Genomic DNA, 72,089 nt, shown 5'->3' on the forward strand with positions numbered 1-72,089 from the left:
AAGATGACCATAGATTGCTTCATACCAACAATCTCCGTAGGATCGACCCTTACTCACGTAAGGTATTACTTGGACGACCCAGTGCACTTGCTGGTTAGTTGTGTGGAGTTGTGACTAAGTGTATTTCACGTGTGAGAGCTACCAAATTATTGGAGCCATTGTTAATGATCACAATTTCATCCACCAAGTTTTTGGCGCCATTGTCGGGGATTGTTCTAATTACAATTATGTGCAACTACAGCGCCAAGATCTCTTTTGATCCGGCAACAACACCAAGTTTTTGACGCCGTTGCCGAGGATTGTTCGAGTATGGACAACTGACGGTTCATCTTGTTGCTCAGATTAGGTAATTTTCTTTTCAAAAACTTTTCAAAAATCTTTCAAAAAAAATTTTTTATTCCTATTTTCGAAATTTTTTTTAAAATAAATCATTCTATGGCTTCAAAACATTTAAGAATGGATTCCAGAGTTTCATGAAGCATGTTGAATCCTGGCTGGCTGCAAAGCCATATTCAAACTCCTTTGGAATTGGTCTTCAACTAATCACCACAATGCATGTAATTCCATCCTAAAGCTGACTGGCTATTAAGCCATGTCCAACCCTTTGCTTGGAGCTTTGGGCTAATATTGAAAGATTCCTGGAATTCTTCTTAAAGATTTTGAATTTCTTATTTTCTTTTTCCTATATGTTTTTCGAAAAAATAAAATAAAATACAAAAAAATTAGAAAAAAAATCAAAAATATTTTGTGTTTCTTGTTTGAGTCTTGAGTGAATTTTTAAGTTTAGTGTCAATTGCATGTTTTTAAAATTATTATGCATTTTTCAAAAATTCATGCATTCATAGTGTTCTTCATGATCTTCAAGTTGTTCTTGGTAAGTCTTCTTATTTGATCTTGATGTTTTCTTGTTTTGTATCTTTTGTTGTTTTTCATATGCATTTTTTGTTTGTTAGAGTCCAAGCATTAAAGAATTCTAAGTTTGGTGTCTTGCATGTTTTCTTTGCATCAAAAATTTTTCAAAAATATGTTCTTGATGTTCATCATGATCGTCAAAGTGTTCTTGGTGTTCATCTTGACATTCATAGTGTTCTTGCATGCATCTTGTGTTTTGATCCAAAATTTTTATGTTTTGGGTCATATTTGTGTTTTTCTCTCTCATAATTAAAAATTCAAAAATAAAAAAAAATCTTTTCCTTAATTTTCTCATAATTTTCGAAAATTTGAGTTGACTTAGTCAAAAATTTTTAACATTAGTTGTTTCTTACAAGTCAAGTCAAATTTTCAATTTTAAAAATCCTATCTTTTCAAAACTTTTTCAAAAATCAAATCTTTTTCATTTTTATCTTATGATTTTCGAAAATTTAAGAATATTTTTCAAAAATCTTTTTTAATTTTATCTTTATTTTCGAAAATTATGCTAACAATTAATGTGATTGATTCAAAAATTTAAAGTTTGTTACTTTCTTGTTAAGAAAGGTTCAATCTTTAAATTCTAGAATCATATCTTTTAGTTTCTTGTTAGTCAAGTAATTAATTTTAATTTTAAAAATTAAATCTATCTTATCTTATCTTTTATATCATATCTTTTTCAAAAATTTTGTCTTATCCAAAAATTTGATTTCAAAATATCTTCTTATCTTCTTATCTTTTCAAAAATGATTTTCAAATCTCTTTCAATCAACTAACTAACTTTTTGTTGGTTTCTTATCTTTTTCAAAACCACCTAACTACTTTTCTATCTCTAATTTTCGAAAATATCTCCTTCTTTTTCAAAAATTCTTTTTAATTAATTAATTGTTTCAAATTTTAATTTTAATTTTAATTTCTTATCTTAATTTTCGAAAATCATTAACTCCTTTTCAAAAATATTTTCGAAAATCTCTCTCTCATCTTCTTCTATTTATTTATTTATTTACTAACACTTCTCTTCACCTCTCTTCATCTCAATTCACTACCCCTATCCTCACCCTTCTGTTTGGAGTCTCCTTTCTTTATCCCTTTTCTTCTTCTACTAATAATAAGGAACCTCTTTACTGTGACATCGAGGATTCCTCTTCTTTTCTCGTTTTCTTCTCTTTCATATGAGCAGGAACAAGGAAAAAGGCATTCTTGTTGAAGATGATCCAGAACCTGAAAGGACTCTGAAGAGGAAACTAAGAGAAGCTAAATTACAACAATCCAGAGACAACCTTACTGAAATTTTCGAACAAGAAAAAGACATGGCAGCCGAACCTAACAACAATAATGCAAGGAGGATGCTTGGTAATTATACAACACCTACTTCCAAGTTTGATGGAAGAAGCATCTCAATTCCCACCATTGGAGCAAATAATTTTGAGCTGAAACCTCAACTAGTTGCTCTAATGCAACAAAACTACAAGTTTCATGGACTTCCATCAGAAGATCCCTATCAGTTTTTAACTGAGTTCTTGCATATCTGTGAGACTGTAAAGACGAATGGAGTAGATCCTGAAGTCTACAGGCTCATGCTTTTCCCTTTTGCTGTAAGAGACAGAGCTAGAACATGGTTGGATTCACAACCTAAAGATAGCCTGGACTCATGGGATAAGCTGGTCACGGCCTTCTTGGCTAAATTCTTTCCTCCTCAAGAGCAAGCTTAGATTGGATGTTCAGACATTCAAACAAAAAGATGGTGAATCCCTCTATGAAGCTTGGGAAAGATACAAGCAGCTGACCAAAAGGTGTCCTTCTGACATGCTTTCAGAATGGACCATTCTGGATATATTCTATTATGGTCTATCTGAATTCTCTAAGATGTCACTGGACCATTCTGCAGGTGGATCCATTCACCTAAAGAAAACGCCTGCAGAAGCTCAAGAACTTATTGACATGGTTGCAAATAACCAGTTCATGTGAACTTTTGAGAGGAATTTCGTGAATAATGGGACGCCTCAGAGGAAGGGAGTTCTTGAGATTGATGCTCTGAATGCCATATTGGCTCAGAACAAAGCATTGACTCAGCAAGTCAACATGATTTCCCAAAGTCTGAATGGATGGCAAGATACATCCAACAGCACTAAAGAGGCATCTTCTGAAGAAGAAGCTTATGATCCTAAAAACCCTGCAATGGCAGAGGTAAATTATATGGGTGAACCTTATGGAAACACCTATAATTCATCATGGAGAAATCATCCAAATTTCTCATGGAAGGATCAACAAAAGCCTCAACAAGACTTTAATAATGGTGGAAGAAACAGGCTAAGCAATAACAAGCCTTTTCCATCATCTTCTCAGCAACAGACAGAGAATTATGAGCAAAGCCCCTCTAATTTAGCAAATTTAGTCTCTGATCTGTCTAAGGCCACTTTAAGTTTCATGAGTGAAACAAGGTCCTCCATCAGAAATTTGGAGGCACAAGTGGGCCAGCTGAGTAAGAAAGTCATTGAAACTCCTCCCAGTATTCTCCCAAGCAATACAGAAGAGAATCCAAAAGGAGAGTGCAAGGCCATTGATGTAATCAATATGGCCGAATGCACAAGGGAGGAGAAGGACGAAAATCCTAGTGAGGAAGACCTCCTGGGACGTCTCTCAAACAAGAAAGAGTTCCCTATTGAGGACCTAAAAGAATCTGAGGCTCATATAGAGATCATAGAGATTCCATTAAATCTCCTTCTGCCATTCATGAGCTCTGAAGATTATTCTTCCTCTAAAGAGGATGAAGATGTAACTAGAGAGCAAGTTGCTCAATATCTAGGAGCCATCATGAAGCTGAATGCCAAGTTATTTGGTAATGAGACTTGGGAAGGTGAACCTCCCTTGCTCATTAGTGAACTTGATACATGGGTTCAACAAACTCTACCTCAAAAGAAACAAGATCCTGGGAAATTCTTAATACCCTGTACCATAGGCACCATGACCTTTAACAAGGCTCTGTGTGATCTAGGGTCAGGCATAAACCTTATGCCACTCTCTGTAATGGAGAAACTGGGGATCATTGAGATACAGCCTGCCTTATTCTCATTACAATTGGCAGACAAGTCAGTAAGACAAGCTTATGGATTAGTAGAGGATGTGTTGGTAAAGGTTAAAGGCCTTTACATTCCTGCTGATTTCATAATCTTAGACACTAGGAAGGAGGAGGATGAATGTATCATCCTTGGAAGACCTTTCCTAGCAACAGCAGAAGATGTGATAGATGTTAACAGAAGAGAATTAGTCCTTCAATTGAATGGGGACTACCTTGTGTTTAAGGGCACACGGCTATCCTTCTGTAACAAGGGAGAGTAAGCATGAAGAGCTTCTCTCAATACAGAGTCAAACAGAGCTGCCACAATCAAACTCTAAGTTTGGTATTGGAAGGCCACAACCAAACTCTAAGTTTGGTGTTGGGACTATACAACATTGACCTGATCACCTGTGAGGCTCCATGAGAGCCCACTGTCAAGCTATTGACATTAAAGAAGTGCTTGTTGGGAGGCAACCCAATTTTTATTTTATTTATTTGTTATTTTGTGTTTTAGTAGGTTCATGATCATGTGGAGTCACGAAAAAAATATTAAAATTAAAAACAGAATCAAAAACAGCAGAAGAAAATCACACCCAGGAGGAAGGACTAAACGCCAGTAAGGAGCATCTGGCTGGCGTTCAACGCCAGAACAGAGCATGGACCTGGCGCTGAATGCCAGAAATAAGCAACATCCTGGCGTTTGAATGCCAGGAATATGCCCTGAGGAAAGCTGGCGCTGAACGCCAGTAACAAGCATGGAACTGGCGTTCAACGCCAGAAACATGCTACACATGGGCGTTGAACGCCCAGAACGTGCACCACTTCGGTGTTTAAACGCCAGAATGGTATGCTAAGGCATTTTACATGCCTAATTGGTGCAGGGATGTAAATCCTTGACACCTCAGGATCTGTGGACCCCACAAGATCATCTCAGGATCTGTGGACCCCACAGGATCCCCACCTAACATATTCCTACCTTACCTCCTAATTAATCCTATAACACACTTTCCCAAAAACCCTTCACCAATCACCTCAATCTCTCTTCCCAATTACCCCCTTCACCACTCACATCCATCCACTCTTCCCCATAAACCCCACCTACCTTCAAAATTAAAAAATCTTTCCCACACAAACCCACCCTAAAATGGCCGAACCTACCCTCTCTCACTTCCCTATATAAACCCCTCCATTCTCCTTAATTTTCACACAACACACACCTCTCTTCTCCTTCTTGGCCGAATACACCTCTCTCACTCTCCTCCATATTTTCTTCTTCTTCTTCTTCTTTTCTTTCTTCTCTTGCTCGAGGACGAGAAATATTTTAAGTTTGGTGTGGTAAAAGCATAAGCTTTTTTGTTTTTCCATTACCATTGATGGCACCTAAGGTCGGAGAATCCTATAGAAAAGGGAAAGGGAAGACAAAAGCTTCCACCTCCGAGTCATGGGAGATGGAAAGATTCATCTCCAAATCCCATCAAGACCACTTCTATGATGTTGTTGCCAAGAAGAAGGTGATCCCTGAGGTCCCTTTCAAGCTCAAAAAAATTGAGTATCCGGAGATCCGACATGAGATCCAAAGAAGAGGTTGGGAAGTTCTAACCAACCCCATTCAACAAGTCAGAATCTTAATGGTTCAAGAGTTCTATGCCAATGCATGGATCACTAGGAACCATGATCAAAGTGTGAACCCGAGTCCAAAGAATTATCTTACAATGGTTCGGAGAAAATACATAGATTTTAGTCCGGAAAATGTGAGGTTGGCGTTCAACTTACCCATGATGCAAGGAGATGCACGCCCCTACACTAGAAGGGTCAACTTTAATCAAAGGTTGGACCAAGTCCTTATGGACATATGTGTGGAAGGAGCTCAATGGAAAAGAGACTCCAAAAGCAAACCGGTTCAACTAAGAAGACTGGACCTCAAGCCTGTGGCTACAGGATGGTTGGAGTTCATTCAACGCTCCATCATCCCCACTAGCAACCGATCTGAAGTTACTATGGATCGGGCCATCATGAATCATAGCATCATGATTGGAGAGAAAGTAGAAGTTCATGAAGTCATCTCCCATGAATTCTACAAAATAGCCGATAAGTCCTCTAATTTGGTAAGGCTAGCTTTTCCTCATCTTATTTTCCATCTATGTTACTCAGCTGGAGTTATCATAGAAGGAGACATCCTTATTGAGGAGGACAAGCCCATCACTAAGAAAAAGATGGAGCAAACAAGAGAGCCCACTCATGGAACCCAAGAGACGCATGAGGAAGCTCATCACCAAGAAATCCCGGAGATGCCTCAAGGGATGCACTTTCCTTCCAACAACTATTGGGAATAACTCAACACTTCCTTAGAAGATTTGAGTTACAATGTGGATCAATTAAGGGTGGAACATCAAGAGCACTCCATCATTCTCCATGAAATTAGAGAAGATCAAAGGGCAATGAGGGAGGAGCAAAAAAGGCAAGGAAGGGACATAGAAGAGCTTAAGGACATCATTGGTCCTTCAAGAAGAAGACGCCACTAAGGTGGATTCATTCCTTGTTCTTATTTTTTTTCTGTTTTTTGGTTTTTATGTTATATGTTTATCTATGTTTTGTGTCTCTACTTCATGATCATTAGTAGTTAGTAACTATGTCTTAAAGTTATAAATAAATTCCATGAATCCTTCATCTCTCTTAAAAGAAAAATGTTTCTAATTCAAAAGAACAAGAAGTACATAATTTTTGAATTTATCCTTGAATTTAGTTTAATTATATTGATGTGGTGACAATACTTTTTGTTTTCTGAATGAATGATTGAACAGTGCATATTTTTTATCTTGTTATTTATGAATGTTAAAATTGTTGGCTCTTGAAAGAATGATGAACAAAGAAAAATGTTATTGACAATCTGAAAAATCATGAAATTGATTCTTGAAGCAAGAAAAAGCAGTGAAAAAGCAAAAGCTTGCGAAAAAAAATTTTTGACAATACCAAGAACACGAATTAAACAAAGAAAAGAAAAATATTTTTGACAAAGGTTTTTAAATTTTCAAAAATTAATGAAGAAGAAAATAAAAATCAAAGACTCAATAAGAACACAAACAAAGAGACTCAAACAAAGATAAAGATCAAATAAAGAAAAGAAGAATATTTTTGAAAAAGTTTTTTTTCCAAAAAAATAAGAAGAACACGAAAAATAAAAGGACTCAAAGAAAAAAAATAAAAATTACCTGATCTAGGGAGTAAGACAATCTGGCAATTTGTCCAAACTCAACAATCCTTGGCAACGGCGCCAAAAACTTGGTGCACGTGTACAGAAAACCCACATTATTTCGTACAACAGCAGTACCAGCAAGTGCATTGGGTCGTCCAAGTAATACTTGAGCGAGTCAGGGTCGATCCCACGAGGATTGTGGCTTGAAGCAAGCTATGGTTGTCTTGTAGGTCTTAGTCAGGCAAAATCAGATGGTTGTTGGATAGAGGAAACTATTCATAATTTGTATTTGTAAAACAAGTGTTTCACTAATAGGAATAGAGTTGAGAGTTGGAGTTGCTTTGTCTTTCTGAACTAACTCTGGTACTACTGTCTTCTTTGCTTATGAATGATCTTCTTCTATGGCAGGCTGTAAGTGATCAAAGCCATTGCCTGTGTTCATTGATCTCCTCTACTACAGAATGAACACGACCGTGGCTAATGGCCGTGGTATTTAATCTGACGAAAGGTGAAGTGCATAGCAGTCCATTCTCTTGGCAATCCTACTCAAAACGCCACAGACAAGGTCGAATCTTCTAGATTAGAGAACGCTGCTTCTTTGGATTCTAACGTATACCACGGAGACCCTAATCTCCCCAGAAATTGGCTGAACTGGTGTCTCAATAAGTCCCCACCGAAATCATGGATTAACCGTTTGAGAGATGTATAAACATAGCTGTTGGCTCATGCTTTTCTTCCAGGTATTCACACAAACCCAAGTAGACGTGAGTGTTTGTCAAGCACGTTCATCTTAATGTGATGAACAGAGCTAATTGATTAGATCATCCGATTCACCACGATGAAGATCGGATATACATCTTAGAGAAAGATCAAACATGGATCGAAGAAGAAACAATAGTACTTTTATTAATCCATAGGACTCAGCAGGGCTCCTCCCCTCAACCTAGGAGGTTTAGAAACTTATACTGAAAGTAAAATACAGAGGAAAAATGAAAATAATGTGTATCCTCCAAAAGAGGTCTCTCATGACATGGTGTAAAATAACTCTTAAATAATTAACAGATAACTAGTAAGAGTAAAACAGTCTATTTAGTGCTAAAATTCACTACTACGGCCTACTTTGTGAGTGTTTGGGTAGAGCTTTGGTGAGATCCACGTGCAATGAGGCTCCTAGGGCGTGAAACACTGGCTAGGGGGTCCTTTCTGGGCCTTTGGACGCTGGGCTCTTGATGAGCGGATAATTTATACACTTTTTGGCAATGTTTTTAGGTAGTTTTTAGCATGATCTAGTTACTTTTAGGGATGTTTTCATTAGTTTTTATGCTAAATTCACATTTCTGGACTTTACTATAAGTTTGTGTGTTTTTCTGTGATTTCAGGTATTTTCTGGCTGACATTGATGGACCTGAGCAAAACTCTGATAGGAGGCTGACAAAGGACTGTTGATGCTGTTGGAATCTGACCTCCCTGCACTCGAAATGGATTTTCTGGAGCTATAGAACTCCAAATGGCGCGCTCTCAATGGTGTTGGAAATTAGACATCCAGAGCTTTCTAGCATTATATAATAGTTCATACTTTATTCGTGATTAGATGATGTAAATTGGCGCTCAACGCCAGTTCCATGCTGCATTCTGGAGTTAAACGCCACAAACACGTCACGAACCAGAGTTGAACGCCCAAAACACGTTACAACTTGGCGTTCAATTCCAAGAGAAGCCTCAGCTCATGGATAGATCAAGCTCAGCCCAAGCACACACCAAGTGGGCCCCAAAAGTGGATTTATGCATCAATTACTTACCTCTGTAAACCCTAGTAGCTAGTTTAATTATAAATAGAACTTTTTACCTTTGTATTATTCATCTTGGATCCTGAATTGAATTTTCTGATCCTGTGATCACGTTTGGGGGCTGGCCATTCGGCCATGCCTGGACCTTCATCACTTATGTATTTTCAATGGTGGAGTTTCTGCACATCATAGATTAAGGGTGTGGAGCTCTGCTGTACCTCAAGTTTCAATGCAATTACTACTATTTTCTATTCAATTCCGCTTGTTCTTATTCTAAGATATTCGTTGCACTTCAACATGATGAATGTGATGATTTGTGACACTCATCATCATTCTCACCTATGAACGCGTGACTGACAACCACTTCCGTTCTACCTTAGACCGGGCACATATCTCTTGGATTCCTTGATCAGAATCTTCGTGGTATAAGCTAGAATTGATGGCGGCATTCATGGGAATCCGGAAAGTCTAACCTTGTCTGTGGTATTCCGAGTAGGATTCCGGGATTGAATGACTATGACGAGCTTCAAACTCCTGAAGGCTGCGCATTAGTGACAGATGCAAAAGAATCACGGGATTCTATTCCAACCTGATTGAGAACCGACAGATGATTATCCGTGCTGTGACAGAGCATTTGGACCATTTTCACTGAGAGGATGGGATGTAGCCATTGACAACGGTGATGCCCTACATACAACTTGCCATGGAAAGGATTAAGAAGGATTGGATGAAAGCAGTAGGAAAACAGAGATTCAACAGGGACAAGCATCTCCATACGCTTATCTGAAATTCCCACCATTAATTTACATAAGTATTTCTATCCTATTTTATTTATCTTTTAATTATCTAATCCAATCACATTTGAATCAGTCTGACTGAGATCTACAAGATGACCATAGATTGCTTCATACCAACAATCTCCGTGGGATCGACCCTTACTCACATAAGGTATTACTTGGACGACCCAGTGCACTTGCTGGTTAGTTGTGCGGAGTTGTGACTAAGTGTAATTCACGTGTGAGAGCTACCAAATTATTGGAGCCATTGTTAATGATCACAATTTTGTCCACAGCTCTGCTTTTTGGGCGCTGGACGCCTAGAAGAGGGCAGAAAGCTAACGTTGGACGCCAGTTTTAGGCCTTCTAATCCAAAGCCAAATATGGACTTATATATTGCTGGAAAGCTCTGGAAGTCAGCTTTCCATAGCCGTTAAGAGCACTCCATTTAGACTTCTGTAGCTCTAGAAAAGCTCTTCCGAATGCAGGTAGGTTAGATTTGGACAACATCTGCAGTGCTTTCTCTGTCTCTGAATTAGACTTCTGCTCCAGCTCCGCAATTTCAGCCAGAAATTACCTGAAATAGCTCAAAAACACAAAAACTTATATTAGAATTCAAAAATGTGAATTTAACACTAAAACCTATAAAAACACAATAAAAACTAAATAAAAACTACTAAAAACTATATGAAAATAATGTCAAAAAGCGTATAAAATATCCGCTCATTAGCCGTCTTCGGTGCATTCAAAGGTGGGCAAAGGGGTACGGCGTCGATACGGATTGCCACCTTCAGCTGGTGGGTCAATTGGAGGCTACGTGTTCTTTCTCCCGTTTTCCTTGTTGCTTATAGTAACTCACTCATGAAAGATAGAAAATAGGAGAGTAAGATGAGTGGATGGAAAAGTAAGGAATCATAGATTATTGGAATGAGGTGATGATCACTAAAATAAAGTGACTGAATAAGTTTGTAACATGAAAGAAACAAGTGTGTGTATTCTAAGTTGTGCAGTTTAAAACACACACTAGCAAAGAAAGCTATGTTACACTTACACAAAAAAAGCATGCACTTCACTCATTCTAGTGTGCTTGAGATGCCCTAAAAGAAACTTGTAGGTTAAGATCAACAAACAAGTACTGAGGGAGCATAAAGAATTCAAGCAATAAACAAGCATTATGAATTGGATAATGGAGGAAAGTTTGTTTGCAACACCTAATTAACATGAAGTGGAAAACATGACAAGCATAGTCCACAAAGGTTAAAAAGCTCAAAAAAATGTTATTAGGTAAGCTCTTGATCCAATTTCACTATTCATTAATTTCAATGCATCAACTAAGTGACTTAAATGAAAATCAATCATAGCAAGCATCACCTAACAAAAAATGCATCAACTACTTACAATTGCCTAATAATAGATAATGAATTCAAATTACATGGTGGCTAGCTACAACATGTAATTTACAAATCTAATAATATTCATGAAGGCAATGTCATAAGTACTTGGTATGTACAAATATTCAATATTCAAAATTCAACACCAATTGACAAAGTATGACCTCAATAAAGATATCCAACAACATTTAGCAACAACAATATCAATAATCTAACACTTATCACAAAAAATCTAACCTATACTAACAACCTAATCTACTAAAAATTAGAAAATTAAACTAACTAACTAAAAAATGGAGTTGGTGGTGGATGGTGGTTGAATAAGGGAAAGAAGAGAGAGAAAGAGAGAAGATGAAAGGAAATAGAGATAAGAAAAGAAAAGAAGTAGGGTGGTGTGAGAAGAGAGTAGTGCGTATGCACACTTGGCCGTGCGTACGCACAAAGGATGTAAAATGGGGATTGTGTGCAAGCACAAGCATGTGCGAGCACTCCGGGTAGAGGGTGAAAATCTGTTTGTGCGTATGCACACTAAGAGTTTTTTTAACATGAAAAAAGATCATGTGAGCGTGCGCACATAGGTGTCCGTACGCACAGAGAGGGTAAAAGGCTGGGGTGCAAACGCACAAGTGTGTGAATGCTCCCGGCAGAGGGTGTACAAACGAGTGTCCGTACGCAAAGCTGGGCGCGTGCGCAAAGGATGGAGATTTTGGGGTAGGCGTGCGTACTGGTGCACGAAATTGTGATCATCAACAATGACGCCAAAGACTTGGAGCTCTCAAATGTGAATCACACTTTGTCACAACTTCGTACAACTAACCAGCAAGTCCACTGGGTCGTCCAAGCAATAAACCTTACGTGAGTAAGGGTCGATCCCACGGAAATTGTTGGTATGAAGCAAGCTATGGTCATCTTGTAAATCCCAGTCAGGCGGATTCAAATGGTTATAATGGTTTTCGAAAATAAAGATAAATAAAACATAAAATAGAGATAGAGATACTTATGTAAATCATTGGTGGGAATTTCAGAAAAGTGTATGGAGATGCTTTGTCCCTTCTGAATCTCTGCTTTCCTATTGCCTTCCTCCAATCATTCTTACTCTTTTCTATGGCAAGCTGTATGTAGGGCATCACCGTTGTCAATGGCTACTTCCTATCCTCTCAGTGAAAATGGTCCAAATACTCTGTCACAGCACGGCTAATCATCTGTCAGTTCTCGATCATGTTGGAATAGAATGCATAGATTCTTTTGCGTCTGTCACTACGCCCAACACTCGCGAGTTTGAAGCTCGTCACAGTCATCCCATCTCAGATCCTACTCGGAATACCACAGACAAGGTTTACACTTTTCGGAACTTAGAAATAGCCGCCAATAATTCTAGCTTATACCACGAAGACTCCGAACTTTCGGAATGGAGGCTTAGAGACATGCGCTCGATCTAAGGTAGAACGAGAGTGGTTGTCAGGCACGCGTTCATAAGTGAGAATGATAATGAGTGTCACGGATCATCACATTCATCATGTTGAAGTGCAGTGAATATCTTAGAATAAGAATAAGCGTGAATTGAATAGAAGAACAATAGTACTTTGCATTAATACTCGAGGTACAGCAGAGCTCCACACCTTAATCTATGGTGTGTAGAAACTCCACCGTTGAAAATAGATAAGTGATAAAGGTCAAGGTATGGCCGTGAGGCCAGCCCTCCAAAATGCGATCAAAGGATCAAAAGGTAATCCAAAGATTAATGGTCTAAGAGACACCTAATACAATAGTAAAAAGTTCTATTTATACTAAACTAGCTATTAGGGTTTACAGAAATAAGTCTAAGTGCAGAAATCCACTTCCAAGGCCCACTTTGGTGTGTGCTTGGGTTGAGCTTGAGCTTTACACGTGCAGAGACTTCTCTTGGGGTTAAACGCCAAGTTATAACGTATTTTTGGCATTTAACTCTGGTTTGTGACGTGTTTCTGGCATTTTACTCTAGAATGCAACAAGGAGCTGGCGTTGAACGCCAGTTTGCATCGTCTAAACTCGAATAAAGTATGAACTATTATATATTGCTGGAAAGCCCTGGATGTATACTTTTCAACACAATTGAGAGCGCGCCATTTGGAGTTCTGTAGCTCCAGAAAATCCATTTCGAGTGTAGGGAGGTCAGAATCCAATAGCATCAGCAGTCCTTTTTCAGCCTGGATCAGATTTTCGCTCAGGTCCCTCAATTTCAGCCAGAAAATATATGAAATCATAGAAAAATACACAAACTCATAGTAAAGTCCAGAAATGTGAACTTTTCATAAAAACTAATAAAAACATCCCTAAAAGTAGCTAGATCCTACAAAAAACTACCTAAAATCAATACCAAAAAGCGTATAAATTATCCGCTCATCACAACACCAAACTTAAATTGTTGCTTGTCCCCAAGCAACTGAAAAATAAAATAGGATAAAAAGAAGAGAATATACTATAAATCCAAAAATATCAATGAATATTAGTTCTAACTAGATGAGCGGGACTTGTAGCTTTTTGCTTCTGAACAGTTTTGGCATCTCACTTTATCCTTTGAAGTTTAGAATGATTGGCATCCATAGAAACTCAGAGTTCAGATAGTGTTATTGATTCTCCTAGTTAAGTATGTTGATTCTTGAACACAGCTACTTTTATGAGTCTTGGCCGTGGCCCTAAGCACTATTTTTCCAGTATTACCATCGGATATATAAATGCCACAGACACATGACTAGGTGAATCTTTTCAGATTGTGACTCAGCTTTGCTAAAGTCCCCAGTTAGAGGTGACCAGAGCTCTTAAGCACACTCTTTTTACTTTGGATCACGACTTTAACCACTCAGTCTCAAGCTTTTCACTTGGACCTGCATGCCACAAGCACATGGTTAGGGACAACTTGATTTAGCCGCTTAGGCCTGCATTTATTTCCTTGGGCCCTCCTATCCATTGATGCTCAAAGCCTTGGATCCTTTTTACCCTTGCCTTTTGGTTTTAAGGGCTATTGGCTTGTTCTGCTTGCTTTTTCTTTTTCTTCTATTTTTTTTTGCCCTTTTTTTCACTGCTTTTTCTTGCTTCAAGAATCAATTTCGTGATTTTTCAGATTATCAATAACATTTCTCTTTGTTCATCATTCTTTCAAGAGCCAACAATTTTATCATTCATAAACAACAAGATCAAAAATATGCACTGTTCAAACATTCATTCAGAAAACAAAAATTATTGTCACCACATCAATATAATTAAACTAATTTCAAGGATGAATTCGAAACTCATGTACTTCTTGTTCTTTTGTATTAGAAACATTTTTCATTTAAGAAAGGTGAAAAATTCATGGAATTATTCATAGCCTTAAGACATAGTTACTAAATACTAATGATCATGTAGTAAAGACACAAACATAGGCAAACATGAAGCTCAAAAATAAAAAAACAGAGAGATAAGAACAAGGGAGTTAAGGAATGAGTCCACCTTAGTGATGGTGGCACTTTCTTCTCGAAGGACCAATGGTGTTCTTGAGCTCCTCTATGTCTCTCCCTTGCCTTTGTTGCTCCTCCCTCATAACTCTTTGATCTTCTCTAATCTCATTGAGAATGATGGAGTGCTCTTGGTGTTCCACCCTTAATTGGTTCATGTCATGACTCAATCCTTCTAGAGAAGTGTTGAGTTGTTCCCAATAGTTGTTTGGAGGAAAATGTATCCCTTGAGGCATCTCAGGGGTTTTTTGATGATGAGCTTCCTCATACGTCTCTTGAGATCCATGAATGGGCTCTCTTGTTTGCTCCATCCTTCTATGAAAACTCCAGCTAAGTAGCATAGATGGCAAATGAGATGAGGAAAAGCTAGCCTTGCCAAGGTGGAGGGTTTTTCGGCTACTTTGTAGAGTTCTAGAGAGATGACTTCATGAACTTCTACTTCCTCTCCAATCATGATGCTATGGATCATGATGGCCCAATCCACAGTTACTTCAGATCGGTTGCTAGTGGGGATGATGGAGCGTTGGATGAACTCCAACCATCCTCTAGCCACAGGCTTAAGGTCCAGTCTTCTCAATTGAACCGGCTTGCCTTTTGAGTCTCTTTTCCATTGAACTCCTTCCATACATATGTCCATGAGGACTTGGTCCAACCTTTGATCAAAGTTGACCCTTCTAGTGTAGGGGCGTGCATCTTCTTGCATCATAAGCAAGTTGAATGCCAACCTTACATTTTCCGGACTGAAATCTAAGCATTTCCCCCGAACCATTGTAAGATAATTCTTCGGATTCGGGTTCATACTTTGATCATGGTTCCTAGTGATCCATGCATTGGCATAGAACTCTTGAACCATTAAGATTCCGACTTGTTGAATGGGGTTGGTAAGAACTTCCCAACCTCTTCTTTGGATCTCATGTCAGATCTTCGGATACTCATTTTTCTTGAGCATGAAAGGGACTTCAGGGATCACCTTTTTCTTGGCCACAACTTCATAGAAGTGGTCTTGATGGGCTTTTGAAATGAATCTTTCCATCTCAAATGACTCGGAGGTGGAAGCTTTTATCTTTCCTCTCCCCTTTCTAGAGGTTTCTCCGGCCTTAGGTGCCATAAATGGTTATGGAAAAACAAAAAAGCTATGCTTTTACCACACCAAACTTAGAATGTTGCTCACCCTCGAGCAAAAGAAGAAAGAATAGAAGAAGAAGAAGAAGAAGAAGATATAGAGGAGAGGAGAAAGGTGTGAGTTTCGGCCAAGGGGGAGAAGAGAGGGTAGTGATGTGTAAAAATGAAGAAGGATGGGGGGGTTTATATAGTGGAGGGAGAGGGGTTTATGGTTCGGTCATGTAGGGTGGGTTTGGGTGGGAAAGAGATTTTGAATTTGAAGGTAGGTGGGGTTTATGGGGAAGAGAGGATGGATGTGAGTGGTGAAGAGGTGATGGGGAAGAGTGATTGAGGTGATTGGTGAATGATGTTTAGGGAAGAGTGTTATGAAAAGGTGTGAGAGAGAGGGAGAAGGTAGGTGGGGATCCTGTGGGGTCCACAGATTCTGAGGTGATCCTGTGGGGTCCACAGATCCTGAGGTGTCAAGGATTTCTCATCCCTGCACCCTTTAGGCGTGTAAAATGCCCTCTATATGCAATCCTGGCATTTAACGTCAGATTGATACTTGTTTCTGGCATTAAACGCCAGCTTGGTGCTTGTTTCTGGCATTTAACGCCAGCCTGATGCTTGTTTCTGGCGTTAAACGCCAGACAGCTCTTCCTCTAGGGTGTGCTTTATCTTCTGCTGTTTTTGATTTTGTTTTTAATTTTTGCAATTGTTTTGTGACTCCATATTATCATAAACCTAATAAAACATAAAAGAACAATAGAAATATAGATAAATAAAAATTGGGTTGCCTCCCAATAAGCGCTTCTTTAATGTCAATAGCTTGACAGTGAGCTCTCATGGAGCTTCACAGATGTTCAGAGCATTGTTGGGACCTCCCAACACCAAACTTAGAGTTTGAATGTGGAGATTCAACACCAAACTTAGAGTTTGGTTGTGGCCTCCCAACACCAAACTTAGAGTTTGACTGTGGGGGCTTTGTTTGACTCTGTATTGAGAGAAGCTTATCGTGCCTCTTTTCCATGTTTACAGAAGGATAACTAGAGCTTTAAACACAAGGTAGTCCCCATTCAATTGAAGGACTAGTTCACCTCTGTCAACATCAATCACAGCTGTTGCTGTGGCTAGGAAGGGTCTCCCAAGAATGATGGATTCATTCTCATCCTTCCCAGTGTCCAAGATTATGAAATCATCAGGGATGTAAAGGCCTTTAACCTTTACCAACATGTCCTCTACCATTCCATAAGCTTGTTTTATTGACTTGTCTGTCATCTCTAATGAGATTCTTGCAGCTTGTACCTCAAAGATCCCCAGCTTCTCCATTACAGAGAGTGGCATAAGATTTATACCTGACCCCATGTCACATAGAGCCTTCTCAAAGGTCACGGTGCCTATGGTACAGGATATTAAGAAATTATCAGGATCTTGTTTCTTTTGAGGTAGAGTTTGCTGAACCCATGTATCTAGTTCACTAATGAGCAAGGGAGGTTCACCTTTCCAAGTCTCATTACCAAACAACTTGGCATTCAGCTTCATGATGGCTCCTAGATATTGAGCAACTTGCTCTTTAGTTACATCTTCATCCTCTTCAGAGGAAGAATAGTTCTCGGAGCTTATGAATGGCAGAAGGAAGTTTAATGAAATCTCTATGGTCTCTATATGAGCCTCAGATTCCTTTAGGTCCTCAATAGGGAAATCCTTTCTGTCTGGGAGACGTCCCATGAGGTCTTTCTCATTGGGATTCACGTCCTCCCCTTCCTCTTTGGATTCGGCCATTTTGATTATATCAATGGCCTTGCACTCTCTTTTTGGATTCTCTTCTGTATTGCTTGGGAGAGTACTAGGAGAAGTTTCAGTAATTTTTTTACTCAGCTGACCCACTTGTGCCTCCAAGTTTCTAATGGAGGACCATGTTTCATTTATGAAACTTAAAGTGGCCTTAGATAGATCATAGACTATGTTTGCTAAGCTAGAGGGGCTCTGCTCAGAATTCTCTATTTGTTGCTGAGAAGATGATGGAAAAGGCTTGCTATTGCTAAACCTATTTCTTCCACCATATTAAAGCCTTGTTGGGGCTTTTGTTGATCCTTCCATGAGAAATTTGGATGATTTCTCCATGAGGGATTATAGGTGTTTCCATAGGCTTCACCCATGTAATTCACCTCTGCCATTGCAGGGTTCTCAGGATCATAAGCTTCTTCTTCAAAAGATGCTTCTTTAGTACTGTTGGATGCGTTTTGCAATCCATTCAGACTCTGAGAAATCATGTTGACTTGTTGAGTCAATATTTTGTTCTGAGCCAATATGGCATTCAGAGTATCAATTTCAAGAACTCCCCTCTTCTGAGGCGTCCCATTACTCACAGGATTCCTCTCAGAGGTGTACATGAATTGGTTATTTGTAACCATGTCAATGAGTTCTTGAGCTTCTGCAGGTGTTTTCTTTAGGTGAATGGATCCACCTACAGAATGGTCCAGTGACATCTTAGAGAACTCAAATAGACCATCATAGAATATATCCAAAATGGTCCCCTGGTGGACGAAATTGTGATTCGTACTCTTTGTACTTGTATAAAATTTAATTCGAGATAATAGCTCTTTACTATGTGTGGTCACAACTTCGTTCAACTAACCAGCAAGTGTACTGGGTCGTCCAAGTAATAAACCTTACGTGAGTAAGGGTCGATTCCACAGAGATTGTTGGTATGAAGCAAGCTATGGTCATCTTGTAAATCTCAGTCAGGCGGATAGTAATTGATTATGGATTTTCGAAAATTAATAAATAATAAACATAAAATAAAGATAAAGTTACTCATGTAATCTAATGATGGGGATTTCAGATAGGCGTATGGAGATGCTGTGCTCCTCCTAAATCTCTGCTTTCCTACTGCTTTTATCCAATTTTATCACTCCCTTCTATGGCAAGCTGTATGTAGGGCATCACCGTCATCAATGGCTACATCCCATCCTCTCAGTGAAAAAGGTCCAAATGCTCTGTCACAGCACGGCTAATCATCTGTCGGTTCTCAATCAGGTTGGAGTAGAATCCCTTGATTCTTTTGTGTCTGTCACTAACGCCCAGCCTTCAGGAGTTTGAAGCTCGTCACAGTCATTCAATTCCGGAATCCTACTCAGAATACCACAGACAAGGTTAGACCTTCCGGATTCCCATGAATGCTGCCATCAATTCTAGCTTATACCACGAAGATTCTGATTAAGGAATCCAAGAGATATGCGCCCAGTCTAAGGTAGAACGGAAGTGGTTGTCAGTCATGCGCGTTCATAGGTGAGAATGATTATGAGTGTCACGGATCATCACATTCATCAAGTTGAAGTGCAATGAATATCTTAGAACAGGAATAATTCGAATTGGATAGAAAATAATAGTAATTGCATTGAAACTTGAGGTACAGCAGAGCTCCACACCCTTAATCTATGGTGTGTAGAAACTCCACCGTTGAAAATACATAAGTGAAAGGTTCAGGCATGGCCGAATGGCCAGCCCCCAAAAACGTGATCAATAGTCTCCTCAGATGAAGAATAAAATAAAACTGAGACCAAAGATGTCTAATACAATAGTAAATTATCCTATTTATATTAGACTAGCTACTAGGGTTTACATGAGTAAGTAACTGATGCATAAATCCACTTCCAGGGCCCACTTGGTGTGTGTTTGGGCTGAGCTTGATCTATCCACGAGCTGAGGCTTCTTTTGGAGTTGAACGCCAAGTTGTAACGTGTTTTGGGCGTTCAACTCCGGGTCGTGACGTGTTTCTGGCGTTTTACTCCAGACAGCAACATGGAACTGGCGTTGAGCGCCAGTTTACATCGTTAATTCCCGAATAAAGTATGGACTATTATATATTTCTGGAAAGCTATGGATGTCTACTTTCCAACGCCGTTGAGAGCGCGCCATTTGGAGTTCTGTAGTTCCAGAAAATCTATTTCGAGTGCAGGGAGGTCAGATTCCAACAGCATCAACAGTCCTTTGTCAGCCTCCTATCAGAGTTTTGCTCAAGTCCCTCAATTTCAGCCAGAAATTACCTGAAATCACAGAAAAACACAAAAACTCATAGTAAAGTCCAGAAATGTGAATTTAACATAAAAACGAATGAAAACATCCCTAAAAGTAGCTTGAACTTACTAAAAACTACCTAAAAACAATGCCAAAAAGCGTATAAATTATCCGCTCATCACAACACCAAACTTAAATTGTTGCTCGTCCCAAGCAACTGAAAATCAAATAGGATAAAAAGAAGAGAATATACTATAAATCCAATAATATCAATGAATATTAATTCTAATTAGATGAGTGGGACTTGTAGCTTGTTGCTTCTGAACAGTTTTGGCATCTCACTTTCTCCTTTGAAATTTAGAATGATTGGCTTCTCTACAAACTTAGAATTTCAGATAGTGTTATTGATTCTCCTAGTTAAGTATGTTGATTCTTAAACACAGCTACTTTTATGAGTCTTGGCCGTGGCCCTAAGCACGTTATTTTCCAGTATTACCACCGGATACATAAATGCCACAGACACATGACTAGGTGAACCTTTTCAGACTGTGACTCAGCTTTGCCAGAGTCCCCAGTTAGAGATGTCCAGAGCTCTTAAGCACACTCTTTTTGTTTTGGATCATGACTTTAACCACCCAGTCTCAAGCTTTTCACTTGGACCTGCATGCCACAAGCACATGGTTAGGGACAGCTTTGATTTAGCCGCTTAGGCCTGGATTTTATTTCCTTGGGCCCTCCTATCCATTGATGCTCAAAGCCTTGGATCCTTTTTACCCTTGCCTTTTGGGTTTAAGGGCTATTGGCTTTTTCTGCTTGCTATTTCTTTTTCCTTCTATTTTTTTTGCCGTATTTTTTTTCGTAAGATTTTGTTTTTCACTGCTTTTTCTTGCTTCAAGAATCAATTTCATGATTTTTCAGATTATCAATAACATTTCTCTTTGTTCATCATTCTTTCAAGAGCCAACAGTTTTAACATTCATAAACAACAAGATAAAAAATATGCACTGTTCAAGCATTCATTCAGAAAGCAAAAAGCATTGTCACCACATCAATATAATTAAACTAAATTTAAGGATAAATTTGGGATTCATGTACTTCTTTGTTCTTTTGAATTAAAAACATTTTTCATTTAAGAGAGATGAAGGATTAATGGAATTATTCATAACTTTAAGACATAGTTACTAAACACTAATGATCATGAAGTAGACACACAAAACATAGATAAACATATAATATAAAAACCGAACAGCATAAAAGTAAGAACAAGGAATGAATCCACCTTAGTGGCGTCTTCTTCTTGAAGGACCAACAATGTCTTTAAGCTCTTCTATGTCCCTTCCTTGCCTTTGTTGCTCCTCCCTCATTGCTCTTTGATCTTCTCTTATTTCATGGAGAATGATGGAGTGCTCATGATGTTCCACCCTTAATTGTTCCACATTGTAACTCAAATCTTCTAGGGAAGTGTTGAGTTGTTCCCAATAGTTGTTGGGAGGAAAGTGCATCCCTTGAGGCATCTTGATAAACCCCATTTGTAAGGCTTATCTTATGCTTGATTTAGGGGATTTTATAACCTTTTACCCACATTTACGCAATGAAATAGCATGGTTTTGTATATTCTCCTTTAATTGTGCTTAAGAGTGAAAACATGCTTTTTAGGACTCAAAATAGCTCAATTTAATTCACCTTGATTCTATTAGATGCCTTGATATGTTTGTTAAGTGATTTCAGATTTAGGAGGCAAAGATTGGATCAAGGGAATGAAGAAAAAGCATGAAAAGTTAGAGAACTCATGAAGAAATGATGGAACCAAAAAGCTGTCAAGCCGACCTCTTCGCACTTAATTGATCATAACTTGAGCTACAGAGGTCCAATTGATGCGGTTCTAGTTGGGTTGGAAAGCTAACATCCGGGGCTTCGAAATGATATAAGATTTGTCATAGTTGCATCGCGCATAGGGGTGCGCACGTGCACGGTACGCGGATGCAATGATGGTGGTACATGACCCACTTAATGCAACACGTGGCCAGCGATTTTAGAAGCCTTGTGGGCCCAATCCAACTCATTTCTGATGCTATTTAAGCCAAGGATTGAAGAGGAATTAACATACTTTTGATCATTAGTCATAGTTTAGTTTTAGAAGTAGTTAGAGTTGGAGAGAGAAGCTCTCTCTTCTCTCTAGAATTAGGATTAGGAATTAGGGTCATAGTTCTAGGTTTAATTCAAGTCTCCTTCTACTTCTACCTTCAATTGATGATTGCTACACTTTGGTTCTTCTTTCTATCCCTATCCTCTTGTTGTAATTTCTCTTATTTTGTTTCTAGGTTTTGTTATTGAGATACTCTTGTTCTCTTTGTTTTCTTTTAATAATGCAATTTGAGGTAATTCATGATAATTGTGATTTCCTTGATTGTTGTTGTTAATTCTTTGTATTCAATTGTAGTTAGAATTCATTCTTGTTGTGACTTACTATACTTTTCCTTTGTGCCTTCCAAGTGTTTGATTAAATGCTTGGAAGAATGTTAGACTAGAATTTTATGTTCTTGGCTTGAGAAGGTAACTTAGGATTTCTTGAGTCACTAGTGTCCAATTGATTGATAGTTGATAGCCATTAACTCTAGCCCTCATTAATCCAATTAGTGGAAAGCTAGGATTTATGACTAGGATTGATATAACTCACTTGACTTTCCTTTGTTAATTGATTTAAGGATGACTAAGTGGGATTAATCCTTACAACTACCATACTTGTGGCTAGTGATAATGATGAAGACCCTTGACAACCAAACCTTGCCAAGACCATTTTGTTAATAAAGTTTTCTTACCATTTACTATTCATATTTCTCATCCAAAACCCCAAAATAAACAAGTCCATAACCAATAACAAGAACACTACCCTGCAAGTCCTTTGAGAGACGACCTGAGGTTTAAATACTTCGGTTTATAGATTTTAGGGGTTTGTACTTGTGACAAACAAATTTTTGCATGAGAGGATTATTGTTGGTTTAGAAACTATACTTGCAACAAGAATTCATTTGTGAAATTCTATACCATCAAAAATTCAATCATCAAAATGGTGCCGTTGCCGGGGATTTGCAATGGTGTTATGTTATTGGTTATTGTACATATGTGAATAGTGTAAATAGTTTGTCTTTTGCTTGTTTACTAGATTTTGTTAGTTTTATTTTGTTTTTCCATAATGAATTCTCACTTTGGCTATGAGTTTGGCTCTAATTGTGTTGTAGGGAATGTGAACTTCAATGCTAACATGTACCAAGGATGGAACACTCCAAGATGGGAGGAGCCTCAAGGAATTGATCACTCCTATTGGCATCAACCTCCGGACACTTATAGGTATAATTCTCATCCTAATGCATGTCAATTCAATGGTTATGGTGACTCCTTTTATGACAATCAACCACCACCATATACCTATGAATCTTATCCTCAACATGATGCTCAACCATACTCACAAGCCCCTTTCTACCAAGTACCTTTATGTGACCCTTATCCATCATATAACCAATCACCCATACCACATCCTTGTGATCATTATGAGCAAGAACCTTTAGAACCACCACAACCCTATCAAGATTACTACCAAGAACCACCTCAATGCACATCCTCTCCACAATTTTACCAAGAGGAACCACCTTCCTACCATGAGCCCTCTCTCCAAAATAATGAACCTTCCTACTCGCCCCAAGCCCCAATAGATGATCCTCTCACTTTGTTACTCCAAGGACAAGAAGCCATGAAGCGGGATACACTTAAGTTTGTGACCAATTTGACCAAGGTGATGCACACTTTAGCCCACCAATGCTTGAATACTCAAGGTACTTCCGTGACCACATGCGAAAAATCTAAAGAAGAGCAAAGTATGAAGGAGAAATTGGACAATCCGGTAGAGAAGGGAGAACCAAGTTTTGTGTTGGAACAATTGGAGGAGCCTATGATCATTAAAGAAAAGGAAAAAGTGGTTGACGATTTAGGAGATGTTGAAAGTCCAAGGGAATGTAGCATCATGGAGCACTCTTCCAAAAAGCTTGATATTGATGTTGAGGAGGGTGCGCAACCTCCAAGGCATATCATCGTTGGAGACTTGGAAGAGGCTTATCAAGAGATGGATTCAATCATGGATGAATTTCTCTCTACAATGGAATCCTCTCCCATTGGACATGGAGTTGAAATTATAGAAGAGTGTGCACAACCTCCCATACCCTTGGTGAGCAATGAGAAAGAGAACTACTAAGAGGAAAACGTTGGCATGGTGTATATCGAAATTGAAGAATATGAAGAGGTTGACCAAGAAATGGATTTATTCATCAATGAATTTCTATCCAAAATTGAATCACCTCCCATTAGGCAAGAAATCAAAGTTCTTGAAGACAACACCAAGCCACGTGAAAAAAAGGGAAAGGTTGAAATCGAGGAAGCTCGCAAAGAGGTGGAAATACACAAAGAAGAGCACAAGGAAGTAGACCTTGCATTGTCTAAGTGTGGGGAGGTCTCCCTTCCCGAGTCACCATCCAACACAACATTCAAGTGGGTAAAATTCTTATCCATAAGCTTTACTTTCTCGCTTGAATATGGTTTTGATTGAAACGGATGGACAACTTAGAACTCTTTGTGGAATTAAAAGCAAGAATGAGTTGTGTAGAGGTTGCAAGTTAGGAATTAGGCTCATTAAGGTCAAAGCTTCAAGGTATAGGAACGATGATTGGAAGAATGCCACTTTACAAGGGTCTCAACGGAAGGCTTGGTATGTTAAAGAGAATTCTGTATGTCAACCACCCGGAAAGAGAGAGTATGAAGACCAAATCGAAGACGGGTGCGAAAACAAGATATGGGATCCCGGTTCGCTATGTGAAGACCAACTATGGGAACTCATATATTGGGTAGAACTTTGCCCAAGCTTGATGAAGATGGTTGAAAATTCTGTCAACCAATTGAGAAGCAAAGATCCTTGGAGATTCAAGGATGAGTACAAACATAAGCCACCATGACAATAAGCTCCTCAAAATGTCCAACTTAAGGACTTAAACTAAAAGTGCTAGGTGGGAGACACCCCACCATGGTAAACTCTTTCCATCCTAATTTAGTTTTGTTTAATAAGTGATTTGAGTTGCCATGGTAGGTAGATTTTCATTTCATATTGATTTGTTTGTAAAGATTGGTTGTTAGTATGTTGTATTCATTAGTAGTAGATGAATAAATCCTAAAATCAAATTGCATTTTTGTGAATTGTTTGATATTCGATTGAATAAAGAAGAGTTTTAGACATTATAGGGAGCTCTTGGGCATTTTTTTCTGCTTTTTGGGCAAAAAAAAAAGGCATCGGGTAGCACGCTGTGCGCGCGCGCGCGGATTGCACTTCTGCAACTACTACTACAAAAACCAGAGAGTTGTGCGCGCCTTGTGCTAGCATTGTGCTGGGAGCATAACCTCATTCACGCGTAAGCGCGCTGTGCGCGCGCGCGGATTGTCCCTGCTGCATCCACGCGTAAGCACGCTGTGCGCGCGCGCGCGGATTTGCACCCTGCTTTTTTCCTTCCTCCTTTCTCCTTCTTTCCTCTTCTCTTCTTCTTTCTTTCTAATTTTTTTTCTTCTTCCTCTCTTAGAAAATTTTTTTTCTTTTAATATAAATGAAAATTTTTTTAATAAAAAATAAATAATAATAATATAATAGTAATAATAAATAAATAAATAAAATACAAAAAAAAATTTCTCTTTTCCTCCATTTTCTTTTATTGCATTTGCTTATTTTCATTCATTGCATTTTAATTTTGTTTTTTTTCTACCTTGTTCTCATTTTATTTTCTAAGTTTTCCATTTTAATAATGGTGTTGAACTTTCCTACTCAATTGTTGAGACTTTCTTACATTATTTTGGTGCTTCTTGACTTGTTTGATATTGTTGGGTGATGAAACTTTTAAATCAATGCTTCATCTTGTATGACTCTTGTGTCTTTGTGCATTGATATGACCTCATATTGTCTTTCATGACCCACTTCTTCTCATTTGAACTTGATGCTCAATACACTCTTCATGCTTTAACTTTACTCTTGCATCGAGCTTAATGATATGCCTTAGCTTACATTGTTTTCTCACTCACATGCTTAGCTAACATGTAGTAGGGAATCATACTCTTATTTGGCATTAACCCTCGCCTATGTTCTAATTGCCTTGATATCTTTGTTATAGGCTTATTTTCTTTCCTTTTCTTTCCTTTTAGGTTGGCCACCAGAAAGAAAAAAAGGAAAAATTTTTAAATGGGGCAACAAACAAGTCATCCGCACAACCTTTTGAAGGAGCTCATCAATTGTAGCAACCCATCCACCTTGCTCTTCTTTGCATGCACCGAGGACGGTGCAATCTTCAAGTGTGGGGAGGTCGTTCGACCGATCTCCATGGGTAAAAATTTCCTTTTCAACACCAAATTTTTTATTTTCTTTGTTAGATTAGCTATTGCATTGCATGATAGGTTGCATGTTAGTTAGAATTTGTACATATTTTTACCACTTCTTTCCTATTAGGACTACTTGGTTAGGGTGATGATTTTCTTTCCAAGAAACTGTTTTAGGGCACCCTACCAATTTGAAAAAGAAAATTTGTGGAACTTGCTTGAGAGAATTTATTTTGGAACATGGTTTTTGAGCTAAGAACACAAGCTTGTGAGATTTGAGCCTAATTGTGTGGTTACATCTTATAACCACTTATTTTTCCTTCTTGTGTGCATTATTCTCTTTCTATGGTTGTAATCTTTGATTTGTTTGATTCTTTATGTCCATTATTTTATGTATTCATGCATTTATATGATTGAGGCCATCGTTTCATTAGCTCACTTACCCAAATAGCCTACCTTTTATCAACCTTTATTAGCCAACTTTGAGCCTACGCTTAACCCACTTGTTCTTTAATTTAGCACATTACAAGCCTTAAAGCGAAAAACAATAATTGTCCTTATTTGGATCTTTGATTAGCTTAGGCTAGTGTGTGTAAGTATCATTCAAGTGTGGGAATCCTGGGACATTGGAAGAATAAAAGGGTAGTTTGGTATTTTTATTGAAGTTATTGGAAATTGGGTACATGCTCATGTATTGATCAATTGTAAAACCTTATGCATTGATGCTCTTGTATATAGGAAGAAAGAAAAAAAAACAAAAGAAAAAGAAAAAAAAGGAAAAATAATATGGAAAAAGAAAGAAAAAAATAATAGAAAAAGAATGAAATAAAAAGGGGACAAAATGCCCCAAAGTAAAGTCCAAAAAAGATCAATGCATAAGTGTTGTGGAATGAAAAGGGATACATGAGTACGTGAAAAAGTGAGAAATGTGTAGTTAGGTTAGAACTCAATTGTATAGGATGTCATAGGTTAGGTGGGAAGTTCAAGCTTATCAAAGATTCAAATTTTAAGCTCACTTGACCAAATATGCACCCCTACCTTGACCCTAGCCCCATTACAACCTAAAGAAAAGACCTCATGATACTTGTATGCATGCATGAAATATATGTTGATTGTTAGAAGAAAAACAAATCTTAGAAAGCATTATTAGGGAAGAATTGAGAGAATTGACCCTACACACTTGAGCGACTAGAGTGCAAACACTTCCGGTGAGGGTTCGATGCTCGACTCCTTGATTCCCAGCTTTCATGAGCGCCATTCTTGCAAGTCTACTTGAACTTCATTTTTTTATACTAAAATTGGTAGGATTCATGAATCGTCGTATGACCTTAGCCCTACCCGTTTATACATGCTCTTGGAGGATTGATTTACTTTTTAACCAAGTAGGTAGAATCATTTTGCATCTAGTTGCATTCATGTAGATAGGATGCATATAGATAGGTTACATTGAATAAATGTTGATGCACTTTGGTTTTTCTTAAAAGCATGAGGACATGCTTGGTTTAAGTGTGGGGAGGTTGATAAACCCCATTTGTAGGGCTTATCTTATGCTTGATTTAGGGGATTTTATAACCTTTTACCCACATTTACGCAATGAAATAGCATGGTTTTGTATATTCTCCTTTAATTGTGCTTAAGAGTGAAAACATGCTTTTTAGGACTCAAAATAGCTAAATTTAATTCACCTTGATTCTATTAGATGCCTTGATATGTTTGTTAAGTGATTTCAGATTTAGGAGGCAAAGATTGGATCAAGGGAATGAAGAAAAAGCATGAAAAGTTAGAGAACTCATGAAGAAATGATGGAACCCAAAAGCTGTCAAGCCGACCTCTTCGCACTTAATTGATCATAACATGAGCTACAGAGGTCCAATTGATGTGGTTCTAGTTGGGTTGGAAAGCTAACATCTGGGGCTTCAAAACGATATAAGATTTGCCATAGTTGTATTGCGCATAAGGGCGCGCACGTGCACGGTACGTGGACGCGCCGATGGTGGTACATGACCCACTTAATGCAACACGTGGCCAGCGATTTTAGAAGCCTTGTGGGCCCAATCCAACTCATTTTTGATGCTATTTAAGCCAAGGATTGAAGAGGAATCAACATACTTTTGATCATTAGTCATAGTTTAGTTTTAGAAGTAGTTAGAGTTAGAGAGAGAAGCTCTCTCTTCTCTCTAGAATTAGGATTAGGAATTAGGGTCATAGTTCTAGGTTTAATTCAAGTCTCCTTCTACTTCTACCTTCAATTGATGATTGCTACACTTTGGTTCTTCTTTCTATCCCTATCCTCTTGTTGTAATTTCTCTTATTTTGTTTCTAGGTTTTGTTATTGAGATACTCTTGTTCTCTTTGTTTTCTTTTAATAATGCAATTTGAGGTAATTCATGATAATTGTGATTTCCTTGATTGTTGTTGTTAATTCTTTGTATTCAATTGTAGTTAGAATTCATTCTTGTTGTGACTTACTATACTTTTCCTTTGTGCCTTCCAAGTGTTTGATTAAATGCTTGGAAGAATGTTAGACTAGAATTTTATGTTCTTGGCTTGAGAAGGTAACTTAGGATTTCTTGAGTCACTAGTGTCCAATTGATTGATAGTTGATAGCCATTAACTCTAGCCCTCATTAATCCAATTAGTGGAAAGCTAGGATTTATAGACTAGGATTGATATAACTCACTTGACTTTCCTTTGTTAATTGATTTAAGGATGACTAAGTGGGATTAATCCTTGCAACTACCATACTTGTGGCTAGTGATAATGATGAAGACCCTTGACAACCAAACCTTGCCAAGACCATTTTGTTAATAAATTTTTCTTACCATTTACTATTCATATTTCTCATCCGAAACCCCAAAATAAACAAGTCCATCACCAATAACAAGAACACTACCCTGCAAGTCTTTTGAGAGACGACCCGAGGTTTAAATACTTTGGTTTATAGATTTTAGGGGTTTGTACTTGTGACAAACAAATTTTTGCATGAGAGGATTATTGTTGGTTTAGAAACTATACTTGCAACGAGAATTCATTTGTGAAATTCTATACCATCAAAAATCCAATCATCACATCTCAGGGATTTCTTGATGATGAGCTTCCTCATGCATCTCTTGAGATCCGTGGAGGGTCTCTCTTGCTTGCTTCATCCTCTTCTTGGTGATGGGCTTATCCTCTTCAATGAGGATGTCTCCTTCTATGATAACTCCATCTGAGTAACATAGATGGCAAATAAGATGAGGAAAAGCTAGCCTTGCCATGGTGGAGGACTTTTCAGCTATTTTATAGAATTCATGGGAGATGACTTCATGAACTTCTACTTCCTCTCCAATCATGATGCTATGAATCATGATGGCCCGATCCATAGTAACTTCAGATCGGTTGCTAGTAGGGATAATGGAGTGTTGAATGAACTCTAACCACGCTCTAGCCACAGGCTTGAGGTCCAGTCTTCTTAGTTGAACCGACTTGCCTTTGTATTCTCTTTTCCATTAAGCTCCTTCCACACATATGTCCATAAGGACTTGGTCCATCCTTTGATTAAAGTTGACCCTTCTAGTGTAGGGGCGTTCATCTCCTTGCATCATGGGCAAGTGGAATGCCAACCTCACATTTTCTGGACTAAAATCTAAGTATTTCCCCCGAACCATTATGAGATAATTCTTTGGACTCGGATTCACACTTTGATCATGGTTCCTAGTGATCCATGCATTGGCATAGAACTCTTGAACCATTAAGATTCCGACTTGTTGCATGGGGTTGGTTAGGACTTCCCAACCTCTTCTTCGGATTTCATGTCGGATCTCCGGATACTCATTTTTCTTGAGTTTGAAAGGGACCTCAGGGATCACCTTCTTCTTTGCCACAACATCATAGAAGTGGTCTTGATGGCTTTTGGAGATGAATCTTTCCATCTCCTATGACTCGGAGGTGGAAGCTTTTGTCTTCCCTTTTCTTTTTCTAGAGGATTCTCCGGCCTTAGGTGCCATTGATGGTAATGGAAAAACAAAAAGATTATGCTTTGACCACACCAAACTTAAAATATTGCTCGCCCTCGAGCAAGAGAAGAAAGAAGAGAAGAAGAAGAAGAAGAAAATATGGAGGAGAGTGAGGGAAGGTGTTTCGGTCAAGGTGTAGAAAAGGGGGTTTGTGTTGTGTGAAAATGAAGTAGAATGGAAGGGTATATATAGGGAGGGGAGTAGGTGTAGTTTCGGTCATTTAGGGTGGGTTTGGGTGGGAAAGATTTTTGAATTTTGAAGGTGGGTGGGGTTTATGGGGAAGAGTGGATGGATGTGAGTGGTGAAGGGGGTAATTGGGAAGAGAGGTTTGAGGTGATTGGTGAAGGATTTTTGGGGAAGTGTGTTTATTGGAAAGAGAGAATGAATGTTGAGAAGAGGGGAGAATATGTTATGTGAGGATCCTGTAGGGTCCACAGATCCTGAGATGATCCTGTGGGGTCCACAGATCCTGAGGTGTCAAGGATTTACATCCCTGCACCAATTAGGCATGTAAAATGCCTTTGCACACCATTCTGGCATTTAAACGCCGAAGTGATGCACACTCTGGGCGTTCAATGCCCATGTGTAGCATGTTTCTGGCGTTGAACGCCAGTTCCATGCTTGTTACTGGCGTTCAGCGCCAGCTTTCCTCAAGGCATATTCCTGGCTTTCAAACGCCAGAATGTTGCTTGTTTCTGGCATTCAGCGCCAGAAACATGCTCTGTTCTGGCGTTGAACGCTAGCCAGATGCACCTTACTGGCGTTTAAATGCCAGTAAGTCCTTCCTCCAGGGTGTGATTTTTCTTCTGCTATTTTTGATTCTGTTTTTAATTTTAGTATTTTTTTGTGACTCCACATGATCTTGAACCTAATAAAACACAAAATAACAATAAAATAAAATTAAAATTAGATATATAAAAATTGGGTTGCCTCCCAACAAGCGCTTCTTTAGTGTCATTAGCTTGACAGTGGGCTCTCATGGAGCCTCACAGATATTCAGAGCATGATGAGGGCCTCCCAACACCAAACTTAGAGTTTGAATGAGGGGGCTTCTCAACACCAAACTTAGAGTTTGGTTGTGGCCTCCCAACACCAAACTTAGAGTTTGACTGTGGGGCTCTTTTTGACTCTGTACTGAGAGAAGCTTTTCATGCTTCCTCTCCATGGTTGCAGAGGAAGGTCCTTGAGATTTAAACACAAGGTAGTCCCCATTCAATTGAAGGACTAATTCTCCTCTGCTAACATCAATCACAGCTTCTGTTGTGGCTAGGAAGGGTCTTCCAAGGATGATGCATTCATCTTCTTCCTTCCTAGTGTCTAAGATTATGAAATCAGCAAGGATGTAAAGGCCTTCAACCTTTACTAACACGTCCTCTACTAATCCATAAGCTTGTCTTACTGACTTGTCTGCCAATTGAAGTGAGAATAAGGCAGACTGTACCTCAATGATCCCCAGTTTCTCCATTACAGAGAGTGGCATAAGATTTATGCCTGACCCCAGGTCACACAGAGCCTTGTTAAAGGTCATGTGCCTATGGTACAGGGTATTAAGAATTTACCAGGATCTTGTCTCTTTTGAGGTAGAGTTTTCTGAATCCATGTATCTAGTTCACTAATGAGCAAGGGGAATTCACCTTCCCAAGTCTCATTACCAAACAACTTGGCATTCAGCTTCATGATAGCTCCTAGATATTGAGCAACTTGTTCTCCAGTTACATCTTCATCCTCTTCTGAGGAGGAATAGTTTTGAGAGCTCATGAATGGCAGAAGGAGATTTAGTGGAATCTCTATGGTCTCTATATGAGCCTTAGATTCCTTTAAGTCCTTAATGGGGAACTCCTTCTTGTTTGAGAGACGTCCCAGGAGGTCTTTCTCACTAGGATTTCTGTCCTTCTCCTCCCTTGTGCATTCAGCCATATTGATTACATCAATGGCCTTGCACTCTCCTTTTGGATTCTCTTCTGTATTGCTTGGGAGAATACTGGGAGGAGTTTCAATGACTTTCTTACTTAGCTGGCCCACTTGTGCCTCCAAATTTCTGAGGGAGGACCTTGTTTCACTCATGAAACTTAAGGTGGCCTTAGACAGATCAGAGACTAAGTTTGCTAAATTAGAGGGGCTCTGTTCAGAATTTTCTGTCTGTTGCTGAGAAGATGATGGAAAAGGCTTGTTATTACTGAGCCTATTTCTTCCACCATTGTTAAATCCTTGTTGAGGCTTTTGTTGATCCTTCCATGAGAAATTTGGATGATTTCTCCATGATGAGTTATAGGTGTTTCCATAAGGTTCACCCATGTAATTAACCTCTGCCATTGCAGGGTTTTCAGGATCATAAGCTTCTTCAGAAGCTGCATCTTTAGTACTGTTGGATGCATTTTGCCATCCATTCAGACTTTGAGAGATCATGTTGACTTGCTGAGTCAACACTTTGTTCTGAGCCAATATGGCATTCAGAGTATCAATTTCAAGAACTCCCTTCCTCTGAGGCGTCCCACTATTCACGGAATTCCTCTCAGAAGTGTACATGAATTGGTTATTTGCAACCATGTCAATAAGTTCTTGAGCCTCTTCAGGCGTTTTCTTTAGGTGAATAGATCCACCTGCAGAATGGTCCAATGACATCTTGGAAAATTCAGATAGACCATAATAGAATATATCTAATATGGTCCATTCTGAAAACATGTCAGAAGGACACTTTTTGGTCATCTGCTTGTATCTTTCCCAAGCTTCATAGAGGGATTCACCATCTTTTTGCTTGAAGGTCTGAACATCCACTCTAAGCTTGCTCAGCTTTTGAGGAGGAAAGAATTTATCCAAGAAGGCCGTGACCAACTTATTCCAGGAGTCCAGGCTATCTTTAGGTTGTGAGTCCAACCATGTTCTAGCTCTGTCTCTTACAGCAAAAGGGAAAAGCATGAGTCTGTAGACTTCAGGATCTACTCCATTCGTCTTAACAGTCTCACAAATCTGCAAGAACTTAGTTAAAAACTGGTAAGGATCTTCAGATGGAAGTCCATAAAACTTGCAGTTCTGTTGTATTAAAGCAACTAGTTGAGGCTTAAGCTCAAAATTGTTGGCTCCAATGGCAGGAATGGAGATGCTTCTTCCATCAAATTTGGACGTTGGTTTTGTGAAGTCACCAAGCATTCTCCTTGCATTATTGTTGTTGGGTTCGGCTGCCATTTCCTTCTCTTGTTCAAAAATTTCAGAAAGGTTGCCTCTGGATTGTTGTAGTTTAACTTTTCTTAGTTTCCTCTTCAGAGTCCTTTCAGGTTCTGGATCAGCTTCAACAAGAGTGTCTTTTTCCTTGTTCCTGCTCATATAGGGAAGAAGGGAACAAGAAAAGAAAGAGGAATCCTCTATGTCAAAGTATAGAGATTTCTTTATGTTAGTAGAAGAAGAAAGGGCAGAGTAGTGAAGAAGAATGGGTAAGGATAGAGGTGGTGATCTGAGATGAAGAGAGATGAAGAGAAGTGTTAGTGAATAAATAAATAAATAGATAGAAGGAGAGATAGAGAATTTCGAAAATAATTTTGAAAAAGTGGTTAGTGATTTTCGAAAATTAAAGATAAGATATAATTAAAATTAAAATTTAAAACAATTAAAAAGAATTTTTGAAAAAGAGAGAGGTATTTTCGAAAATTAGAGAGGGATAGGTAGTTAGTTGGTTTTGAAAAAGATAAGAAACAAACAAAAAGTCAAATAGTTAGTTTAAAAAGATATTAAAATCAAATTTGAAAAGATAAGAAGACAAGATAAGATAAGATATTTTGAAATCAAAATTGAAAAAGATAAAATTTTGAAAAAGATAAGATAAAAAGATAAGATAGATAAGATATGGTTGAAAAAGATTTAATTTTAAAATTAAAATTAATTACTTAACTAACAAGAAACTTAAAAGGATAGGATTCTAGATTTTAAAGATTGAACCTTTCTTAACAAGAAAGTAACAAACTTCAAATTTTTGAATCAATCATATTACTTGTTAGTGTAGTTTCGAAAATTTGATATAAAGATAAGAAAAAGATTTTGAAAATATTTTGAAAAAGATATTTGGAATTTTTTGAAAATAATAAAAAAATGAAAAAGATATGATTGTTGAAAAAGATTTTAAAAAGATAAGATTTTTAAAATTGAAAATTTGACTTGACTTGTAAGAAACAACTAATTTTAAAAATTTTTGACCAAGTCAACCCAAAATTTTGAAAATTTGGAGGGAAATAAGGAGAAGATATTTTTTATTTTTGAATTTTTAATGAGGAGAGAGAAAAACACAAACATGACCCAAAACATAAAAATTTTGGATCAAAACACAAGATGCATGCAAGAATACTATGAATGTCAAGATGAACACGAAGAACACTTTGAAGATTATGATGAACATCAAGAACATAATTTTGAAAAATTTTTGATGCAAAAAAAACATGCAAGACACCAAACTTAGAAATCTTTAATGCATGGATTCTAACAAACGAAAAATGCATATGAAAAACAACAAAAGATGCAAAACAAGAAAACATCAAGATCAAACAAGAAGACTTACCAAGAACAACATGAAGATCATGAAGAACACCATGAATGCATGAATTTTCGAAAAATGCATAATAATTTATTTTTAAAACATGCAATTGACACCAAACTTAAAAGTTGACTCAAGACTCAAACAAGAAACACAAAATATTTTTGGTTTTTATGATTTTATGATTTTTTTGGTATTTTCTTTATTTATTTTCAAAAAAAAGGAAAAAAAATTTTGAAAAATTTTTGAAAACAAAACAAAAAGAAAATTATCTAATCTGAGCAACAAGATGAACCGTCAGTTGTCCATACTCGAACAATCCCCGGCAACGGCGCCAAAAACTTGGTGAACGAAATTGTGATTCGTACTCTTTGTACTTGTATGAAATTTAATTCGAGATAATAGCTCTTTACTATGTGTGGTCACAACTCCGTTCAACTAACCAGCAAGTGTACTAGGTCGTCCAAGTAATAAACCTTATGTGAGTAAGGGTCGATTCCACAGAGATTGTTGGTATGAAGCAAGCTATGGTCATCTTGTAAATCTCAGTCAGGCGGATAGTAATTGATTATGGATTTTCGAAAATTAATAAATAATAAACATAAAATAAAGATAAAGTTACTCATGTAATCCAATGATGGGGATTTCAGATAGGCGTATGGAGATGCTGTGCTCCTCCTGAATCTCTGCTTTCCTACTGCTTTTATCCAATTTTATCACTCCCTTCTATGGCAAGCTGTATGTAGGGCATCACCGTTGTCAATGGCTACATCCCATCCTCTCAGTGAAAAAGGTCCAAATGCTCTGTCACAGCACGGCTAATCATCTATCGGTTCTCAATCAGGTTGGAGTAGAATCCCTTGATTCTTTTGCGTCTGTCACTAACGCCCAGCCTTCAGGAGTTTGAAGCTCGTCACAGTCATTCAATTCCGGAATCCCACTCAGAATACCACAGACAATGTTAGACCTTCCGGATTCCCATGAATGCCGCCATCAATTCTAGCTTATACCACGAAGATTCTGATTAAGGAATCCAAGAGATATGCGCCCGGTCTAAGGTAGAACGGAAGTGGTTGTCAGTCACCCGCGTTCATAGGTGAGAATGATGATGAGTGTCACGGATCATCACATTCATCAAGTTGAAGTGCAACGAATATCTTAGAACAGGAATAATTCGAATTGGATAGAAAATAATAGTAATTGCATTGAAACTTGAGGTACAGCAGAGCTCCGCACCCTTAATCTATGGTGTGTAGAAACTCCACTATTGAAAATACATAAGTGAAAGGTTCAGGCATGGCCGAATGGCCAACCCCCCAAAACGTGATCAATAGTCTCCTCAGATGAAGAATAAAATAAAAATGAGACCAAAGATGTCAATACAATAGTAAATTATCCTATTTATACTAGACTAGGTACTAGGGTTTACATGAGTAAGTAATTGATGCATAAATCCATTCCGGGGCCCACTTGGTGTGTGTTTGGGCTGAGCTTGATCTATCCACGAGCTGAGGCTTCTTTTGGAGTTGAACGCCAAGTTGTAACGTGTTTTGGGCGTTCAACTCCGGGTCGTGACATGTTTCTGGCGTTTTACTCCAGACAACAACATGGAACTGGCGTTGAGCGCCAGTTTATGTCGTCAATTCTCGAATAAATTATAGACTATTATATATTGCTGGAAAGCTCTGGATGTCTACTTTCCAAAGCCGTTGAGTGCGCGCCATTTGGAGTTCTGTAGCTCTAGAAAATCCATTTCGAGTGCAGGGAGGTCAGATTCCAACAGCATCAGCAGTCCTTTGTCAGCCTCCTATCAGAGTTTTGCTCAAGTCCCTCAATTTCAGCCAGAAATTACCTGAAATCACAGAAAAACACACAAACTCATAGTAAAGTCCAGAAATGTGAATTTAACATAAAAACTAAAGAAAACATCCCTAAAAATAGCTTGAACTTACTAAAAACTACCTAAAAATAATGCCAAAAAGTGTATAAATTATCCGCTCATCATCCACTCTAAAAGCATGTTAGAAGGACACTTTTTGGTCAACTGCTTGTATCTTTCCCAAGCTTCATAGAGGGATTCACCATCTTTTTGCTTGAAGGTTTGAACATCCACTCTAAGCTTGCTCAGCTTTTGAGGAGGAAATAACTTGGCTAAGAAGGCCGTGACTAGCTTATCCCAAGAGTCCAGGCTATCTTTAGGTTATGAGTCCAACCATGTTCTAGCTCTGTCTCTTACAGCAAAAGGAAAAAGCATGAGCCTGTAGACTTTAGGATCTACTCCATTAGTCTTAAAAGTATCACAAATCTGCAAGAACTCAGTTAAAAACTGATAGGGATCTTCTGATGGAATTCCATGGAACTTGCAGTTCTGTTGCATTAGAGCAACTAGTTGAGGCTTCAGCTCAAAATTGTTTGCTCCAATGGCAGAGATTGAGATGCTTCTTCCATAAAAGTTGGAAGTAGGTGTAGTATAATCACCAAGCATCCTCTTTGCGCCTCCACCATTGTTATTGGGTTCGGCAATGTCTTCTTTTTCGAGATTCTCTGTAAGATTTTTTCTGGATTGTTGTGCTTTAGCTTCTCTTAGCTTCTTCTTCAGAGCCCTTTCAGGTTCAGGATCTGCTTCAACAAGAATTTCCTTGTCCTTGCTCCTGCTCATATGAAAAAGAAGAGAACAGAAAAGAAGAAGAATCCTCTATGTCACAGTATAGAGATTCCTTTATGTGAGTAGAAGAAGAAAAGAATAGAAGAAGGAGGAGAAAAATTTGAACACAAAGGAGAAGAGAGGGTTCGAATTTTAGATGAAGAGAAGTGTTAGTATATAAATAAAATAAATAGAAAGAGATGAGAGGAGGAGGATTTCGAAAATTATTTTTGAAAAAAAGTTAGTGATTTTCAAAAATTAAGAGAAGAAATAAAATTAAAATTAAAATTAAAATTTGAAACCATTAGTTAATTAAAAGAATTTTGAAAAAGAGGGAGGTAATTTTCGAAAATTAGAGAGAGGAAAGTAGTTAGGTGGTTTTGAAAAAGATAAGAAATAGTAAAACAAACAAAAAGTCAATTAGTTAGTTGAAAAAGATTTGAAATTCAATTTTGAAAAAATAGGAGGTTAGAAAAGATTTTTGAAATCAATTTTGAAAAAAAAATATGATTTGAAAAAGATATGATTGAGATTTGTATTGAAAAAGATTTGATTTTTAAAATTAAAATTGATTAATTGACTAACAAAAAACTAAAAGCTATGATTCTAGAATTTAAAGATTGAACCTTTCTTAACAAGAAATTAACAAACTTCAAATTTTTGAATCAATCACATTAATTGTTAGTAAAGTTTTCGAAAATCATGAAATAAAGATAAGAAAAAATTTGAAAATCAATTTAAAAAAATTTCGAAAATAATAAAAAAATGAAAAAGATTTTATTTTTGAAAAAGTTTTGGAAAGATAGAATTTTTAAAATTGAAATCTTGACTTGACTAACAAGAAACAACTTATTTTAAAAAATTTTTGACTAAGTCAACCCAAAGATTTTAAAATTTATGAGAGAAATAAGGAAAAGATATTTTTTGATTTTTTTGAGTTTTTAATGAGGAGAGAGAAAAACACAAATATGACCCAAAACATGAAAATTTTGGATCAAAACCAATGATGCATGCAAGAACACTATGAATGTCAAGATGAACACCAAGAACACTTTGAAGATTAAGATGAACATCAAGACTTATTTTTGAAAATTTTCAAGAAAAGAAAAACATGCAAGACACCAAACTTAGAAAAAAAAATTTTAATGCTTAGACACTATGAATGCAAAAATGCATATGAAAAACAATAAAAAACACAAAACAATAAAATTTAAAGATCAAACAAGAAGACTTGTCAAGAACAACTTGAAGATCATGAAGAACACCATGCATGAATTTTTTGAAAAAAATGCATAAATTTTAAAACATGCAATTGACACCAAACTTAAAATTTGACACAAAACTTTTTGGTTTTTATGATTTTATTAATTTTTTTCTGGGTTTTTCAAAAATTAATTTTTGGAAAAACGAAAACAAAGAAAAAATTTTTGAAAGATTTTTGAAAATTTTTTGAAAAGAAAATTACCTAATCTGAGCAACAAGATGAATCGTCAGTTGTCCAAACTCAAACAATCCCCGGCAACGGCACCAAAAACTTGGTGCACGAAATTGTGATCATCAACAATGGCGCCAAAGACTTGGAGCTCTCAAACGTGAATCACACTTTGTCACAACTTCGCACAACTAACCAGCAAGTGCACTGGGTCGTCCAAGTAATAAACCTTACGTGAGTAAGGGTAGATCCCATGGAGATTGTTGGTATGAAGCAAGCTATGGTCATCTTGTAAATCTCAGTCAGGTGGATTCAAATGGTCATAATGATTTTCGAAAATAAAGATAAATAAAACATAAAATAGAGATAGAGATACTTATGTAAATCATTGGTGGGAATTTCAGATAAGTGTATGGAGATGCTTTGTCCCTTCTAAATCTCTGCTTTCTTATTGCCTTCCTCCAATCATTCTTACTCCATTCTATGGCAAGTTGTATGTAGGGCGTCACCGTTGTCAATGGCTACTTCCCATCCTCTCAGTGAAAATGGTCCAAATGCTCTGTCACAGCACGGCTAATCATCTGTCGGTTCTCGATCATGTTGGAATAGAATCCAGTGATTCTTTTGTGTCTGTCACTACGCCCAACACTCGCGAGTTTGAAGCTCGTCACAGTCATCCCATCTCAGATCCTACTCGGAATACCACAGACAAGGTTTAGACTTTTCGGATCTTAGAAATGGCCGCCAATAATTCTAGCTTATACCACGAAGACTCCGATCTTTCGGAATGGGGGCTAAGAGACTTGCGCTCGATCTAAGGTAGAACGGGAGTGGTTGTCAGGCACGCGTTCATAAGTGAGAATGATAATGAGTGTCACGGATCATCACATTCATCATGTTGAAGTGCAGCGAATATCTTAGAATAAGAATAAGCGTGAATTGAATAGAAGAACAATAGTACTTTACATTAATAATCGAGGTACAGCAGAGCTCCACACCTTAATCTATGGTGTGTAGAAACTCCACCGTTGAAAATACATAAGTGATAAAGGTCTAGGCATGGCTGTGAGGCCAGCCCCCCAAAACGTGATCAAAGGATCAAAAGGTAATCCAAAGATTAATGGTCCAAGAGACACCTAATACAATAGTAAAAAGTTCTATTTATACTAAACTAGCTACTAGGGTTTACAGAAATAAGTCTAAGTGCAGAAATCCACTTCTGGGGCCCACTTTGGTGTGTACTTGGGCTGAGCTTGAGCTTTACACGTGCAGAGGCTTCTCTTGGGGTTAAACGCCAAGTTGTAACGTGTTTTTGGCGTTTAACTCTGGTTTTGACGTGTTTCTGGCATTTTACTCTAGAATGCAGCATGGAGCTGGCGTTGAACACCAGTTTGCGTCGTCTAATCTCGAATAAAGTATGAACTATTATATATTTCTGGAAAGCCCTAGATGTCTACTTTTCAACGCAATTAAGACTACTCCATTTGGAGTTCTGTAGCTCCAAAAAATCCATTTTGAGTGCAGGGAGGTCAGAATCCAACAACATCAGCAGTCCTTTTTCAGCCTGAATCAGATTTTTGCTCAGGTCCCTCAATTTCAGCCAGAAAATACCTGAAATCACAGAAAAACACACAAACTCATAGTAAAATCCAGAAATGTGAATTTTGTATAGAAACTAATAAAAACATCCCTAAAAGTAGCTAGATCCTACTAAAAACTACCTAAAAACAATGCCAAAAAGCGTATAAATTATCCGCTCATCACGTACGCACAGGTGTGTGCACACGCACATGCTCTATTTTTCCAAAAATTTTTAGACCTCTAAGGCATCAATCATGACATCCAAAATATCTTTTCAAACCCCAAAACTTATTCTACCTAAAAACACAAGATCAACACAAAAATTCTACCAAACTAAGCTAACCAAGAGAAGCAAAAAATCAACAAACAAATGCTAAAAGAAGGGAACAGTTAGAAAGATGTTACCATGGTGGGGTATCTCCCACCTCGCACTTTTATTTATTGTCTTTAAGTTAGACAATTGGGAGAGCCCTTGCTATGGTGGCTTGTTCTAGAATTCTTCCTTGAATCCTCACCAATATTTGCATCTCTAATAGCCTCCGAGATCCCAAATCTTGTATACCCAATCTTCTTGTTGACTCATGTAATTCCATCCGTGTGGCAAGCATTTACAACTCTCACTCAATGACTCAAACATTCTCTGAGATCAATCCAATTTGGCATCACACCAACCATTGAACCCACTCTTCAAAGATTCAACCTCAACGAACCTATGATCATGTTTCCAACAACTACCTAACTTTCCTTTATTTCCCAATCCATAAAGATTTCTAAGTTGACTATCATTTCCAATCAAACCATATTTAAGTGGCATAATGAAGCTCAAGGTTAAAGATTTTACCCACTTAAATGAAGGAGTGAATGGTACTTCTTGTATGATCTCCACCTCTTGACAAGCTTTCTCAAGCTTGTTTCCTTGTTCAACTTCTTCAAATTCTTCAACCACTTCTTCTAATTCCTTATCTCAACCTCCTCTACTTGAAACTCATGCTTCAACTCCTTTTCTTTCCCTTGAAATTCCAAACTCTCTTCCACTCCACATGCTTCAACTGACGTTGATTCTTCACTTTCATCTGTGGAAGTGCTTGAATTGTTGAAAGAGTGTAGTAAAGCTAAGTGAGATAAGGCTCCGATTAAGGTAGCCATGATATTTTCTTGCCTTTTTTGGTACTCTTCTTACTCTTGAAGGAAAAATTGGAATGCTTCCTCCATTGAAGATTGTGAAAAAAAAGGACATGTGAAGAAAGATCCTCATATGTAGAAGGTAGTTGGTATTGATGAGAGTATTGAGGAGGTGTAGAGTATTGGTATTGGAATTGTGGTAGTTCTAAGTGTGATTCATAAGGTTGTTCATGAGGCACATAAGGTTGATGGTATGATGGGTATAGATTAGGCTCATATGGAGGTGTTTGGTGATAATGTGATGTGGCTTGTGAGTAAAGCTTATCAGTTGAGGGTTTAATTGGTATTAGTATGCATCAAGAGGTGGATAGTAGTTAAAGGATATAGAGGAGATCGTTGCCAAGAGGGTTGACTAGAATAAAATGGCTCCTCACTCAATTGACCCTACAATCTATGATGCATTTTATCATTGAGGTTTTCACTTCCTACAACATCATAACAACCAAACTCCAAGCCAAAAGGGTGAGAATTCATAGAAAAGAGAGAAAATAAAAACAATACTATCAAGAAGCAATTAAAACACACTCCTAACAACTAACAAAAGCAAGCAAACAACCAAAAAGAAGCAAGCTATTTACATATTAACATATTAACAATAGCCAATAACATAACACCACTGCAACTCCCCAACAACGGTGCCAAAAACTTCATGAAAGAGACTTATGCCGATTCAGAATTTCTCAATAAAAGAATCACTTTATTGATAGCATAGTCTAAATCGGCAGTTAAATCCCAAACATCAAAGTTTTGATAAAAGATGTCACAATCAATACAAAATAAATGAGAGTATTTAAACTCTCGGGTCGTTCTCCATAAGAATTACAATGAAGTGCAAAATTATTGGCTATGAAGGAATGGGGTTTTGATTGCAAGAAGCAAGGAAATGTAAATAACAAAAAATTAAAGGAATAAACAATAACTAAATATCAAAAGTATTTAAACTCAAGGCAATTAATAAAAAAATGGAGAATTCAAGTGCTAAGAAACCACTTAGCAAGGGTTGAGAGTTAAAGTTACGTATCCTAGCCATTGACCACAAACATATGATGATTATGAAGAGTTAATCCTACTTAGTCAACTGTAACATCGAGGATAAGTCAAATAGGCATAATTGATCTCAATCCACAAGTCCTAGCCAACTCACTAATTAGCTTAGTGAAAGACTAGTGCTAATGAAAACCAAATCAACTAGCTACCCTAATATATCAATCAAGAATGGACATCAATGACTCAAGGTCACTAAAGTCCTCAATTCCAAGCCAAGAGTGTGAAAAACTACACTAAAACTAAGCCAAGTATTTTATCAAACACTTGGTGTGCATGAATATAAAATTATATTAAATTGCAATAATAATAAATTCTAAAGCTGCCAAAAGTAAGAAAATAATAATAACAACTCAATTAAATAACAATAAACATAAAAACCTCAAATTGCATTAATAGAAATTAAAATTAACAAGAGTTTGTCAACAATAAAATAACCAAATAAAGGAAATAACAAGTAAAAATAAAGGAAGTAAGATACTAGAATAAGAAATAGTGAATAAACTAAATCAACACAAGAATTAAAGCATCAATCTAAGAGAAGTTTAACTAATCTACCATAAATTTTAGAGAGAAGAGAGAGCTTCTCTATCTAGAAATGACCTAAAACATGTCTAAAACTAAACCTAATTGCTCTCTCCATGTTCCCTTTTAAATTATGCTTGAAATAGCTTCATAAATGAGTTGGATTGGGTTCTAGAGGCACAAAAATTGCTGCCAGCATTTTGCATTAAATGAAGTCACATGTCAGGACTTGTGCATACGCACGCACACTTCCTAATTCTCTTCTCGTGGGTACGCATGAAATACTATGCGCACGCATGACTGCACAAACTTCTATCTGTGCATACGCACGCATCATTGTGCATACGCACTTACTGGAAAGTTTCAAACTCCATTTCTTCATGAATTCTCTACTTTTACATACTTTTTCTTCATTCCTTCAATCCAATCTTTGCCTTCCAAACCTGAAATCACTCAACAAACACATCAAGACATCGAATGGGATTAAAAGTAAATAAAATTTAGCAATTATAAGGCCTAAAAGCATGTTTTCACTTATAGGCATAATTTAGGAAGAAATCATATAGCTATGCTATTTTAATGGATAAATGTGAGAAAAGTCAATGAAATCCACTCAATTAAAGCAAATAAATACTATTAAATGTGGATTCATCAGTATTCAAGAGAAGCTGTTGGTAATATTATTCGGTATTTGCTGCAAAAAAAAAGTTGGTTAAAACCCCACTTCTAAGTTGCTAAATAGATTAGGCTACACGATTTCAATTATTATGTAGCTACACATGCATATAAAATTGTTTTTCTAAAAAATAGAAAACAATGATAAAATTGTATAATCTATAGGGCATTTGTTGAAATTTATTTGAACATTTGTTTTCCAATATAGATAAATCGAACAAAATGGATGTGGGGTACATGATGTTAAGTTTTTAAATTTAAATCATCAAACAAATAAGAACAAAATTAAATATAAACTCATCATTACTTGCAGGTACAAAAGTCAACCTTCCAATTGCAAAACCTTGCTTTCGAGGAAGCCACTTTGAAATATCGTCCTTCTAAACAAACTTGGTTGGAAACTCAGCATAAATAAGACTTCAAGCATAGGATATGACATGGTGGCCACCATCCATCCCAAAAACATGGACTTATGAGATGCTACTTTTTCGACGATATCATTCACATTAGAAGTTTCACTACAAACCACATGTTGCTCATTGACGATTGGATTTTTGACGGTTTAGAATTTCTCAAATAAAATCTCGTTGCAAGTATAGTTCCTAAACCAAGCAATAATCCCTTCATACAAAAAGTTGTTTGTCACTAAAACAAACCCCTAAAATTTATAAACCGAAGTATTGAAACCTCGGGTCGTTCTCCCTAGGAATTACAATAAAGTGTCTTGTTATTGGTTGTGAATTATTTTGGGGTTTTGATAAGAAGTATGAAAGATAAATGGCAAGAAAGTAAACTAAGGCCTAAAAAGGTCTTGGCAAGGGTTGGTGGTCAAGGATCTCTATCCTAATCACTAACCACAATATGAGAATTAGCAAGGATTAATCTCATTAAATCATCCTCTAACTAGTTAGTAAAGGAAAGTCAAATGAGCTATATCAATCCTAGTCCATAAGTCCTAACTCTCCACTAATTCAATTAGTGAGAACTAGAGTCAATGGCTCCCAATCATCAATCACTTGGACATTAGTAACTCAAGAGGTCCTAAGTTACCTTTCCAAGCCAAGAGTATAAAATTCTACTCTAAAATCCAACCAAGCATTTCATCAAACACTTGGAAGGCATAAAAGGAAAGCATAGTGAATTGATAACAAGAATAGAATCTAACAACAATTATTGAAATGAATTAACAATAACAATCAAAAGAAACACATTTATTATGAATTACCTTGATTGAATTGAAATAGAGTAGAAGAAACAAAAGTAGATCTACATCAAAACACAAGAACAACATAAAGGAAATTACAACAAAAGAATGAAAGAAGAATGAATGTAGCAACAAGGAATTGAGAGATAGAAGTGGAAGAAAGCAAAGATTAAAACCTAGATCTAAGAACTAATCCTAATCCTAATCCTAATTCTAGAGAGAAGTGAGAGCTTCTCTCTCTAGAAACTACTTCTAAAACTAAACTATGCTAATGGTAACTAGCATGTATTTCCCTCTTTATTCCTTGGGTTAAATAGCATCAGAAATGAGTTGGATTGGGCCCACAAGGCTTTAGAATTCGCTGGCCACGTTTTGCTTTAAGCGAACCAGGTGGCAGCAACGGCGCGTGCGCGTACTATGCGCGTGCGCGCCACCACACGTGTAGCAACTATGGCAAATCTTATATCGTTTCGAAGCCCCGGATGTTAGCTTTCTAACCCAACTGGAACCGCATCATTTGGACCTCTGTAGCTCAAGTTATGGTCGTTTAAGTGCGAAGAGGTCAGCTTGACAGCTTTCCGGTTCTTTCATTTCTTCATGAGTTCTCCAACTTTTCATGCTTTTTTCTTCATTCCCTTGATCCAATCTTTGCCTCCTAAACCTTAAACCACTTAACAAACATATCAAGGCATCTAATGGAATCAAGGAGAATTAGATTTAGCTATTTTAAGTCCTAAAAAGCATGTTTTCACTCTTAAGCACAATTAAGGGAGAAGTTATAAAACCATGCTATTTCATTGAATAAATGTGGATAAAAGGTCATAAAATCCCCTAAAATCAATACAAGATAAACCGTCAAATTGGGGTTTGTCAACCTCCCCACACTTAAACCAAGCATGTCCTCATGCTTAAACCAAGAGAAAGCAAAGGGATCAACATTTATTCAATGAAAACTAACTAAATGCAATCTCCCTATATGCAACTATCTACATGAATGCAATTGCTTGGTCAAAATAAATTAATTCCCAAGAAGCATATATAAGCACAAGGGCAAAAGGTATTAACAACCATGCCAAACCACAATTGAATTGAGCTATTAAATATTTTTACAAACTTGCATGAAAGGAGATGATCATTGGTGGAAACATGTAATTGAGCATCAAACCCTCACCGGATGTATTTGCACTCTATTCGCTCAAGTGTTTAGGGTTGATTCTCTCAATTCCCCCCTAATCATGCTTTCTAAGATTTGTTTTTCTTCTAACAATCAACAAATATTTCATGTATGCATACATATATCATGAGGTCTTTTCATAGGTTGTAATGGGGCTAGGGTCAAGGTAAAGATGCATACTTGGTCAAGTGAGCTTGAAATTTGAATCTTTGATAAGCTTAAACTTCCCACCTAACCTATGACATCCTATGAAATTTCAAAGCTAGCCTAACTACCCATTTTTCACTTTTTCACATACTCATGTATCCCTTTTCATTTCATAACACTTATGCATTGATCTTATTGAGCTACACTTTGCTTTGGGGCATTTTGTCCCCTTTTTATTTCTTCTTTTTTTCTTCTTTTTCTTTCCTTTTCTATTTTTTTTCTTTTTTTTCTTTTCCATATTATTTTTTCTTTTCTTTTTCTTTTGTTTTTCTCATTTTTTTTTCTTTCTATATACAAGAACCTCAATGCATAAGGTCTATACATTTGATCAATACATGAGCATGTACCCAATTCCTAATATTTTTAATAAAAATACAAAACTACCCTTTTATTCACCCAATGTCCCAAGATTCCCACACTTGAATGATACTCACACACACTAGCCTAAGCTAATCAAAGATCCAAATAAGGACTTTCATTGTTTTCCGCTTTAAGGCTTGTAATGTGCTAAATTAAGAACAAGTGGGTTAATCGTAGGCTCAAATTGGCTAACAAAGGAATATAAAAGGTTGGCTATTTGGATAAGTGAGCTAATGAAATGATGGCCTCAATCATATAAATGTATGTATACACAAAATAATGGACATAAAGAATCAAACAAATCAAAGATTACAATCATAGGAAGAGAATAATGCACACAAGAAGGAAAAATAAGTGGTTATAAGATGTAACCACATCATTAGGCTCAAATCTCACAAGCTTGTGTTCTTAGCTCAAAAACCATGTTCCACAATATATATATATTTCAAGCAAGTTCTATGAAAAGTTTTCACTCAAATCAATTGGTGCCCTATAGATAGAAATCTTGAAAATTTTATTATTTTGACTAAGCTTATTATGTATACATATGCAAAAAATTAAGAAAATGCAACAAAAATCCTAAAAACCTAAAATGAAATGCAAAAGTGTTGAGATTAGAAACTTGTCACCTAAAATTGCCGATCGGTCGGACGACCTCCCCACACTTAAAAGTTTGCACCGTCCTTGGTGCACTCAAAGATGAGCAAGGGGGTACGGCGACTCTCCGGATTGCTGCGTGTTCTTAGTCTTGCTTCCGTTTTTGCTTGTGGTGCATTGTTCATGAAAAACAAAAATATAACACCATAAGAGGAGAAGATATAAAAGCAAGGAAGCATACATTGTTGGAATGAGGTAAATCACTAGAAATGAGTGAGTGAATTATTGTGACATTAATGAAAAATAAGTGTGTGAATTCTAAATTGCGCGGTTTAGAACACACATTAGCATAAAAGCTATGTCACAAAAGAAGCATGCACTTTTTTCATTCTAGTATGCTTGAGATGCTCTAAGTGAACTTGTAAGGTAAGACAAGCATTAAAGAAGCATGGAAGCATTCAAGCTAAAGCCTACGGATGCATATGATCATGAAACACAATGCATTAAGGTAAATGCACAACATCATCTATCAAGAGGTTGCCTAATCAAGGAAAAAGATTCAAATTACATGGTGGCCAAATCATGTAATTTAAGAAGAGTTACAAGCTCGAAGGCAATTCTCATCACTTAGTATTCTTAAAAGGTAAGCATGAAAAACTCAAGACCAAGTAGCAAAATATAACCTCAATTATAGGATCCAACAAAGATTATCTAAAAACATTAATGCTAAATTAGCATTTAGGCAATAAGGGGCAACAATGTGTAGTAAACAAAGTCAATAATCCAACACTTATAATGAAAAGAGAGAAAATAAAATGAAAACCATACTAAAACTAACTAAAATGAATGGTTATCCATGGTGTTTGGAAGTGTTGGATGAGGGGTAGAAGAAGGAAAGAAGAAAGGAGAAGGAAAGAAATGGAAAAATGAGAAGAAAAGAAATGTATGGAAGAACGGACATCCACGCGTACGCACGCATGGCGCGCGCGCGTCGATGGCTTATTTCGAGAGTGGCGCGTACGCGTCATGTGCGTGTGCGCGCAAATAGGTTTGTGCCTCAGGCCCAATTTCCGCACAGTGCAGGCCTAACTCTCGGGTCAAGGTATGGAAGGTGGAACTTCTCAATCCACGCGTACGCGTGCATGGCGCGCTAGCGTGGATGGTCTAAAACGCTTGATGCACGCGTACGCACGCAGTGCGCGTACGCGTGGATGGTGCTCTGTGTGTTTTTTTTTTCCAAAGATTTTTGCTATATTTTTACACCAATCCAAGCATTCTAAACCTCCAAACAGCTACCAAAACACCATAAAACCTTATTTAACATACTAAACTATCAAATGCACTTAACAAACTACCAAAGCATGAAATTAAACTAATTCTACCCATATATACAAAAGAGAAAATGAAAAGATTTTACCATGGTGGGGTGTCTCCCACCTAGCACTTTTGTTTATTGTCCTTAAGTTGGACTTATGGGGAGCTCCTCTCAAGGTGGCTTGTGCTTGTATTCATCTTGGAACTCCCACCAATGCTTGGTTCTCCATTGTGCCCCAAGATTCTTTATGGATTGAGCCAAGTGTTGATGGAGTTCTTCACAAGCTTGGGGCTCCCAAAGTTGATCCTCTTCTTGTGATCCGGGGTCCCACACTTTATTTTCACACCCGTCTTGAAGTTGATCATTATTATTAGTCCATCCGGGTGGTGAACAAGAAGAATTTTCTATGAAGTGCCCAACAATCCTCCTAGACCCATCTATTTGAGCACTACTCCAACCTTTATATCTCGTGTTTGATGCATCAACCATAATGAGCCTTGATTTGCAACGCCAACCACGAAACATCTTTCGCTTATGCTTCATCCCACAAAGCATCCTAAGTTGACCATCCGTATCAAGCAAACCATATTCAAGTGGGATAATAAAGCTAATAGAAATGAACTTCACCCACTCAAATGAAGGTGTAGATGGCAACCTAGGCAAAGATGATTCCAAGGTTCTTGACAAAGCATATTCCACCCCCATCCTCCTTTTTCTAAGGATCTCTACCTCTTCACAAGATTTCTCTAATTCAATCCTTTGTTCATCAATACTATCTAAGCCTTTTCCCTTAATCAAACTATAATTGGGAGGGTGAAAGAAGTTTACCTCCATAACATTTTCAAATGCACCGGGAGAAGGTTCTTCAAGTTCAAAGGATTCTCCACCACTAGGACTTAATGCTTGCTCTTCATTGCCATGGGAACTCAATTCTTGCTCTATCCTATCCAAGTCTTCATATGGAATATGCCTTGGAAGGTGTGCACTTTCCTCCCTAGCATCAATTTCAATCATCTTGGAGGGGTTTTCTTCAACTCTATGTTCCCATGGAGGCTCCGCATCTCCTAAGTCTTCTACCACTTCTTCCTTGTCTTCAACAATTAAAGCTTCCTCCAATTATTCCAATACAAAGCAACTTCCTTCATTTCCCACCGGAATTTCCAATCTCTCCTTCATGCTATGTTCTTCATTTAATTCTCCACATGTAGCCATGGGAGTTTCTTGAGTGTTCAAGCATTGGGATGCTAATTGATTTGTTACCGCATCCAAGGCGGCCATGAAGTTTTGCACATCCCTTTTCATCTCTTCTTGCCCTTGAACAAGAACACCAAGGGTTTCATCCATTAGAGGTTGGGGTGGGTGGAAGGGTTCTTCATTTTGGGGGAAGGGTTCATAGTAGGAAGATGGTTCTTCTTGGTAGAGTGTGGTGGTTCAATATTCTCCACTCTTTCCACTTGTTGCACAACACACTCCATGGTTGCTTGAAATTGATCCAATGCTTCCTTGAGACGATCCCTTGACTCTTGTTCCTCTTGGATATCATGAGTAGGACCATAAGGCTCTTGGATTGAAAGACATGAATATTCTTCCATGGGAGGTTGTGGTGAAAGGTAGAATTCATCTTGTGGTTGAAAATTTTCATATATTGGGGGTGGTTCATCTTGGTAATAATATGGAGGGGTGGCTCTTGAAAATGTTGATGTTGGAATGGTGGTGGCTCTATGTGTGGTTCATATTGCTCATATGGTTGTTGGTAGGATGGATATGGATTAGGGTCATATGAAGGTGGTTGGTGAAAAGGGGCTTGTGAGTGTGGTTGGGGGCCATGTTGAGGAGGGGGTTCATAAGCATATGGTGGTGGCTCTTGAAAGTCACAAGGAGATTCACCATAGCCATTGGATTGATATGCATCAAAAAATGGCTCTTTTTCATAGTGCATTGGTGGGGGTTGTTGCCATGAAGATTGATCATATGCATATGGCTCCTCCCACCATTGATTGTCCCATCCTTGATGCATCTCTTCATTGAAGTTCTCATCACCTACAACATAGTTGTAATCACACTCATAGCCAAAATGAGAATTCATGGTGAAAAGAGAAAATAAAAACAAAAACTACTAAGAAATAATGAAACAAAGTCCTAACTAGCAAGCAATCCAAAAAAAAATCAATCTATTCACAATATTCACATATATACAATAACCAATAACATAACACCATTGCAATCCCCCGGCAACGGCGCCATTTTGACGATTGGATTTTTGACGGTTTAGAATTTCTCAAATAAAATCTCGTTGCAAGTATAGTTCCTAAACCAAGCAATAATCCCTTCATACAAAAAGTTGTTTGTCACTAAAACAAACCCCTAAAATTTATAAACCGAAGTATTGAAACCTCGGGTCGTTCTCCCTAGGAATTACAATAAAGTGTCTTGTTATTGGTTGTGAATTATTTTGGGGTTTTTATAAGAAGTATGAAAGATAAATGGCAAGAAAGTAAACTAAGGCCTAAAAGGTCTTGGCAAGGGTTGGTGGTCAAGGATCTCTATCCTAATCACTAACCACAATATGAGAATTAGCAAGGATTAATCTCATTAAATCATCCTCTAACTAGTTAGTAAAGGAAAGTCAAATGAGCTATATCAATCCTAGTCCATAAGTCCTAACTCTCCACTAATTCAATTAGTGAGAACTAGAGTCAATGGCTCCCAATCATCAATCACTTGGACATTAGTAACTCAAGAGGTCCTAAGTTACCTTTCCAAGCCAAGAGTATAAAATTCTACTCTAAAATCCAACCAAGCATTTCATCAAACACTTGGAAGGCATAAAAGAAAAGCATAGTGAATTGATAACAAGAATAGAGTCTAACAACAATTATTGAAATGAATTAACAATAACAATCAAAAGAAACACATTTATTATGAATTACCTTGATTGAATTGAAATAGAGTAGAAGAAACAAAAGTAGATCTACATCAAAACACAAGAACAACATAAAGGAAATTACAACAAAAGAATGAAAGAAGAATGAATGTAGCAACAAGGAATTGAGAGATAGAAGTGGAAGAAAGCAAAGATTAAAACCTAGATCTAAGAACTAATCCTAATCCTAATCCTAATTCTAGAGAGAAGTGAGAGCTTCTCTCTCTAGAAACTACTTCTAAAACTAAACTATGCTAATGGTAACTAGCATGTATTTCCCTCTTTATTCCTTGGGTTAAATAGCATCAGAAATGAGTTGGATTGGGCCCACAAGGCTTTAGAATTCGCTGGCCACGTTTTGCTTTAAGCGAACCAGGTGGCAGCAATGGCGCGTGCGCGTACTATGCGCGTGCGCGCCACCACACGTGTAGCAACTATGGCAAATCTTATATCGTTTCGAAGCCCCGGATGTTAGCTTTCTAACCCAACTAGAACCGCATCATTTGGACCTCTGTAGCTCAAGTTATGGTCGTTTAAGTGCAAAGAGGTCGGCTTGACAGCTTTCCGGTTCTTTCATTTCTTCATGAGTTCTCCAACTTTTCATGCTTCTTTCTTCATTCCCTTGATCCAATCTTTGCCTCCTAAACCTTAAACCACTTAACAAACATATCAAGGCATCTAATGGAATCAAGGAGAATTAGATTTAGCTATTTTAAGTCCTAAAAAGCATGTTTTCACTCTTAAGCACAATTAAGGGAGAAGTTATAAAACCATGCTATTTCATTGAATAAATGTGGGTAAAAGGTTATAAAATCCCCTAAAATCAATACAAGATAAACCGTCAAATTGGGGTTTGTCACTCATCCTCCAAACAGAATGAAAATCTAATCGCAAATGGTTCTTTCTATTGGATTTCGTATCTAAATAAACACCAAAATGCCTCACATGCTTAAATGTACTTACAATTATAGTAATTCCTAATTTCATCAATAACTTGTGTGGCTTCTAATGAATCACCAGCATTTTATAAGGTAGATGTTATATGATCATTGCCCTTATGTACATACTTAAACAGATACTTAATAGAACTTGTTTGGCATGTGTATTCCACATTTATGTAGCACCCAGACTTGAACAACAATTATGGATTATATGAAATAATTAACTTATTGTCTAGTACACATTCCTTTTTCATCACAGTTCGATCGTTATCAGTACGCCTATATTATGGAAATCCAGCTTCATGAATGAGCGTTCACTATCTAAACTCTTTAGGATAAAACTTTGAACAGGATCTATTCTTCATGCAAGGTGTATTCTTGTTGTGCGGACCACATGGACCATGTACCATGTAATTTTGAACAGCTTCATGTATATTCGACCTTTCATTTTCATCAAAAATCTCAGTTATTATATGTTTGTCTATGTCACCTGGTATTTGTGACTTGAACTCATTACTTATGAATACAAGGATATATGCATATGGAAGCCTTATCTTTTGAGACTCTATAGTGCAAACATCTGAAAATTGAAAAAAATAAATGAGTAAAACATTATCTACAATATAAGATTTTAATAAGGTGTTGCATAGACAAAAACTTACATCTCAAAAGTTTGCCAAATATTTTTTCCTCTTTTAGGTCATCAATCAAACCATGAAGCTTGATTTTGAAAACTCAACACAATATATCAGGGTGATCTTCTGCTTTCAATCCAATGGGAGTCACTTCTCTCTTTATCTCATCCCATTCAGGGTTACAGGTCATGTGATAAAATAGCTAGGGTATTTTGTATATCTACAAATCGCAAATGCATCTTTGCAATTATTCATCATGTACCTAGGTCTACCAGTAAAAGTACTAGGAAGAATGATTCTTTTGCCAAGCCTTGCAACATCTACATCCCCATTTATAAGAATTTTATGAAGACATTTATATTTATCAACCCTCAACTGTGGTTGTTTACACCTAAAGAATTTAAACCTCTCTGATTCTACCATTATATAGACATCCACAAAAAACTGTTAGAATAATCTCTTTGATCTTAGAATTAATGGAAATTAACCCATTTTTTCTGTAGGCAAAAAGCAAAGAATTGCCGCACAGTGACTATTTTATTTTTCTTTGTAGACCTAGCAGAGATAGAATTTGATGTTGTAATACCAAAATGAAACCCATCCTCCCTATACGGAAACAACAATGGATATTGCAAGACTAAATAAGATGGGTGAAATCCGTTGGAGCTTTCTAGTTTGACTCTTTATAATAATATCTCTATCTTTGCTTAGTTATTCGACATTACCAACAATTAATGCAGCCACTTCAGATACAGATGGCAAGTTGTATATTCTATCATCTATAGTCTTTTTACTAATCAACTTAAACTTTATGTATCTGCAATTTTTTTTGTTGGTACCTATCTCTTGCATAGAGAAAACTCTTTGACAAACTACTATATTTGTCTAGCATATTTCTTGATATTGTCATGATTTTTCTATCCCGCTCATTTATAGCTTCAATGGAACTGCATAAAAAAGACACAATAAAATTTATGTTATTCTCTCTCACAGTTAAAAAGTTAAAATGTTTGACTTGTTGCATGAAAACAATCAAAGTATGCCTATCCGATTATCAATCTCATTTTCTATGTCATAGATATATAACTCGGTAAATGTTGGTTGCAGACTATTCGGAAGAAGTAGGCTATCAATGCTATGGTAATTTTGACCTCCAAGCTTAAAAATTGGGAGAGAAGTCCCATTGTCACCCTACGGTCCATTTTTTTTGCCATTGATATAAAATAAAATATTGAATTAAATGACTTTATATTTTTCAGGAAATGAATACTTTTTTGATCTCCTTCAGTACGAGCTAGATGAGCTCATCAAAAGGCATAGAAAGTAGAGGAAGCTCGATATTTCCTTCCATACAACATAATGAAAACTTTAGTTGTAGTGACTGTTTGGATTTAACAAGCCTTTTATCATACCAGATCCATGTTTTATAGTATTGACATTGGTAAATATGATCTTCTATATCTCACACACCTGCCGAATACACTCTCTTTAGATACTCAGTTGTCATACTGCTACAATTTAATCCATGATGTACACAAAAATGTAAATAAATATACTGATAAAATTTGTACACACCATCTAAAGTTTCTAAAGATGGTATAAAATTCATATCCAACATAGAGTCATCATAAGCATTAACAACTACAATCAATAAAAATTATAAAAGGTGAAAACATATATATTGATGTATTACTAATAATTCATATCTCTTGTAAATTACCAACATAAATTCTTGATATAATAAAAAATTACCTTCATAATCAACAAAAGAGTCAATTTTTTTGCCACTTTATGTGTCATCGCTTGGTGGGTACACCTTAGTAGTCGATAAGTTTACATCTTCAAAAAGTTGTGACAAATTGATAGCCACCGAATCAACAATAGAGGAAGATTGTCTTTTTTGCTTCCCATTTATAGTAGAATATATTGACAAAAAGTTAAATTTTATTCAATTAAATATTAAACACTATAGGAAAGAAAAGAATATAATAATGATTACCATATTTTCTAAATTACCTTCTTGTTAGGCACGATATCTGAAAACTAAAGTGTGACGAAAGATGATTTTGCAGAATGACTTAGGTTAGATTATTGGTGGGTCCTTGTACACTGGAGTATGCTAGAATTGTAATAAATTTATGTTATATAAATGATTCCTGATGAAGCATGTTTTTTTTAAATCAATTCTGCTAGACAGACAACAAAAATTATGAACAATATGAAAAATGGGCTACATCCCAGATCCACTAAACCTAAATAAACCAAATTAATTTAAAATTTGATTTTTAAATTAAAATTATCTTTCCTATTTTAATCTATTATTTAATTTGTTCAGAAAAATATACTTTCTCTTTTTAAATATTGGTGCATGATTCATTTGGTAATAATTAATTATACTTATTATTTGTTAACATGGATAATAGAATTCTTGTCAATGAGGGACCCGTTAATGGAGTTAAAAATTGTTCAAATGTTATCTCTAATGTAGAAGGTCTTATATAAGTAGGAGAAATATTTTTCTGTTTAATTCCATGCTACGCACAATGTACATTATACATAGAGAGTTGCTTCCCTATGAATCAGTAATGAGAAATATATAAAATGTCCTCGTCATTAAACTACTATTTCAAAAATAACATAAATATAAGTCAATTACAATGAAAAAGATGTCACCTTTATCTCTACTTAATTGTAAACCAAGAATGTTAGTTGAGGTACCAATTTTTTGATACATTATTCTTTGACTTGCAGGAATATATTGCACATTGATATGTACATCAAAATTTGTATTGTTGTTATTCTACATTGTTAAGTCATGAAAAATAAATAAAATATAAATAATTATTCAATTAACTATTTTCGTATTAGGTTTTATATAATTTTAGTAGTATACTTTCAGTCAATGAAAAAAATTGTATGGATTTAGTTTAATTTAATTATTTTTAAAATTAATAAACTAAATCAATGATTATCTATATAATATTATTTAAAATATACCAAATCATAACTTAAAAATAAACACAATTCAATTTAAATAATAAATAAAATTTTAAATTTAAATATAATTTTAAAAGTATAATATATTTAAATCCGATTACATAGATCTTTTAGATTAAATAATATATAATTTTAAATTATGATTGATTATATCTAAAATAATATTAAATAATTAATTAAGTTAAATAACATCTGAAGATTTAAAGATTGCATAGTTGTAATGTAATTTATAGTTGTATTAAATATGAATTTGAAAGAAAAGACTCTTATAAAGAAGAATAGTTGTTCAATCACTAAATTAAAATATTAAAAAAAAATTATGTATATTACAAAATACTTCACTAATATTCTCAACAATGATAATAGTTTAAATTGTATTTTTCATAAAAAAGATAAATAAAAAAAATCTCACCAAAAAGCTCACCAGAGGCACAAAAAAGAGCAAACTCATTTTCATCAAGTCTTTTTCATTTTCTTATCAAGATTATCTTTCGTCTTAACTTTGCAATTTTAAATTGTGTAACTGAAGTGAAATACATTATCATTGTTAATTCACTTATCCATAATGTATTTTTTCCACAACAATGAGCTACAAATACAATTTTTAAAATTTCAATACAAATATTAAAGTTAAATTTTAAATATTCATTAATTTATAATACTGATTATATATTGATTAATTTCTGAAGTATCATTTTTTACTTAAAAAGTAAAAATTTTAATTTTTAAATATGTAAGAATATATTAACAGTGTTTTTTAGTTCACAAATCAATAACCTAATTAAAAAAAGTATAAGCAAAACCAATTTAAATATAGTTGCTTCAAGCAAACTAGTTTTTATATTATATATTATTAAATAATTAATTAAAAATATACACTTATGTACTTGAATTTAAAATTAATTAATAAGTCACAATTTTTAACGTAAATGACAAAAAAATTAGTTAAGCACAAAATATTCAACACATAATCATTTCAGTCATTTAAAACTTAAGTATCGAAAATTGGATTAAGAAATCGAAATTAACAACAACTTTATAATAATAATAATAATAATAATAATAATAATAATAATAATAATAATAATAATAATAATACACACACATAAAATATTCATTATCTGTTCAAGTAATATATAGTTTTCAAATTTAAATTATAAAAATTAAAACAATTTTTTGGATAATTAAATTAAGTGAATAATAAAAATTATTGTCTAAATTAACAAATTTTAATCAATTTGATAAAGAATATTGAACTTACATCAAGACGGGGTGCATTTTGTAGTAGTAGTACTTATAGAGAGTGTCTAATAATATTATTTATTTTTAAATATTTAGCAATTATATAAATATTATTTATTTTCAATTACTACTAATAATTTTATAACAAAAAAATTTAACGTTTTATACCTGTAATGCAAAAAACGAAACCATATTTATTTTAGCCACGTACCTAGTTATTCTAAAAGTAGATGATCTTGGTCATGCAAATTCTATTGTTAAAGGCCCATCCTTTTTATTATCTTAGTAGAAAAGTTACAAAAGATAGAAAAATAGTATCTACTCATGGTTCTAAAACTCGGACCAGACCAACTAGTTGAATAGATCGAACTAGGAACTGATGATGAAAACGGTATGGTTCGTAGCTGATACGGAAATTGATAAACACAATATTCCACCGTCTAGTATACCGAGTTGTAATCAAGTAATAATTTACTTAGAGTGAGGTCGATCCCACGAAAATTGATTAATTAAGTAACTTTAATCTATTGGTTATTCTAGTTGAACAAGCAAAATAATGAGAATTGAGTGAATTATATTGGCAAGAATTTAAATGATTGAATTAAAAAGAGTAGAAAATTAAATTACTGAAATTAAAAGTGCATGAAAGTAGATTGCTAAAAGATAAATGACAAAGAAATTAAAATGTGAAAATGTAAAGAATATGTAAGGAACTTTCAATAAAGAAGGGGAATAGAATGAAATAAGGAAGTGCTGATGGATAAAGTTCATTAGACATTGGAGATGTTTGGATCTTCCTAAATTAGTAAACTTCTCTTCTTTCTCATTCAAGCAATGTTTAGATCTATGGCGGATCATATGTAATTGAGCTCCAATTCCTTGGTTACTCAATTTCTCAAATCATGATCAAATGCTAATTCCTTGATCTAATGCTCATGAAAAGAGATGAAGCTAATTTCTAATCCAATGCCACACAACTCCTAAGATCCCAATTTCAAAGTGATTATATGTCATGTATCAAATTTGAATCAAAATCAAATTCGTCGTGAGAAGAGAATTTCAAACTGATTTATTATTATTTCTTTCCCAAGATTCACATAGAATTCTAATAGACACAATTCTTCTTCCGATTGAGGAAATTCTCTCTTAGATAGACAAGCATAATCTCTAATCCAATATCACACAACTCCTAAGACCCAATTTCAGAGAGATTACATGTCACAATATCAACTCGAAATCAAGTCAAATTCATTGCAAGAAAAGAATTTCAAACTGAATTACTATGATTCCATTTCCAAGGTTCACACAGAATTCTAATAGATCCAATTGGATCTTTGAAGAACGGAAACTCTTTTCAAAGATAACAAAGATAAAATCAAGAAGAGAAGAAGGAGAACATTAATTCATTTCAATTTTTGTAGAGCTCCTCCCCCTAATGAGTTGGGGTTTAGTGAATCATTACTCTGTTACAAAACTAGAAAGCTGGAAATTAACTAAGAACAAAGTAAAAAATAAAAGATACAAGTGAAAAGTAATTATATCTAAGAGTCCCCAGTCTCCCTTTACAGTTCATAGCCCCCTCTATTTATACTAATTCTATGCTTTAGGAGTGCCTTCTAAGTATGCTACTGGAAGTGCGCTTTCTAGGCTTGAATTTTCAAAGGCCCGGCGTTGTTGCTGCTGACGCCTTCCCTTTCCAGCGTTGCCAATGCCCAACTGGCGTTGTTGGAGATAACGCCCCTTTGTTGGGCGTTGCCAATGCCCAGTTATTTTTTTGCAAAAATGTCTACCTGTGCGTACGCCACTTTGGACAATTGGCAATGCCCAAAAGTATAAGTTTGGATTTTCACACTAAAAATAGAATTTGTCCGTTGCAAGTATAGTCCAAACCCAACAATTGAAAATCAATCAAATATTAAATTCAAATCAAAATAACTGAGACTAATTAAACCTCGAGTCGTCTTCCCTAGGAGTTGCAATTAAGTGTCCAATTATTGGCTATTAAAGAAAACGGGGGTTAGATGACAAGAGAAGCAAGAAATGTAAATAGTAAGAAATCAAATGAACGTGCAAGAAATTAAATGACTATGCAAGAAATTAAATGGAAGCAAGTGAAAGTAATGCAAATGGAAATTAAATGATAAAAAGGACTCTTGGCAAGGAGTGGATAATTAAGGATTCCTATCCTAGTTGTGGACCACAAACATTGTGTGTGAATTAATCCCAATTAGTCAACCCTACATCGAGGATAAGTCAAAAGGGCATCATTGATTCCAATCCCTAAGTCCTAGACAACACTAGTGGGTCACTTAGTGTCAAGAAAAACCAAACCAATTAACAATCCTCACACAATGCGGAATGGACATCCACAACTCAATTTCACCCAATCACCCAATTTTCCAACCAAGAGTATGAAAAACCAGGCAAAAATCCAACCAAATATTTTATCAAACACTTGCTGGATGTGAAAAGAAAGCATGATAAAATAACAAGAAATAATAAATTCTATAACTACCAAAAGCAAGTAAAGTAAAATAACAACTCAATTAAACAATAAAGGAATATAAAACCATAAATTGTATTAAATGTAAATTAAAATAACAAGAGTGTGCATAAACATAAAAGTAACCAAAATGAAAAATTAACAAGATAAACAAAGAAAATTAAAACAATGGAACAAAGAAAGGTAGAAGAAACTATATGAAAACAAGAATTAAAAAGAGAAATTACAAAGAAAATAACTAAAAACCCTAGGTTCTAGAGAGAAGGGGGAGCTTCTCTCTCTAAAAAATGAACTACATGATGCTAAACTAATCCTAATTGCTCCCCCTTCATTCCTTTTCACTTTGGCCTCAAATAGCTTCAGAAAATGAGTTGGACTGGGTTTTGGATGCCCAAAATTCGTCCCCAGCGATTTGCATTAATGAGCTCACATGACACTGGTCATGCGTACGCGTGGGTCACGCGTACGCGTCACTGAACAAAATTCCTCCCACGCGTACGCGTCGCTGAGCTCGCGCTTGTGCACAAGCACGCGTCGCTTGTGCGCACGCACGGATGCTGAAATGTACAAACTCTATTTCTTCATGGTTTCTTCCGTTTTGCATTCTCTTTATCTCACTTATTCAACCCATACTTGCCTTGAAAACTTGAAATCACTCAACAAATACATCAAGGCACCAAATGGGATTAAAGTGAATAAAAATTGACTAAATTAAGCACAAAAGAGCATGTTTTCACTTTTAAGCACATTTTAGGAAGAAATCTCAAAAGAATGCTATTTAGACAAATAAATGTGGGTTTATATGATGAAATCTACTCAAATCAACCCAAAATATATCACCAAATATGGATTCATCAACAATTTTCAGTGTTTGGACGTACACACACATCTTAAAATCTCATTGCTCAAGTGTCGCATGCATTGTTTAGGGGAACACTAGTTATTCTTGGGGTGCATTGTTGTGTGTTGACCTGTGCGTACGACACTCCTTGAAAAATACAGTATTTGTGCGTACGCACATTTCCCAAAACTTGCAGCTTCCAGGATCGCTGGCGTTGTTGAAACTAACGCCCATTCAAACCTGGTGTTGCCAATGTCAGGTGCTCTTTTCAGGGCCATGTCTTGGCATTGTTGGAGTCAATGCCCTTGTATCTTGGCATTACCAATGCCAACTTTTCTTCATGCTTGGTTGGTTTGGCTTCATACCTCATGTTTGCAGGCGTTGTTTCAAGAGAACACCAAGCATTCCTGGCATTGCCAACTCCAGGTTTACCTCCCAAAGACAGATCTTGGCGTTATTTAAGAGGGCGCCAGTTCATCTTGGCATTGCCAATGCCACGGTCTTCTCCTCATGCATGGCGTTGTCCTAGCTAACTCCTTAATAAATGGGCGTTGTCTTGATTTGTCTGGCGTTATTTGAAGGCAACTCCAGTTGAGTTGGGTGTTGCCAACGCCCATATATTTTTTTCCCAACTTGTGTTCTTGTGCATACGCACACTTTTTGAAATATGCAGCACATGTGCGTACGTACAGATGTGTGCGTACGCACACCTCCAGTTGGCTTATTTTGCTCCAAGATTCTGCTTCAGGGGTGCTTTGTGCTCTGCATGCTTTTCTCATTGCCTCCTATCAAGCATTAAACACCGTGCATCAAAGTAATATACAAGATGAATTAGAATACTAAGTGTAACAATAATGTTTATGATGACAATTTCACTTAATGTATCAAATTCACCTTGTGTATTCATGAAATAGCTACAAATCCTACTCATGCTTGATGATTCATTACATGCAGAGATATTTCATGAATCCACTTGTTTATTAACTAAATTTTCATGAAAACAAACTAAAAACTATTAAAATAACAAGTAAAAACCACCAATGCATCACAATACCAAACTTAAAACCGTGCTTGTCCCCAAACAAGAAAAGAACTATGCACAAAGGTTTCTTTTAATTGGAATGGATTGAAAAATTGTTTATGATGCCTTGGTGACTGAAGTGATTAAGTGATAGTGGGGTGAACTCCAAATGGTATGCTTGTGCAAGGATTCCAGTTCTTATTAGTCCTTACATTTCAGAAGTCTTAGATCTTAGGAATTCCATTCAGATTATATTATAGAAGTCTCTTTATAGATTATCACCTTGAAGCAGCACTTATTTTCTTGCATTTTTTCTTTCTTTTTGGATCTTGGCCTCGACTCTAAGTGTCATATCTCAAAGCGACTCTTAAAATAAACTTTCAATCAATACTCCCAAACCAGTTAGTCTAAGGTATTAGGCGTTGAAGCACCCCTTAGGATTTACTTGCTCAAGCCTCTCTGTTTGACACAAGTATACCACAAGCATTTAACTAGGACAATAACTCTTTGAGTTCTTGTCTCTTTCTTTTTCTTCCTATTAATTGATGCTCAAAACCTAGGGCTTGTTCTTTGTTTTTCTTTTTTCTTTTTCTTTCTTTATGCATTTTCTTTCTTTTGTTGCTGCTTCTTGGATATATAGATTTTTGAAAACTTCTCATAATACTTCTCTAAATGTCATTCCATGTCTATGAGCCCCCATACAAGTTTTTACAAACATGAATCCTCGTTACACAATCACACAATTAGAACCTCCACTTCTCTTTAGTCTTTTGTTTGCCTCAAAATTTTGAAATTCTTCTTTTTCTTTCAAAGAATGATTCACTGTTGCATTCTTAGAGATATTGGGTGCAAGCAATTTTCAACAGTATGGTGATATGAAATGTCGTGAATCATGGTTATTAAACTAAAGGAAAACTAAACAAAACAAGAATACAGTTGCACTTTCAATCAAACAATTAAACAAGAGAGAGTCAATTAACAATACAACCTCTTGGTGTCCACTTGCTTCACTCTTTATCACCATCATTGTTGGCTTCTACGTTCTTCTATTGTCTTTCCAGATGATGATGCATAGTTTCTCAAGGAATGAAGTGACTGCCTACAATAAACTTTGAAAGTTGCTTGTCCCTAAACATTTAAAGGATAGTTATCATGCATGTATGCTTATGAAATTGAGTTAAGTTAGGTGTCTGACACCAAACTTAATTACTTGCTCATCCTTTTATGCAAAACAGAATGCATAATTAAGCTTTTCATGCATGCAACCAAAACAACAGTATAAAACTAGAAAGTAAGCAATTGAATGCAAAGTTAATTAACTTCTGTGATTGTTTGGATTAGTGAGTATTCATGATTGTCTCAAAGGGTGCATTATGCTCATATGAAATTAATGGTGGAACACCAAACTTAGTACCATACATTCACCCTTGATTTATTTGCATTGTTATCACAATCACATTGGTGTGCAATACCAAACTTAATTCTTTACAATACACAAAAGTTCAGTTAACCATTTATTTTGACAAAGGTTATGAAAGAGTTACTTAAGGTTGGGTTGCTTCCCAACAAGCGCTTCTTTAATGTCATTAGCTTGACGGTTGTCCTTTGTTAGGGAGGATGATGATCATAATGCTCCAGCTCCTCTCCTCTCACAGTAAGCTTTCTCCCAGTGTCTTCTTTTATGATTTCCACATGTTCAAATGAAAGGATTTTGTTCACTTTGTAGTGTCCAGAGAAGCGTGTGGATGGCTCTATTGGTTGGTAAATTAGCATCACTTTATCCTCTGGTAAAAAATCTTCAGTGGAGACCTTGGTTCTCTAACCTCTAAGCACTTTTTTCTTGAGATTCTTCTCTTCTTCAGGTAGTGATTCTTTCTCAAAGCATGTTTTGGTCTCAATATCAGGAGGAGTTTTGTTAGTTATCTCATATGGAAGTTTTGGTTGCAACTCCTTCTTGACTCCCATGATTCCTTCAACTTGCTCCACCATTTCTACTTCTTCTGTTTCTTTCAAGTATGGGCTTAGATGCTTTAGAGGTGATTCATTTGGTGCTTCCTTCAAACTTGGATCAACCTTCATACAATCCTTCTCTTGAATAGATTTATGCATGATTTCGAAAACATAGAATACTAACTGTTCATCATGCACTCTTAGCATCAATTCTCCATTTTCAATATGTATCATTGCTCTGTGTAACGGCCTAACTTTCAGTACGTCATGTACCAAAAGTAAGATGTTACTAATCTATTTTCTTTATTAACTATTTAATATTGAACTTTTAGTTCGATATTGCGATTCAGTTTTATAGAAGATTCTAGAAAATTTTGTTTTTATTTATTAAAAATCATATATCAAAGATCACCAAATAATAATAATCACATAATTACTAATAATAATAAATCTTATACAAAAGAATTTAAATGAAATTTAGTTACAACTCCTATTTCTCTGTATAAAATAAAATCTTAATCAACAAAGGCGTGGAAAACTCCATAACAACAACAGGAATCATAAGTAAATCTACTAATCGTCCGCAGCTTCTTACCGAGTCTTCGAACCTGTGTCACTGAAAGGGTGAAAAATTTTCGGGTGAGAACAAACCACACGTTCTCAGTAAGAAATGGGAATGCCGTAAAAGTACTAAATATAATACAAATAGTTGACTCATATTCCAAAATACAGTGTTCTTTGTCAAACCTTTAAAAATTTCTTAAGTTTTACTTAAAACAGATTAAATCCTTTTCTTTAAATCATATTATTTAAATAAAGCCTTAGTCACATTAACAATTCATCAGCCACACATAGCATTCCTCAATCACCATAATAATAAAGTAAATCAGCAACATAAATAATATACCCAAACCTCATTTCACAAATACCATTCCTCAATACTTTACTAGGTTAACAGCATCAACAAAAATATCAAATCAAGCACATAAGTCACCAAGACAAATAGCACAATCACAAAGAAACAAGATAAGCAACACAATCAAATGCATATGCACAAACAAGGATGATGTATGTCTAGTATTAGTGCAGGTAATGAACTCCTCTGTCGGTTACTAATCCGCTCACGACATTACCCAACACCTCTGTCTAGATAAAGCTTTCCTGCTGGCAATACCCACTGTGAGCAACCTTTGTCTTGCAGGGTATCCACTGCAAGCAACCTTTGTCTTGCAGGACGACACTTATTAGCCGATATACACCCAACACACTCACTGTAAGCAACCTCTGTCTTCTGTCTTACAAGAGTACAACACATTCACTGTAAGCAACCTCTGTCTTACAGGAGCACACTTTAACTGTGTGTATCTCGATACCTCTGTAAACAACCTTTGTCTTACAGCATAGCATTATAGCTAAATATCCCAGAAAAGTGTTCTCAGTGATCGTACCACTATCTATCTCTGACTGCCTCAATGCAACAGGTGTACATACAATAGATGATCATACCACAAGGTTCAACTCTTGATTCTTATTCTCATTATCATCATTAGTTTCACATTCTTATGCGGTATCTCTTTCTTTTTCTGTTCAATCATACTATCTCTTTCTTTTTCTGTTCAATCATACTATACAAATTTTACTGCTTTCACTTTTGTAACATCTTAACTCAAACAAACTTTAAACTATTTTTCAATTTAATTCTCTTTCAAAAGATTCAAGAGAATCATTTGTTTTAAATTTACTAAATAATTTTCAAAACATAATCATCTCATTAAAAGTAATCCAATAAAACCCTTTCTCAATATTTACCAACTTTCCAAAGGCTCAAAAATCACCTCTCTTTATCATTCAAATTCAAATATTATAAATTCACCAAACTCCTCAAAAGATAATCCTTTATTTCAAGCCCAAAAGATAACTCTTTTCATATTGAATCAAACTCAAAACATAATTCCTTTCTTAAATAATTCAAACTCAAATCATAAACCTTTCTTTGGTAAATCGAATTCAAAATATTATAATTCTTTTCTTAACTAAATAAAACTCAAATAATATAATTTTCCAAATCCAAATCTTTTAAAATAACATTTCAAACAAAGCCTCAAATTTTGTAAAAGTTCGGCAACACCACCCCTAAAACTCGGACTTAGCCACCCTTACGGGTTCCCTCTTTCTCAACAATTCATCAGTCCTTTTCTCAATAATTGTCAAACAAAAGATTCTTAATCAATCAGAAATTCACAATTCATGATAAATAGTAATTCAATCATACTCTGAAATTCCCATATGATCCATCAATCCAACTCCATTATCATCAATTCATAACTAATTTCCACATATCATAGAATCCTTTCGAAATTAAACTTAATCAATTAGTAATCCCAAAAATCAGCATTCCATAATTCTAGTTATTTTAAAGTCATTTATTCATTAGCAAAGTTACTATTTTGTTTTAAAAGTCAGATTTCAAGAGAATAATTCGGTAATCAAACTTCAATCTTCTAACAATTCTCAAAATCAATTCCAGTTAATCATAAATCAACAGTAGCCACTATCAGAACACCATCGAGCAAACCAGTCACACTCACAACCACAATCCAAACTCAATTACTTAATTATCAAAACGTCAGATTTTCAATAATTAACTCGTCATATTTCAATTTAATAAGTAATATCAAATAAATCAACATTCACAACCACATGTCAACCAATTCCAACCCGTCGCAAATCCATTTCACAGCCATTCCAATATATTAAATTTCCAATTCAATATCAAACAATTCAAAATAATTCATTCAAGATCAGAGTCTCAGCCAATTCATCACAAAAATCAATAATTCAAAATACAATTCACAACCGCATCTAATTTCACTTATAATTTAGAGTAATCACAATCGCATCCAATTCTAATTCATAATTCAGAATAATCACAACAGCTAACTATTATCAAACACATTTCAAGCAATTCACATCAATTAATCAATTCTAAACCATTATTAACTATTTGCAATAATCCAATGAACTTTGTATGCATTCTAAATTAAAAATGTTTACTTTAAAAATAAATCTCCTACCTCAATGTCGCATTAACAACGTAATCAAGACAGCCGAACAGCAGCTCCGACGGCAGAAGAGGGCTTCAGCGGCGACCCGGCAGCAATAACAACAGCATCGTGTCCTTTTCTTACCCCTGATTCTTGCGACTCTCATCTTTCTTCTACACACAGCAGTGGCAGCTTCTTCCGATAGTGACTCCTTCTCCAGCGAGCTTCAACGGTGGCGACCTCTTTGTCAGCAGCTCCAACGACAGCGCAGAGCTCAGTGATGGTCACGGCAGCAGCATCACTCTCCGGTGCCCCCTTCTTCCGTTCTGTTCATTACGTCAATGATAGGGGCTCCTCCTCCTCTTAGCACACAGCGGCAAGGCTCCCTTCATTGATGGCTTGGACGGCGGAAATAACCCACGGCGACGGCGACGGCGACTGACCTTCGGTGGCGGCAACAGCCCAGCAGCACGGTGACAGATCGGCGGCGCGACACGGAGGGTCCTGCTTTGCGTTCCTCTCTCGGGCTCCCTCTCTCTCTTCGGGTTCTTCTCAGGCGACGGCGGTGGCTTCCATCGACGGCACCAGGGCACGACGGTGACGGTGACGGTGACGGCAACGCTTCCCACGACGAGCCCTAGCAGTGGCAGCGGCGGATTGACAGCGATGGAGGCAGCAGCGCGGACAGCATCTCCTCTTCTCTCTCGGACGCGGGATCTCTCTTCTCCACGCTTCATGCTCGACGGCGACGGCGGCGAAGCCCCCAACCAACGCCGTCTTCTTTCTCCTCCCTCTCTTCCCTTCCCGCATTCTCCTCTGTCTCCCTCTGTGTTCAGTGTGCGTGTGTATTGGGTGAAGGGTTAGGGTTTTGTTTTGGAAATTAGGTTTTGGATTTTCAATTTAGAAATTAGAATTAGAAATTAGAGATTTTATAAAAAAATAAATATAAATATAAATAAATATTTTGATAAAATTAAAAAATAAAATAATTTTAAAATTAAATACATTCTATTAAAATATTTAAAAATATTATTTATCAATTTATTATTAATTTTAATTGATAATTTAAATTATAAAATAAATATATTAATTATATTTTTATAAAAAATAGTTTAAATTTAATATTAATTATTTAAATTAAATGATATATTTTTATTATTTTTTTATCATCAAAATTTTAATTTCAATTTATATAATAATTAATTATAATAAAAATTATACATAAATATTAATTGACTTAAATTTAAAGTATTTATAAAAGTCAATCTAATAATTTTTAATAAATTAATTTCTAAGAGTTTAAATTAATAACATAATTCATTCATAATAGAATTTATTTAAATTAAATTATACAATTCTTTCTTATTTTTTAATTACTAAAATTATAATTTCAATTATATCAAATATTCAATAAAGATTATATAAAAATTTTAATTAATTTAAACTTCAATTATTATAAAAAAAACTACATTTAACTCCTAATTTTTTTTTATATTCAAAGTATCATAAAACTTTATTTAATTACTTTCAGTAAAATAATTTTCTTAAAATAAAATCCTCAACAAATATAATAAATTTAATTATCCAAAAATTTGGGATGTTACATTCTACCCATTGCAGAAAAATTTTCGTTCTTGAAAATTGTTATAATTAAATAAGTTCGAACATAAACCAAAGAAGACAGAATCGATGAATATAAGTATTATTCTACTTGCAAGGTGACAAGACACTCAACCTGCGAGGTTTTCTCTGTCTGCGAGGTGACAAGGCACTCATTCAGTGAGAAATACAGGTTATTCTACTTGCGAGGTGTACAAGACACTCACCCTGCGAGATACATATAGTATACATATATGCGAGATAACAGTAGAGAGACAAAGTTCGTGTTAGCTAACGGATGTGTCGGATTCTGGAAAAGTAACCGACATGTGAGCTTATAGCTAATAGGACAGGCATACATCATCTGCATTTGATTGATTTGTTTAGGTTTTCTACTTGTCATGGCTTGTTTATTTGTGTATATTAAGTGACTATGTGCTAATTGCTTTACCTGAATTTACTTATGTATTATTTGTTTGTCTTTCTTGTGTTTGAATATCTGAGAGATCCCTCATGCTAGTGTCGATTGATGCTGGGGGCTGTTCTGTTTGGAGATTATTACCACTACTGAATAAAATGGTGGGATATCAAATTTACTGAGTTTAAACCATTATGACAATGAGAGAACTGATGACTTGTGTTGATGAGAGTTGAGAACTCAAAATCACTAAATATGTTGAAACTAAATATTGAGAAAAAATAAATACTATTGAGATGAGATTAGTTTGATAATGACTGTTTTAAAGTAAATGAGATTGGGAATATATGTATAACTGAGATTAGCCTGTTATCCTGCCGGGATATAGAGAGGACTTTAGGCTTGGATCTTATCTGCTGGAGTTTTAGGATTGTCTAGTGGATTCATGCAATCTTTATATCGCCCCTATTTAAAATTTTTACCCTGCTGAGAACACTGTAAAGGATGATGTTCTCACCTGTTTCGGAAATTTATACTTTATAGATACAGGATGTGATGCACCTCGCTGATCGTGCAAGATCTAATCTTGGAAAGCAAAGATTTCTTTTAGAATTTATATTCTGTACTTATATATATATTCTCCACTTTTATATATTAACTTGCACATCTCTCTTAGAGGTTGATTTTGTAGAAAAAGAATTTATGTTTAGAGATATTCTCCACATCCAATCAATTTTGGCATTCAAGCTCATCCAAGCAATTTTTGGTCACGCGCTTTTTCCGTTTTTCTTATTTCTTCACGCTTCTTCTCTTCTAATTCTTCATTTCTCCCCATGCTTCTTCTTCTTCTCACGCTTGTTTACTCACGGAGCGTCGTCTTCTTCTTCACGTTCCTCCTCCTCCTCATTCTCTCCCTACTTTTTCGCGTTCCTTCTTCTTCACGTGTTTTCTCCTTATCGTCATTCTTTTATTGTTGTTGTTGCTGTATTTTTTTGTCTTTTCCTCCCTCTCTCCCTGGTGAAGAAGTAGGAGAAGGTGAGGAGGAAGAGTTTTGAATTGTGCAGAACATAAATGAACCGAACATGTTATTATGGTGAAACAATTGTATAGTACTAAATTAATGGAACATTATCTATTATATAAATTCAAATTCGAACAGCTTTCTGCATAATGAACTGAATACGTACTCATGGTGAAACAATTGTATAGTACTCAGTGAACGAAACATAATCCATTATATAAAATCAAATTCAAAAAGCTTTCTGCATAATGAACCGAACACAGTACTCATGGTGAAACAATTGTATAGTACTGACTGAACGAAACATAATCCATTATATAAAATCAAATTCGAAACACCTCTGTCTACAATTTAGAGATTTTCAATTCAATTCAATTCAATTTTGATTTAGAACACCTGCGTCCTACGTCCATTCAATTCAATTTAAAAATTGCATTCCATTCAATTCAATTGAAAAAATAATGTGTGTTGTTGGTGATGACAATAACAAAAGAGGAGAAGAAGAAGAAGAAGAAAGAAGAAGAAAATAACGAGAAGGAGGAGAAGCAAAAAGAAAAAACTGCGTGCGCGAAGAAGGAGAGGGAGGAGGAGGAGGAGGATGAAGAGAAGGTATACATGAATTTGAAAGAAGAAGAAGAAGAAGACATATGCATGTATTTGAAAGAAGAAGAAGAAGAAGAAGAAGAAGAAGAAGAAGAAGAAGAAGAAGAAGAAGAAGAAGAAGAAGAAGAAGAAGAAGAAGAAGAAGAAAAAGCGCATGGGAAAAGAAGAAGAAGAAGCGCGAGGGAGGAGAAGAAGATAAAACGCGTGTAATGACGCTCTTTTAATAAGAGTAGTTTTTGTTAGTGTTGGACCTATTTGAATAAAACTTGGATGGAAAAATACTTGGATGTGTAGTATAGCCCTTATGTTTACTATTCTCATACTTTTGGGTTTGTATATATATTTGTCTAGCCGGTCTTTTTTTCGTAGGTTGAGACTAGTACTATTTATGTATTTTATTTTGAATCATATATATATATATATATATATATATATATATATTCTTATGTTTTTGTTTTCTCAGTTATGCACCTTTACTCTCAATGCTTCACGAGTGATACGTACTTATTTTTATTATTCTTTTCACAAACTCTTAATTAAGATATATTCCTTAAAATACTATGTATGTATTTTGTTTTTAGAGGTCGTAATATCTCACCACCTTTGATTTACGACTTAAGCATAAAACTCTGTGTGGTAGGGTGTTACAGTACACCATCACGATCCTTGCCAGATGCATAAGTTACATATAATCAATTATATTCACAATCATTCTTAATTAACATATTCAGCACTGGACAAGCAGTACACCACCACGATCTTTGCCAGTCAATAATCATATTCATAGTCACAAACTTAATCAATTCCCATTGTCAATAACAATCATTTATCATCGATCATAATCTCCATATATTCTCAAATCTTAGCCTGGAGCAAGTGGGACAAAACCACAACCCTTGCATTTACACAGGCAGTATCATATCAATCAAACTTATTTTCATCATCTAATTCATCATTAATCATAATTTACCAACATATATCTAAATAATAATTTTCATCATAAGCCTCACATAGATTCTCAACCAATTTCATATAATATAATTCAACGTAACTCCATAATTCTTGAAAATCTCAACTTAACATAACCATAAAAATCACATTTTTTTAAAACAAGTTCCCAAAACCGATTTTAATTTCATTTCTAAGTTTAATCATTTCTAGAAGGCTCGAAAATCATATCGTTGCGTTAAATCAATTCAAACACATTATATTTACTAAATACATCTTCAAAATATAATCCTTTATTTAGAAGTAATTCATTTTCTTCAACCAATTTTTCAAAACTAACTTTAACATCATTTAAGTTTAAAATGTCTTCCTAAAAGGATTCAAAATCATTCTTATTTCCCAATTAAAACTCTATTGAAACATAACCACTTATTTTGGAATAATTACTTTAACATAAAAATACCCCAAAACACAATCCTTTCTATAGTTAAATCAAAATCAAATAAATAATTTCTCAACCCAAATTTTTTAAATAACACTTTAAACAAAGTTTCTAAGTTTGGGGGTAACAACCAATCTCTTTTTTTATTATTCAATTTAATCCAAATTTATAAAAATTTTGACAACACCTCTCCTAAAATATGAACTTTACCACTCCTTACGAGTTCCATCAATCACCGCAAATCACTGACCTTTTTCTCAACAAAAATAAAAAGAAACAATGTTCTTAATCCACTCAATTTGGAAATAAAAATGACATCATCAATTTACTAAAAACTTATAGCAAGTATTCCATCTCAATAATAAGAAACAGCCACAATCCAACCATCATCATAACAACT

At 35.9% G+C, this 72,089-nt stretch overlaps 1 long non-coding RNA gene and 3 other non-coding genes across 4 annotated transcripts; 2 read left to right on the forward strand and 2 right to left on the reverse strand.

The window, feature by feature from the left end:
- Positions 1-2,613: 2,613 nt before the first annotated feature.
- Positions 2,614-2,721, reverse strand: LOC112713448 (small nucleolar RNA R71). Its single transcript, XR_003158420.1, has one exon. It is a non-coding gene; the product is annotated as a small nucleolar RNA R71 (small nucleolar RNA).
- Positions 2,722-32,782: 30,061 nt separating this feature from the next.
- On the forward strand, positions 32,783-32,886 carry LOC112713586 (small nucleolar RNA R71). Its single transcript, XR_003158557.1, has one exon. It is a non-coding gene; the product is annotated as a small nucleolar RNA R71 (small nucleolar RNA).
- A 3,749-nt stretch (positions 32,887-36,635) lies between these two features.
- On the forward strand, positions 36,636-36,743 carry LOC112713792 (small nucleolar RNA R71). Its single transcript, XR_003158752.1, has one exon. It is a non-coding gene; the product is annotated as a small nucleolar RNA R71 (small nucleolar RNA).
- Positions 36,744-64,030: 27,287 nt separating this feature from the next.
- On the reverse strand, positions 64,031-67,566 carry LOC112711006 (uncharacterized). Its single transcript, XR_003157144.3, has 2 exons — positions 66,689-67,566; positions 64,031-64,230 (listed from the first exon to the last, which is right to left on the reverse strand). It is a non-coding gene; the product is annotated as an uncharacterized lncRNA (long non-coding RNA).
- Positions 67,567-72,089: the final 4,523 nt, after the last annotated feature.

The sequence above is a fragment of the Arachis hypogaea genome, chromosome 9, assembly GCF_003086295.3.
Source record: "Arachis hypogaea cultivar Tifrunner chromosome 9, arahy.Tifrunner.gnm2.J5K5, whole genome shotgun sequence".
Lineage (NCBI taxonomy): Eukaryota > Viridiplantae > Streptophyta > Magnoliopsida > Fabales > Fabaceae > Arachis > Arachis hypogaea.